The following is a 67,026-nucleotide window of genomic DNA, read 5'->3' as shown; positions in this document are numbered from 1 at the left end:
AAATAATACGAAGGTACTACTAATGTATTTATAATCTCGTCATTATCTTATAAAGTGCTGTAGTACTGGTGGTATTCACCCACCAGTTTCTCGCGCGAAATCAGTTGACATATTTTCGTGATAAAATATAACACGCGAACGTTTCGAGTCTTACATGTATATGCGTTATAATTTGAGAGTCGGTTATTATTTGTGTAATGCCTCTTTGAAACTAATGGCAGACTTTTCATGGCCATATATTTTTGCCACTTACAGGTAATAATAAGGTGTGAAATTCCTGGAGCTTTAAATGGATTTATTTTGTTACCAGGAAAAGCCGTAGTTTGTATACCTGGTTGTCAAAAATAACATCACAATTTTAGAACTAATCGTCTAACTAACATAAAGTTTGTCTGCAGCTTAATGCCCAGTACGCATGCAGTCAAGTGCTGATATACATTTGGCTGAAAACTTTATCTGTATAAGTTTTTTTCCGAACGGATATTGTATATCCTAACAATTATGATTACATTTAGTTAATAGATAATAAGTAGCTACCAATTTTTGTCACTTATCAGCACAATAAACAATAACTGTGTCCCAAAATATAACACTATTATCGTTCTTTTCTTTTTTTCCATTTTTCATATGAAGAAGGAAAGAATAGTATTCCACCTCGGTAAACTATTTTTCATTTTGTCGAACAGTATGAGGTAAAGACATTTAAATTCACTAAATATAAAAGACATGTAGGGTGTATCGTTATTTTTATTCACTTAAATCAAAATCTTGATACCACAGAAACATCGCGATACCATGTTTACGTAGAAAGACGAGGACCAAATAACTGGTGTTGAATACCTGAGGGGAACCAGGATGAAGTCACTTCATTGGGTGTATTGGTTCAGTAACCTCTCTCCCCATAGGCCTAGGACTTTACTCAGAGATCACGACAACACTGCTCCTGTGAAGTTCTGGGGAGATTGTCTGAAAAATGACTATCTCATCCGGAGGCAGCATCATGCTCAAGAATTACCGGCTCGAACTAATGGGAGGTAAGTACAAAAAATGTTGATGCGGAACCTATAATTTTCACAAATGGATGCTATTTTTAGTGGGCAGCAATTTGTAAGTAAGTCAAATACCGATAGTCTCAGCAGCTCCAGCTATATAAGCGTAAATTGAAGTTGCTACAATAAAAATATAATAACTGGATACAGGTCATATAATAAGATCCTATTACTTGTTCGTAGTTTTAGTAAGGCCTGAGACTAGTTCTGAGATCGATGAAGTAGCTGTGGAGCCTTTCAGGAGGGTTTCTGACAAAGAGATGCTGATGAGCTGACGGGATCGTCTAGTTCACTGAAATACAATCAGTCAATATACATTGATTACGGGGATCATAAACTGTCGGAATTAGCTCTGTCCTATTTGACTTTTCATGTGACAAGTTGAATGGCAAGCGATTCGGTCCTTGAACTAATCCTTTCCTTATCTTTAATTATTAATCTACCCGGCGCTCTCGATTCTTCAACTCTGTTTTGTGCAAGTGGTATTAGGATTTGGTCCGAAACACCAGTTCCTGTTGATATACTAAGTGCAAAGTAAGACTCGTATGAGATTTGTAGCAGGACCAATAGAAAGTCCCACTGCAGAATGATAATGGTGAAGAGTAACAGAGCTTTTCCAACCTCTTCCTTTATGGACGGCCCTTTGCGACCAAACTACATTCTGGGGTTTACCCCGTGTGAGAATTCGGGCGCATCTTAATACTGTGATTTTGCTGCCAATGAAGTATACACTACCTTGTTATCCCTTTCCAGAACGTTAAGTAGCATGTCTTGAGAGCTATTCAGAACCGTTTTTAGTATTTACTGACAGCCAAACCTGGAGAATATCCCATTTTGTCCTCAATGCCTGAAAAGAGCACCACTTTCCCAAAAAATTCAGATAAGAAAAATCTAGAAGGTCTCGGGACTAACCCTACTCGTCCCTCCGAATGACTTTTGACTTGAAGCCTTTGTGACTAAACCAGTGACACCACCAAAGGATTGTTGATGTGCTTAGTTGCTGAATTAAATGTAAAAAGGCATATATTTGGCAGGGAAGAAAGAAGAAAAAACAGAAAATCGCGTGTACATTCTTTTATATTCGGAATTTTCAAATTTTCGATCTCTTCGGTCGAAGCGATAGTAACGGCATCTTTCATATGTTCTTTAAAACACAGCCTAACGATTAAATAAACCTCGTCGTTACTCAAGAACCAAGTTATTTTTGAGGATTGAAATTGTGGTGGACCAGACAGATATGAACGCGAAAAGTATCAACAAAGTTACTAAAGATCAATAGTAATATTAATATATACCAGTTAATTGTTACAAATACAATAAAAATTTGGGACGTTACTTAAATTGACCAAATGTTGCGTGTTCTGATTGGGTCTGGTATTGTAAATCCAAAATTATAAATGCTTGGTGATTCTGAGCGGGTTGACGAACTCTCCAGTGATATAATCCAACGTAGAATGTGATATTTCCAATTACAGTCTATAAATAATGATAGTATTTGATTTAGAATTCAGTTAACTCAATCACAAACGAAGATAGAACGAGGAATGTGTGAGTAGTAGTGTATTTGTTAGCCAGCAAGAGTATGTCACGCTATGTCAGTATCATAACGGAAAGTGTGTTCATGGTCATTTACTAAAAAAACAGTTACAGTCATTTAGTGTTAAATATACATACAGTAGAAGGTTGACAAAATAAATACAAATAACATTGAAAACTATTTACAAAATAAGCTTGTCAGGCCTATCTCCACATAGCTCCCCCCAGAGTGTCCGGAGGTAACACTGGCTATAATTACAAAAAAATGTAAGGATATGATATATACATGTATACAAAAATAATATTTACAGATATAACCAACAAAAATGTGGAGATGCGTATGATATGTACGTTAGTAGAATAGTGTGTTATTATGTAAAAGAATGCAGTGATGTAGCATAGCATAACAAACACGAAAGTAATGAGAATACTGTCATTTAAAGTCTTGGTTTGCTAACAATGATAATAATGTGCAGAACTGTTAATAAACCCACAAACACAAAAGACACTTAACTGTTTATTTTTGTGTAAAATAAATGAATAATTAAATAGGATTTACTCGTTTATTATTGTAACAAAAATTTTTTGAGAAAAAAGTGTGACAAAACGAATAATTGTGGAAAAAATGATTGATTACGTACACTGTGAAGAGAGAAAAAAAACAATTTTTTTGGGGTGAAATTAATAGTGTGGGACATCGGTAAGTGTTTGCTTTGTTTTGTTTTTTTTTCGTTTTAATCGACGAAATGGACATAACGCTTGGGTTTGTTGGTAAGTCTACCGGAGCGTGTTAAACAAGAAGGCTTAGAATTAAGATTTTTATCCTCCACTGGTTTTTCAGTCACTAGTGGGAGGGGTTGTTCGTCAACGGCATTGTCTTCTTTGACTTGAGTAGCTTCATAGAAAGCAGGTTTTATTCTGTCTATAGAAATGGTCTACTTGTTGCAATCTCTGTTGATGATGAAGTATTTTTGTGTGCGTTTAATTACATTATACGGGCCTTCGTATGGTTGTTTTAATGGTTTTTTAACCACATCTACTCTGACGAAGACAAATTTGCGCGTCTCAAGGTTTTTATCAAGTTGGACTCGATTGTTGTGTTCGCGAGGGGATATTGCTTTAATATTCTGCATCGTTTGTAATAGGCGACTTGCAAAGCGAATAGAATCCCCTGGTGTTGTAGGTTCATAGTTGACTAGTTGACCAGGTAAAGTTACAGTTGTACCATAGACTAGCTCGGCGGCTGTCCATACAGTGTCTTCCTTTATGGTTGAACGAATACCGAGGAGTACAAGCGGTAAGGCATTGCTCCACTTTGATGAGTCAGCTTGCGCCATCAGTGAGCTTTTTAATTGGCGATGGAATCTTTCAGCCATGCCATTCGCTGCTGGGTGGTAAGCTGTGGTTTTAATGTGGTTGACCCCTAGAAGTTTAGTGAACTCCTGAAAAAGGACAGATTGAAATTGGGGACCACGATCTGTTGTGATTATTGATGGTACTCCATAGTTAGATATCCAGCAGTCGAGGAAGACTGAAGCGACTGTTTCTGCCGAAGTGTCTTTTATGGGGCAGGCTATGGCCCATCTAGTAAACCTGTCTACTGTGGTGAGAATGTGGGTGAAGGAATTGGACGGAGGCAGTGGCCCAACTAAGTCCAAATGAATATGTTGAAAACGTTTGTCGGGAATAGGGAATTCCCCAATCGGGCTGATAGTGTGTTTCCGGATTTTGCTGCGTTGGCACTGTAAGCAGCCACGTGTCCAACGTTTAACATCCGAATTGATTTTTGGCCAAACAAAGCGTTCTGTGATAAGCTTCGTGGTAACTTTGATGCCTGGATGCGACAGTCCATGTAGCCGTTGAAATATTTTTCGTCGACAGGGTTGTTGCACAAAGGGGCGATTATTACCCGATGAAGTGTCGCAAATAATAGATGCATCTGAGAAAAGAAAGGGTACAGGTTTAAGATTCAAGTTAGACTTCTCTTTGCAGGCCTTCAAATCTGCATCGTCTACTTGTGGTTTTGCGATTGTTTCTAGATCGATGTCTTGTTTACGTACCAGCGTATTTACGTCCTTTCGTGACAATGCGTCAGCTACGACGTTGGTGTGTCCTTTGACAAGTTGAATATCTGTCGTAAACTGGGAGATGTAATCCAGTTGTCGTACTTCGCGAGGTGAGTGTCGGTCGTACGAAGTGTTGAATGAGTAACATAAAGGTTTGTGATCGGTCATGATGGTGAAAGTTCGTCCTTGTAATAAGAAGTTAAAGTGTTTAACGGCTAAGTAGATAGCAATTAACTCCCATCCAAAAGTACTATAGCGTTCCTGGGCTGGCGACAGTCTCTTGGAATAAAACGCTACGGGAGTATTCATGTTATTTACCTGTTGTTGCAATGCAGCCCCGACAGCTTTCTGTGAGGCATCCGTACATAGGATCAAATGGGTGGTGGGGTCGGTATTGAGGTGTTGTAACATGGTAGCGTTGGCTATCAAGGACTTTGCTTTTTTAAATACAATTTTGGCGACAGGAGGTAGCTTGGACGTTTGATTCTTTTCCTTCCTCGCACCTTTTTTGTCACTTTTCAGTAAATCAGTTAACGGCTGTAACACATCCGCACATCGTGGTAGGAATCGGTGGTAGAAATTGCACGTCCCGAGAAAACGGCGTAATAACTTTATGGAGGTTGGTTCAGGGTAATTAGTAATAGCTTCAACTTTTGTTGGGAGTGGTTTGATGCCTTGAGAGTCAACGTAATGTCCTAAAAACTCTAAGGCTGGGACGGCGAATACACATTTAGAAGGATTGATAACAACGCCATGTTTCTTGAAACGTTCAAAGAGGATCTGAACATGCTGAGTGTGCTCTTCTATTGATGAGCTTGAGATCAAAACGTTGTCTATGTAGGCGAATACGAAGTCTAAACCTCTTGTAACATCGTCCATAAATCTTTGGAATGTGTGGGCGGCATTTTTCAATCCGAATGACATCCTTAGAAACTCAAACAGACCAAATGGTGTGATGATGGCTATTTTCTCGATGTCTACTGGTGCCATCGGAATTTGATGGTATGCGTGTACGAGGTCGAGTTTCGAGAAAATGCATTTACCATGTAAATTTAACGAGAGGTCATGTATATGTGGGATAGGGTACCTATCAGGGATGGTTTGATTATTCAGACGGCGGTAGTCACCACACGAACGCCAATCTTGGTCTTTCTTTGGTACCATGTGTAACGGCGAGGCTCAAGGGCTGTTGGATGGTCTGATGATACCAAGTTGCATCATGTGTTCAAATTCTCTCTTAGCTGTCTGCAACTTTGTTGGTGGTAGTCTCCTCGCTCTGGCGCGAATGGGTGGTCCGGTGGTAGTGATGTGATGTTGCACATGGTGTGGATCGCATTCTTTTTGATAGTCTATTTTCGTGATGCATTCGTATTCTGTCAGTATGTCGTTGAAAACGTTGTTCGCAGGCTTCATTATTCGTACACCATGGATTTCATAGTCGTTGGAACGTGTACCATCTACCTGTAAACGTGTATTTGCGTCGATCAATCTCTTCTTGGTCATATCTACTTACAAATTGTAAGCACTGAGAAAATCGGCTCCAAGGATGGGTCGTTTGACTTGGGCAACTATGAAAACCCATGTAAATCTTCTGCGGATTCCGAGGTCTAGTATGAGTGATTGCTCTCCGTATGTTTTGATGACTGATTCGTTAGCCGCTATGAGAGACAGCTTAGTGCTTGTTGTTTGTTGTCTTCGGGAGAGATGAAGTGGGATAATGCTGATTTCTGCTCCTGTATCGGCTAAAAAATCCGAGCCAGAAATACGATCCCTGGTGTGAAAGAGGCGGCTAACGTGTTAGCCAGTAACAGACGCCGCCATTACTGTCTGGCCGGCTCGTTTCCCTGATGTTCTGGCTTGTTTGTCGTAAAGTTGCACGGTTTTGTGCAACGACGTGCTTTCTCTCCATAATTCGAGTGATACCAACAAATGCCAGCTGCCCGTTCGGGTGACCTAAGGCGTTGTCTGGACACTGACCTTCTTTTAGACGTAGATCTAGCAGATCGAGGATGAATCGTTGCAATAGTCGCCTGAAGTGATGCTCACTGCCGTGTTAAGTGTGTTATCTGTTGCTGAATGTTGAGGGCGTTACTCATATCTTCTCTACTGAAGGATTGTACCGCGTTAATTCCGCGACTATCGAGATATATTTCCATCATCTTATCGGCCATATCAGCTAAATCGTCAGGGGTGACAGAGGTTCCTGAAATACTGAGAATTTGTCTAACATTATGTGGTAACCTTTGTAACCACATTTTCTCAAGTAGTACCTTGTCTAGTTTGTATCGGCCGGCTAGCTGTCTCATGTGTCGGAGCAACTGTGAAGGTCTCTTATCCCCTAGTTCGCATGAGGTAAGCAGTTGTCGTAAACGTTATTCGTCTGAGAGCGATATGTCTTGGATTACTTCAGCTTTTATCTTGTCATAAGGGTCAGTTTCTGGTACGTTGTCGATCAGGTCATCGACTTCCGTTGCTACTTCTATAGGTAGTGCACCGACGACGTGGGCATATTTGGTCGCTTGCGAACGTATACCCCTCGCCAAAAATAGTGCCTCAACTTGTCCAAACCAGATTCTAGGGTTGTTGACACCGCATGTTGGTAATCTTAATTCAGAAATAGCATTGATTCAGTTTAAAACATTATCTTCTGGCTGTGATGAATGAAGGGGGTTGGTTCGTGGGCTATCTATATCAATAAGTTTACTAGGAGAGTGCATGGTGTGAGAAACAAAATGAACTAGTGTACCAAGCAAAAAAATATAAACAGTATACGTCTATAATAAACTAAAAGCTCACCAAATAATTGTGGTGGACCAGACAGATATGAACGCGAAAAGTATCAACAAAGTTACTAAAGATCAATAGTAATATTAATATATACCAGTTAATTGTTACAAATACAATAAAAATTTGGGACGTTACTTAAATTGACCAAATGTTGCGTGTTCTGATTGGGTCTGGTATTGTAAATCCAAAATTATAAATGCTTGGTGATTCTGAGCGGGTTGACGAACTCTCCAGTGATATAATCCAACGTAGAATGTGATATTTCCAATTACAGTCTATAAATAATGATAGTATTTGATTTAGAATTCAGTTAACTCAATCACAAACGAAGATAGAACGAGGAATGTGTGAGTAGTAGTGTATTTGTTAGCCAGCAAGAGTATGTCACGCTATGTCAGTATCATAACGGAAAGTGTGTTCATGGTCATTTACTAAAAAAACAGTTACAGTCATTTAGTGTTAAATATACATACAGTAGAAGGTTGACAAAATAAATACAAATAACATTGAAAACTATTTACAAAATAAGCTTGTCAGGCCTATCTCCACAAAATCAGTAGCGCTGGTTTTAACAGTGGTGTTGCTTATACTCCTCCGAAGGTGTTTTTGTCATTCATTTCAATTTAGTCGGGGTAACTGTGTATGAACTGATAGATTTTTGTAGTCACGCCCCAGGATGATAAAACATTTTATCGTGAGATAACACTTTCGTCCATTATTTCGCGACATGGTGCTGAATATCCTTAGTCTCCCAATTTTGGGTAAAGTTTGACCCATTTTGTGGAAATTTCGGAGAAACCTCTATAGAAAAGTTTTGGAAAATGGCATTAAAATCTCAATATTACCTCTTAACATTGATGAGGGTCATTTGGCTTTGGGGATCTACTTAAAATTTCACCAAACTTGGGAAATTGGGTTGTCGTCGAAGACAACTCTCAACGTCACGTTGAACTCACTGTTAGATATAAAAATGTTCATTAGAATGCGTACATTATAAATGTAAATACTTGAAATATCTAAAGTATCTTCTACCTCAACAAATGTACGACGATGGTTTCAAGGACGTACCTAACATAGATTCTACGCGGTTTTGTGAAATTAATGTTACAACCTACTCACAATTGTGAGTAGGTTGAGTGTTCAGATTCACGTTTGTTTATTAAGGATTAAAGCCCAGCCTCCTGTGTTTATTCTTTTCCGACAAGCTCCTGTGAGTTTCTAGTCTTTCCACGAGCTGGAGGTGCGAACAACACTTCTTCAGGTAGCAGATCCTAAGAGTTGGTAGTTTGGTAAGAAAACATATATACAAAGAGTATTTTACTTGTCCTTGGTTTCTGAGCTAGATTTTCATGTTCACTGGGTTGTCATAATCTAGTAAAGTGAAAAAACGGGATATTTTTCAGATATGAAAATATTTATTGGGATTTTCTACATCGAAATCTAATCACCCCTTGATACGCGATAACTTCTTAAGCTGCCTTGTGTGTGGCAAACCCCAGGTCTCTAGATTTGCGTAGGTCCCTTTCTTTTGTACTTATTTCAGGATGTATGAGTCACCTTTTGAACAGGAGATGAACATGAACGCAGTTGTAAAGTTTGAATCACACTAAGGTGATGTATACTATGGTGAACATGCTTGTATCCAATATGTTAAATGTCCGTCTTAAGGTTCATAGGGTTCTAAAACTTTTAGCTGCAGCTGCACTTCTGTGAGGCATGGTCTTGAGGTCGTGGCTCACTATTACCCGATCATCCCAAAACAAAACAAAGATCACCAACGCCTCCTCCAAGCGCATTTTATTGTATCGGCAATGTGCATGTAGATACGTTTCACCACGTCGATAGGCATTGACTATATTTTAGACCAGCTAAGAGGAATGTTTGGTCCGAGCTGTAGTGTACATGCTTCTGCATCCCCGTTACTTTTCTCCAAATTTTGAATTCATCACCATAAAATGTAGATGTAAAGGACCTAGAACAGAGCTTGGTGGTACTCTACTAAGTACTGGTTTCGATGAGGAATATTTGAAATTTACTCTTACTTTTTGTCGACCTACCAATAAATGTTTGACCCGTTTTAGAAAAAGGTACTTCAAGCCCTAGCTTTTCCAGTTTTGGGAAAAGTCTGTTATGCGATACCGCATTAAATGATTTACTGATTTCAACGTAAACAACGCCAGCTGGTTTCCTATTATTGAACGAATCGGTTCATCACTCTCTTGCTATAATGAGGTTAGTTATGCGGGATAGTCCTTTACTGAAACCATGTTTCTCACTGACTAACAAGTTGTTAGTTTCCATGATCATAATGGCTTTTTTAGTTACTCTCTTCAGAGTTTTAACTACGACGCTAATGAGGCCGATAGATCTGTAGTTTGATTGGTGTTGTCTTGATCATATCTTGTAAGTTGGAGTGACAGTTGCATTTTCTCAGTCCACAGGTAACTTACTCTGGCTGAGTAGTATTCCAGAGTTCGTTGTCAGCTGGGTAAAAATGTATAATTTAACTTGTCTCAGGATTTTGGGGTACAGCCCTTTCAGTCCTGTTGATTTTTCCATTTCTAAAATCCTTCGTACTTTTAGTACGTTCTTTTCTGATGGTTTTGAGAGTCGTAGTACGTGATACGTAAGGAGCAGCTTTTCCACACTCGTCTGCCTAGCTGGTAACGGATTTAAACCAAATGGCATCTTTTTTCTTCAAAGTTTGAAGGTTGTCATCTATCACAACTGTTTTTTGTTGAAATATTGTCAATAAAGTCAGTGTGTTCAATCTTTGGTTCGTGAAGTTGGGAAGTATAAATGTTTGAAATGTCATTCATAAATAATTGTGGATAAGCTTTATAGAATTGCTATGCAGACAGAAACGTTTTATTGTGAGAATTCAGCTGACTCACAGTTTAAGGATTTTAGCGCTGATTTCTGTTTCGTAACCAGCGCTGGTAGCAATACAGAAAGTTGTATCTGAATGTTTTATTTAATTGATACAAATTGTTCCAGTAATGCATGTTCACATACATTGTAGTTAAACTTTGTTTTCAAGCATTTTGTAAAATAAATTACTCCATATTTATGTACCATAAGCTCTTTAATGAACATTTTCATTTTATATATTTCAGAAACAGTACAACATCCAATAAACTACAAAATGAAATTTGGTGATGTTGAACAAGATTGGTTGTTTTATCTTGCCCAACCAAATAAATTATTATCGGATATTGAGGGTCTAACTATATCACATCAGTTGGAGTTGCTTAAACAATCCTTATCACAGGCTGAAATAAGTGAAAGAAAAACTAGTCTCACTAATTGTGAAAATAATTCAGTGGACAACTTCATCGGAGAAAATGAAACTATGAATCCTGATGACATATTTGTCGAGTCGTCTAGGTTATTCAAAAAGTCAAAAGTTTTGGATATAATGTCCTTACAGATTGCTGCTAATCTAAAATTCAATCTAAATCTTTTTCGAGTCATATCAGAAATGCCCATTAAGCTTCTTGCACGTCTCTATAGAGTGCTCGTCATGAGTACTTCAAAATTTTCATCAGTTTTACAACCTCTGTTTGAAAATGCGATAAATAAAGAAAATATTTTCATTATAAATCCTTACGGATACTATAGATGGTCTCAGTTAAATCCTATGACAATTTATGGTTTAATGTCTTACCATATATGGTGCCTTCATGTATGTTTGTGAATTCACATGATATTAATATAGTTTAGGTATCTCATACATCCAGTATGCTGCCACATCCCTTTCGAAATCTTACTCCTATTGTTTCTGGTTTAACTGAAATTCCTGAGGTGGCGTTTTTTGCGGATAATCGCGTGGAAGTTGGCGTTGTTCTCACTCGCATACAAGAGTCTGTAAATCAGCTAAACGAAATCAACAGTCTTTTGGATGATCTCAACATAGCTAGACCTCTTCCTTCAGTGTTTTCAGCGCTGAATTCCATGTTTCCTACAGTTTTTGAACCAAAGATTAAGTCTGCTCAGGATGATCAGAACCATAACGGTCTATCAGATTTTGTTCTTAATAACTCTATACCTCTCTCTAAAAGCTATCTTTCTGCATCGCTTAACTTTGTACTCGGAAGGTATGCCTTTCAGCAGCAACAGTTTACTCAATCACAGAAACTTTTTCAAATCGCTTATGATGAAATGCAAGATCAAAAGGTATTTTACATTTATGTAGTTATTCGGTGAATGACTTTATCATTTTATTGACAGATGTTCAAAAGCAACAATTAACTTGGTTTATATTACAAATGATAAATAACTGTCTTGTTATTTACCAGAAATGAAAACAACTTTCTTTTTCTCATCCCTTTAGACTGTAGCTTTTAAAGATTTTGAATGTCATCATATTTTTGAGATATTTCTTTTGGATGAATGAATTGAGAGGCATCGGTAATATAATGGCTGTTGCATTTCACAAATTCAAAATTAGAAAGTTTGACTATGTGGGAAGGCTTTGACTTGGTTGGAGATGTTGTAATCTCTCAGTGTTTTTTTGTAATGAGGAAATGGTCACTGTAATTGGGCAATGACATCATCAGTATACGGTTGTGGAGGTCGTTGAGTTTTGTCGAGATAACAGACCGGGTTAAGTTTAGCAACCATTGGAAACTTGCAAAGCTGTTTCGTCCAGACGTGACGAGTGGAGTTCAGTTGTGTTTGGATACGAGGAAGTCACCCACATAAAACAATGGAAAATGGTCAAGCAGTATTGTGGATTGATTGAAGTCAGACTAGTACACCATTGAGTCTCAACTCAGTGGTTCAGAAGTTAAGTGTCCGCGTGCGAAACCATACGTCCTGGGTTCGATTCCCGATTGAAGAATCGTGGATGCACATTGATGAGGAGTCCCGTACTAGGTCAGAACAGCTATCCAGTGCTTCCAGGTACTCAGTGTTTATCTAACTTGGACTCTTTATGATCTCGTTGAAACTTATCAGTTTAGGCATCCGACTTTGAACTATAGTTTCAAACCGTAAGATTGAAAGTAGTGAGAACATACAGGTGAACCAAGTCATAGGATTAACTTAACAGTATCTTTTAAAGCTTTGTGTAAAAACCTCTAGGAGTCATTAGGCACCACGAAATCGAATAATAATATGGTCGAACTGTGAATCAGTTCTCGTAATTTTTAATCCATTGTAATGCATAGTGTTGTTTTGACAACTGACTCTTTCCATGTTATACCATCTTTCCCAAATTTCCAATTATTAACTTGTATTTACTTAAATTTATTTAACTGACCTTTAGTTTTCATATATAAGTACATTGACAAGTATATACACATGACCAGGTTGTTCGAAGTGTATTGTGCAAGCAAATCAAGTTTCACTTGTTTTCGTTGAGTCTGTTGTTCAGAAAAGGTTACTAATCAACTAGTGAGTAGTCTCAGTTTCTGTTTATGGTTAATTGAGTGTTTGCAGTCAGAAGGTAGGAGAGTGATTTGATATTTGTCAAGTTCGATGTTGTTATAAGCTGAAATGATCGTGAATCAATCACTTCTAACGGGTTTAACAGTTGATAATATAATTTAAATAACTTTCCTCCTTCAATTTAAGAACCATATCCACTCAGTTGACTCAGTCGCATAAATTGAGCTTGAGAGATTTTTGTACAGGTTGTTCTTCACAATTTACAAGTTTTATTTGCTGATTTGCTGAATGTACGCAAATCACATATTGTATTCGATCTTAGTTTTATTTTTGATTTGGACGCATAAACAGCACAAACGGGTACCAAAGTATGTATGATTCACACAAAGAAGTTATTATTCAATTTGTGTGTAATCTGGGACACTGTTGGAGTACCAAAACAGAGTCAGGTAGTTTCCTTAGGGGGCCAGTCCTCGAGCATTTGACATGGAGGTCTAATCCACAAGGCAGTAGAGCAACGTTAGGAAATGTGATCCCATGGTAGCCGGTGACCAATGATAGGTTCATACACCATCTGCTTCCTCACGATTCTGGAACACATGTGCAAGATTAGTTTGGAATCATGGTTTTCAAATTCCACTCAGTGAATCCTCCATACTCACCAACCCAGTTAAATCGCCAGACATTTGCTTCTCGTTCTCGATCTCGTAAGCAACACCCTTGTCGTGAGAAGGTGAGTAGGACTTCTCTGTTAGTGGCTATATACACATGTCCATGTGGGAGCATTTAGAGAGGGTGAGGGGACCCTTTTCACTCTCTGCAGCACCAGGGCATTTGGTGACCGATTCTAGTTTACTTTTAGTTTATAGGCATCAACATCAAAACTTAGCTTGATAATATCAAATAAACTGAGCATTTGATAGAATGTTCATAATAAAATTATGATATCTCAGTGAGTAGAAGTTTAAATTTCTGACGTCTCACGACATAGTTTATATTGCTTTTTCAGAGTTTAAATCATTATTCACTTACTCTTTACATATCTCCAGATATCACAAATATATCAATGATTTTGCGTATACTTATGACGAAATATTAGGCTAACCGGTTAGTCGATGGCTATGTATAAAATTTATATAAAACCATTTACTTCTGTAATACATTCTGTCTCAGAAGGAAGGAGTTTTTAGTTGAGTATTTTATCCTGGTCTAGTGAACACAGCATACATATAAAAGAGAATGTCGAAGTTTTGATAATTGAGATATATTCCACTAATTTGGCACAAAGTCAGTAAATATGTAGTCAATAAGTATGTAGAAACGAATAATGCGTTTCTATTACCAGACTCCCGGAATGCTCTATCCAGCATTCGAATCTATGACCTAAAGTCTAAAAGTCCAATACTTTTGCATATGAACCACCATTCTACGCTAGGCCATGGGATTTATTGGGGAAGTTTAAAGGAAATACTTTAGTAAAAGCAATTTAAGATGTATAAAGATGAGATAGAACGGTTTGCGAAAGTGGAAATTATTTTCTACTGAAGTTTTGGAGAACATGCCTATATTATCTTATTACCAATTTTTTGCTTAAAATGAGTAAAGTTGACGAAACTAGGTTTCTATTGTTTTTTTTTAAAATTATGCAATAGAACTGTTGTACTTTTAATTTGATAGACACAACCATGTCATCATACTTTATAGATTCACTTTCTACGTTTTTTATTTTTGCTAATTTATTAAAGTTATCCAGTGTTTCGTCCTCATGTTATTGTAACCGACTTTTTTGAAAATATTTTCTATCGTCTAATTTACAGTTTGAATATTTAGATGAAGCAGGAGCTACACCGAAATTACTACAGGCTTATTTAAGTGCTTGCAAATCATACACATCTTCAGACTGTATTGCAAACGAATTTTCACTTTTCCAGTCTGACAATCAATTTTTAGAAACATTTTGTCGTTTATTAGAAGTAAATACATCAGATTCTCATCATAAAGATTCAATCAATATATTTTGGATTCAACCATTAGATACATCTAGTACAACATCCGTCAATATGGAATCTAAAGTTTGTAGTGGATTACTTACTACCATAGAAGATCATCTTTATCAAGTTTTACTGAATGTGGACCAATTTTTCATTGATGATTCATCTAATCCATATATTCCAATTAGTTTAGGAGTTCGTAATAAATTAGAAAGTTTGTGCTTAAAACAACTGCATAATTGTATTAGTTTACTTGATAATACAAACGATACTGCACGAAATATGCCTTCTACAAAACAATCAAAGCATACTAAGAAGTTATTATCAAATGATAAAATGTCAATTTTTAACGCAGTTCATCAACTATTCACTAAGGTATGTGCTATGTTCTTGGATATCTTTTTGATTACCTACAGTGTAGAATGATGGTTGGAGGTAGTCAACAAGAAACCCTGTAGACCTTAGGTTTCATGCTATTTGGTACTCGTCAGGAAGGTGTACCTGTAATCTTGAGGAAACTAATACACCCTAGCTGATTCCATCCTGTCACCTAAATTCACAGTTAGTTACAGTACTCTTGAGCTATTTCGGCCTCGACTGACCTATATGACTGAATTATGTTTGTGATGGATTGATCATTGAGTAATGACCAATGTCGTGTATATCAAGTTCTTAATGCTGATCGAATACTATCGGTCAGGTTGCAATCTATTCACTAGTCTAAATTACTCAACATCACTTGCACCATGTTAATATGTAAGGTGATGATGACCACACTGCAACTTGATCTATAGAATTCGGTCAACACTAGGAAAAACTTGACATATATGACACTGGTCACTGCTTAGTTAACAATTAATTACTAATTTACTCTCCCCATCTCTTCAAAAATGTGAACTATGCCAATCTGAACTGATAGACATTTATGTCCCACATATCAACTATGATTGACAGATTTTATGTACTAGTTTTTATACGGTACTTCTTTTTTATGAAAGTTAATCATGCAACGCATATATCGTATCCATAGTTCAAACCATGATCTGATCATAGACTACCAATCTAGGTTGTTAAAATCCTGGAAGTATTAGGTGGTTGTTTCGTTTCGTTATGGGACTCTAGCAGTTCACATATACGACCTCTCATCTGGAAATCAAACCCAAGACTTTATTGTTCATAATCTTCAATATAGAGACGTGTTGAAAAAGTGAGTGGCCAAACAGATCAATTAATTTTCTTCCATAAAAAAGTATCTCACACTGCAAACATTTAAACTGAAGAGGAAGAATTTCAGGCAATGTATGTTTAAAAAAAAGACGAAATTTATTGTTTCATTGGTTAATCCTTGTACATTTTTCATCTTTCTAATTTTTATTTGCCTACTTTTATATTTAATATTTCGTCATATTGTTTTATTTTTCAGGTACATATATGTAATACGGTTGACCGACTAATGTTTGAATCTATAGAACTGCCACTTTCATTATCAACTGAATTGTTAATGAATATTCCGGAGAGAAATTTTGAAAGTTCAACAAAAAAAGAACACAGGTCATCGTCTTCATTGTCTTCATCATCATCATTTTCTCCTCCATTTATCGATGTAATAATTGGACGAGAATTTCTGTTTGATTGTTTAACTTCTATAATGGAAAAGCTGTCTACTAAAAATTCGAACTTATCATCTTCATCTCAATTTATTGTTATATGTCAATATGTAAGATATTTGGTTCAAGAAGGGATTTGTTTACTTGGTAATTTAGTGCATAAACCACTTCCTAAATCGAATTATGAGTTAAATTCAGTACAAAAGAATTATCAAGATTTATTAAAAACACTTGTATCACACAAATTGGTAAGTCTGTTAACTCTCTAGTTAAGAGTATCTTACTTCTTTCAGTTGTTATTGTTTCGCTTATTCTCATTTAAGGCAAAAAACACGGTTTACATTTGTTAGTTTTTATTTTTATAATCACACCTGTACTAGTATCATTGTGCTATGGCCTTATCTTATTGTTGAACATTTTGCGCATAATACGGTATACAACTACGGCACTCGAATATATAGATCCCGCAGTCGCAAAGTCAGAAGATAAAAGAAAGCTGGGGAAAAATGAATAATTTCAGATCCGTTTTATATTGGGAGGATTAACTCATGAAATTGAATATTCAAATAAATGTCGGCAACCTTTAACATCCCTTCCCCAAGAATTACCACTACTTGTGTATTTTCTTGAATTTAACCAACAGATTTTAAAGTTGTCTTTGGATTTTAGTTCACGTATTTTGTGTTTCCATTCATCATAAAAGCCTGATTATCGAAAACTAGTTACTAAAATCTATCATTCTGGGAATTCTTATTTCGAAAGCTAGTGTAATATACATATGTAATAATAATATCCATATATTACATATAAGGATAATAATAAATAATTTACCGCTTCACTGACATGGGAGATGATTCTGCAAAAGTGGAAAACATGGAATCTATGTAAATCGCTTCAAATTCCCTGGTACGATCAAGGGTAGGGAGAGTCAGTCCTTTCTTGAAACGCTCTCACATGGCCACGCGTATACAGCCACTCTGTTAGGGAAGTCCTATTCACCGCCTTCTTGCGGCGGGGGTGGCGTTTATGAAATTGAGGAGACGGAAAGCGAATATCCTGAGCTTTAACCGGGTTGGTGGATATGGAGGGTCCACCTAGGGGAGTTGGAAAGCACTCATTCCAAATCAATGCTGCACATATGCTCCAGGATCCTGAGAAAACAAATGGCGTATGAACCTGTTGTTGGTCACTGGTCACCGTGTGACTGCATCTCTTTACCTTACTCCACTGCCTTGTGGATCAGACCTTCAGGTCGAAGGCTCCGTGGGTGGCCCCCTAAGAAAACCACCTGTTTCGGTTTGGGCACCCGGGCAGTATCATAGCCCATACACAAATCAGGTGACTTGTGTGGCGTATGTGTATTCGGTGCCCCTTTGTACCAATATTTATGTGTTCGATTAAATAAATAAACTACATAAACACAGTGGGATGAGATTATTGATTTAAATACTAAAGTTGTTTATTTACTGATAGTATCAATGTTAGTAAAATATATTCAGTATTTTACTTAACTTTTCTAACCATTGTTAAAGGTAATCGTTCACACCTTAACTAAGTGGTCTGCACCTACTAACATGGCTCAGTTTAATAATCAGTGACTTTATAGACTGATGCCAAGCTTCAGTTTGGCTGCCGCTAGCCTTCGTCCAACTTACCTCTTCTACACCAACTAAAATAAGTAACACATGCTTTAGCCACCTCAGTGGATTAAAAAGATTCGTATTGTTTGCCTAGTACATTCGTTCTATTTTGGGCAGATGGATATCTCACCTACTCCACAGGCCACACAAGTTCGTAAGAGCAACACTGTGGAATTTGCTTGGATCACATTCATATAGAGATGGTTCATTTTATATATGTATTGTCACATACTTTCTTTTATTCAGATGGATTTCTTACCAGAATCTTGCGGAAAATATATCCAGTCTATTTTCCAAGCAGTAAATTCTGGAAGTTCGTCGGAAACGGAAGTAAACTCCAACCCTATTTGTGCCTTTATTCCTGACCTTCTTTCTGACCTACCTAATCTAGATATTGATCTTGATTCGAACTTATATCAAATTGATTCGGATGGCTTAAATTCTCTGGGACTTGGATTCTGGACAGACTATGAGGTATATCAAAATACTGCATCGTTCAGACAACAGGTACCCAGAGGCGGATCCCCATTTGGGATTGTTGGTGATGTGGATATGCGCAGCTTGGCTAATCAGCATCAGTCTCCATCAACATCATTTCCTCATATGTCTATTCCACAATCCCGTGTAACTGGTGGACATGGACCTTTTGTTCATCAATCACTTCAAACTTTTACTAGAGAAAATCCACTTGTATGCGATCTTCAAGTAATACGTCATCTTTTAATAACAAGAAATCCAACTGATGTAAATATGTCAGTCGATTATCTATTAAGGTCAGGTATGACACCAAATGGAATTTTAGAATTAAATGGTTCGTGGCTCCCATCTTTACATTATTTAGCTTCACTGGAGATAGTCGGACCACATCCTATCAATGAGAACAGTGTAAGTTATTATGTATTGATCTATTTCATTTATATACTCTTCTCTAACAAATGAATCAAGTTGTTTTCAATAAGTAAATACATTCCCAACATAGCTCTCGGTCCAACAAGTGATGATTTCATGAGTGAAGTATACGCTAAAAAGTGTACCGAATAACCAGATTTATAAATTTGTACTTTGTAAGTGATTTACATCATTCCTTCAATATTGAATGTGTCGACTGCTTCACTTATCTTGGGAGTCTCATCAGTCTCTATGGGTTGGTGTCCGACGAAGCATTTGCACGGATTCAGAGGGCTCGATTTGCTTTTACCAAATTGCGTCACTTGTGTCGTGGGTGAGAAATCCGTCTATCAACCGAAGTAGGAGTTTACTTTACGGCAGTTCGCTACGTTCTACTTTTTGGGTGTGAAATATAGTCACTAAGAAAAGAATCTTCACACTTTACTAATGTTCGATCGTAGGTGTCTTCGAAGCACATTTCTCGTATATTTTGAGACCACCGAGTAAGAAATCTTGGGATTAGGAATGGAATGCTAGATAAAGATGGCAGATTAATTGATAAGGTGGTAAGTCTTCATCGATTGAGGTGATTGGGTCTTGTTTTACGTATGTTCGACCACTGTCTATCCCGACGGTTAGTGTTGCGTAGTGCAAGTTGTTGCTTCAGGACTGGCCTGCGTCAATACCTGAACTTGAGGGTAGGGAGTGAAGTGGTCGAGCGCATCGACAACTTCACTTATCTTGGAGGTCTGATCAGCCCTAATGGGTTGGTGTCTGACAAAATGTCTGTACGGATTCGGAAATCTCGTTTGGCTTTTGCCAACTTACGTCACCTATGGCGGAGGTTAGATATCCGTCTATCAATTAAGGGACGAGTATAATGCGCAGCAGTTCATTCTCCTCTACTTTATGGCATCGAAACGTGGCCACTAATAGTAAAGATATTCGTAAGCTACTGGTATTTGACCACAAATGCCTTAGAAATATTGCTGACATCTGCTAGGATTATCGGGTAAGTAATAGTGAGGTTAGACGCAGGGTATTAGGGAATGATGGTAAGTCAGTTGATGAGGTTGTGAATCTACATCGACTGAGATGGTTGGACCACGTGTTACGTATACCTGAAACCGATTACCATGACGTGTAGTGCCGATTAGTGTTAGGGGAGGCCAAACCGAAATGCGGCGTCAGTCTTTGAAGTCACTAACTTCCAGCCTTAGCTATGTTGTTAAATGCAGACTACTTGGTTGGGGTCCGCGTGACTATCGTAACCAGTGGTTAGAGACCTTGAATGACATTGCTGAAAATCTTTTTTAAGCGGCTCAGATGCATTCACTCTTTGTTTTTTAAATCCTAATTTGTTAAATTCCTCATGATCTTTTTATTTCACAGATTTATGTTTTCTTGAATCATTATTTTCGATACTTTGTCTTTTCTATTACCACTAATACTGTTACTACTTATATTACTCTGGGATTTGCCATGACAATTTCATCTCTCCTGTGCTAAATGGGGTGTGACAACTTCAGCCGAGCTATACACGTGCCAGGTTCTACCTTGCGTTTGAATGACCGACTAATTTTAGTCATTAATCTATGGTCAAACAATGTGGTCAAAGTGCTAAAATATACATTATTTTTGCTATTTTTGTTTCTCACTTTAAGTCAACCAATCCAATCGATTTATTGCTATCATCATCCGGAAATATTATGTGGGGGATTACAGTATTAATACAATTGGCTAAAGGTTCATCCATAATTCGTCATGAAATGTCACCATTCACAGGAGCTAGGGCTTTTCTAATTGCTGCTTTAAATAATCTGGCGTCAATTAATCCTATCGTACCGCCTCCATCGTCATCATCTGTTAATCATGTTACAACAACATCCGGTCATGTAGTTGGAAAACAATCACGTCCGTGCGATGCTTTTCAATGGATTCGTGCTGGTATCAGACATGAATTATTATTGGTTGACTTACTGGTAAGTTTATTGAAATCCATCTATTTGCCAGTGTTACTTTTTCGTAGTTTCACAAGTTTTAAAGCATTGGATCTCTCCTGAATGGGTTCATAGAATTCCCTTTATATGTATATGTGAGTTATGGATTTTGAAAGCGTTTAAGTGTTTCCTCATGATGTGGAACTGCTAAGTTAATAATATTCGGCATGGGCTTACATTTTCCGGTAAGATAAATGAATCTATTGATGAGATTTTAAGGTTAGAGCGCGTGTTACAGTGTTCAGTCACTAATTACATGACTGCCGTAGGAGCAACGTAACCTTAGACAACTAGTGGAAAATAGGAAACACTGAACAGTTTGTTTCGTCGTATTATGGGTCTCAGTAGTGCTCACCCATAACCCTAATCTACTATTGTGTTTGTGTGTCGACTTAACTTGACTGACTGACTGAGTCACATCAATTTTGGATAATATTACCTCTATTTTTCCAGTTTTTCGAACTCTACTTGCTACAAGTCATCAAGTGTTATTCAGTTTCTTTTTAAACAATGTTAAACCATTATTTATGATTTGTTTCATTAATGATGATGGTTTTATATTTTAAAGCATTCGTTATAAACTTACGTAAGATCTTGACAATATAGGCGTGTTGATTGATTTTGTTTGTTCTCCATTTTTACACCTTTTTCAAGTTTAGTTCTCTTTATTTTAATAATCGAATAGAAAGTTTTACCAGTTTCATAATGGTGTTAATATATCTTTTGATTACCTGGTTGAAGACAATTGGAATGAACTCCTAGGTTTATGATTCATAGGTATTGTTTCATTTATGTGTATATGTTAAAAAAATCTGTTATCTAACTTGTCTTATTTAGTGATGTTAAGTTCATTCAGTTAATTGTAAATTATGAAAGATATATTTTAAATGTTATTGTCTTTTTCAAATTAAAACAATAAAATAAGGAATTCTTGAATCCATCTTCATTTAATAATTTCGGTGGAAATAATAATCAGTCACATTCAATTACAAAATCAACTCTTCATCCTGGACAAGTATCATTAAATGATCTAATTAGACGAGTTAAAATTTGTCTGTGTTATGCTGCTGGTTTATCATCAAATGCGAATTCTTTAGAAACAAAAATGGAATCCATGAACTTGATTGCTTTGTCTAAGGAGTTAATTGCTGCAGCCACTTGTTTCTTGTTAATGGTCAAAGTGAGTTGTAAATTTTCAATGTTCACTATAATATAATATCTGTTGAACTGTGTAGAGTTATCGTAGTCAGTCAGTGGATAGATAGTTGAGGAGTTCAACTTTTATTTACCAAGTTGCAGGTTTGAATACCGCCCGACATACTTTTCGGTTTTAGCAACACTCACATTTAAAATATAGCTCTGGAAGCTAAGCACACAAATCTCTACCTTGTTATGAGGTAGTAGTAATGGTAGTGTCATACCTTAATTTCCTGTAAATGAATACTTTATTGATTTAAGTGGGTCAAGGACTTGGTGGTTAAAACACTTGACTTTCAACTAGCAGATTGCAGGTTTAAACATGGGCTCTCCCCGCTCCACCTGCTTTGATTTTAGTGCCTAATTAGTACAACTAGACCTCATGCAAATGACATGCTTCAAAACAATATATATATATATATACTTGTATTTAGTAAAAAAATTATACTTCGTTGTTAGTGTTTTCATGTGAGTATATGGCCACTGTGTAGAGTAATCAGTGACAAACTTAGTCGTATTGTGTGTAATTATGTATCAGGTTATTGACAATATTTAAATGGAACAATACTTGCCGTTTTACTTTCGGATATTTTATGGTGTTACCTTTATACTCCTAATTTTTATCTTACGAAACAGTAAATGATATCCATTTGTATTGTTTGTTCGGATCTTCCCATCGATCAATTTCAGTCCTAAACGTCAATCGGAAGATTCAAACGAACAGTACAAATGAATTAAATTTCACCTCATTGCACAAACCAGTGGTTACCTAGAATCAGTAGCTAAGTGGATAACACGATGGCGTTTGAAGCAAGTGATACTGGGTTGGAGTCCTGAAGTGAGCATCAAATCTCCGATCCAGGTACATTGAGCTGACAAGTCCTGAATCCTACTGCTAGCTACCATCCATTTCTACTTGCAGTGAATGATATCATTTTTATCTTGAGGTTATTGTAGCTCAGTTTGAAAGTATTACTAAAATAGGTTTGCCGATGTAATATTACTTGCTTATGGGTAATAGATGAGTACATGAACATTAGTTTTTCAGTTTAAACCTGCTAGTTATTTATAAGACTGCGAATTAGTTGCTCGATTATGAATTTTGTAATCCGTTCATTTATTAAAGATTAAGAATTCAATTGATGTAACACTGATCTTCAACACAGTTTGTATGTATGCGTATATTTGTGTTGATATCACTAAGTCAAGGTTGTACAGTACTCAGAAAGAAAAGCAAACTACTATGAACGGATTAAACTAATGTGTTTGTTATTTATAGCCTGAAGTAAAAACGAATTTTTCTTCATATTGAAATTCATTTTTCTCAGTGTCCTTTCACTCATTTATGATGTCTTATGTACAATAAATCTGGGTTATGAATTACATTAGTTTGTGTTCATCTGAAGAATGGTGTTTCATCAGTCACTGGAAATCAGTGCAACAGATTACTATCGTTCTATGGGAATTTCCTATTTTAACTTTTCACTGAAAATAGTACTGAATTTGTTGTAAGGTATGCTGAGTATTGTATTCAGTTGTTCATTTTCACCATTGAAGAAAAAAACATTCAAGTCTGTTAGTCATTCCGTTATAATCAACGTAGGGCTTGGTATAAATGTGCATTGGTTCTTGTTGTTCTATTACAGAAAGGTAGGATGAGATAAAATTAACAAGGTGAATAGCAAAGGAATGTAGTAGCAGTTACAATTTGAAAGACTAAACATTGAAAGTATGATACAAAAAGATGGGATCTAAAAGTATGCGTGAAGGAATACTTCAACTCAAGACCTAGAGAAAATGATGAAGAGCCAGTGCATTTGCACCATCGTGGTCGATTCTAAGCCACATCACTTATTATCTTCAACTGCTGGCCACAATAACCGTACAGACCCTAACCAAGTAGTCTGTACCTACCAGCTTGGGTATGATCAGCAATTAAAAATTCCACGGACCAGTGCCGTATCTCCGTTTATTCTCTTTCTTCCAACCTATTCCTACATCGGATGACATCGCACCTTGAAGTAGGTAGTGATCGAAAATGTTTGGTAAATGTCTTAAATCATTTCAGTTGATAAAGATTCCAACCTCAACCGATTTGGTATTTTTTCCTGGTATCCTATTCCAGTAAGGATTCAAATAATGGAAAATAAATCTATTGCTGGTTGATACAACTGGATATTATATATTGATTTTTGTCAGTGTGTAACATATATAAGCCTTGTCCATTTGAAACATTAAGTTGGTTTATTATATTTCTATTACTAATAACTTAAAGTGTAACAATAAAGTGTGTCCATGATAATAGTAAGAAAAATTTCCCACTTTGTATACTTTTTTCTGTTCCTGTCTTAGGAATGTGATTTCTTGTATCCCATGTCAATTCCATCAAAATCTATTTCACTACCTTCCGGAAGTATTTCATTTTGTGTCGCATGTGCTGGTTCCTTAGATTTAATACGTATTCTTTTACATTTTCATGAAGTATTACATTCATCATCAGTGTCTCATGAAAGTTCCAATTCAACAACCACATCATCATCATCATCAACAACAACAACAACAAACTCCCATGTAAATTCAGAGAAACAAAATTCTAACCATTCAATCAAAAACATTTTAAGCGCTACCGTTAAATTTGGTAATGCAGATAGACTAAAAACTGTTATAAATGAATTTTATGGATTAATTATTCATGGATGCCTTGTCTCTGCAAATAATTCTATAGATACAATAAATAATTTGGCATTATCTGGATCGGAACAATCCGTGCTACAACAACAACACCAACGTAGTTCTCGAAATTACCATCCAGGTTAGCATATATGTTTGCAAAAGTGTTTTATGAATGATGTTGACTAGTTTCCGTTTCTCTTTGATTAATCGTTAGACGACTAATCATCAGTTTATCTATTACTGTTGGGAAATGAATTGTTTTGTGAAAATTATACGAGAACCAGTCAAGATGAGTTTAATGAATGATCAATTTGAATTTTTAAACCGTGCCTATGACACTCATATCCTGATTGGCTGGGTTCTAAAAACATAGCAAAGCACTTATAGATATCTGGATATTTTTCTCTGTGGTATTGTTTGTTGGAAGGATGAGCAAATCTTTGACTTTCGTTTATCTTGTTAGCAGCCTAGATGTTGAGTCAACTCGTGAATTGTAGTCAGATCTGGTTTGTAACAATCAAGCAGCACTGGTGATTTTTACTTGTAAATCTTTAGTGGCCCGTGGATCTGACTCCCATTTAGATCGTACGAATGTTTGTTATCGCCTATTCTCGTATATAATCGTCGACTTAAATCGCGTTAGTCAATAACGGAATTAAAGAAGTCAAATAACGAGAATGGGATTTCGAATACATATATTTTGTATATGAGGTGAATGGAATAGCAGGAAGAGAAGCGATGCAGAGTGGAGATGGCTGGTAAGCCAACTCATTTTTAGTCAGGCGTTAATTAATATTTATAGGCAGACAAAAATAAGCTACAGACATGTGATGAGACATGGGATAAGAAGTGTACACACATATACGCTCATATAAAAACAATGAAGACTGGTAAGCGAATAACTAACACGGTCAACATATGACTCAAGTAGAATGAATAGATTGGCCTGTCCGAAAGCCAGAATAAGATATATGGGCCTAAAATAATAGGTGACACTACAAATCCTTATGTAATTCTGGCTCTAAATAAATTTACGAACAGACTGTAGGAGATGTTTGTAGATTACTTTTACGAAAAATAATCATTTTATAATGTAGTTTACTCATCTTTAAGTATCTAAAATAATAATTTTTTTAACAATTTTGTAGACCTCACTTCACAATAAGACTCAATGCATAATTTTGATAAATAGTTTTTACAATTAACTGGATGGATTCATCATAATTAGTTTAATGTATAGATTGTATTTGTCAAAGATTGGTCTCATTTCAGGTAACATTGAAAATCAGGCTACCACTGAATAGATGGGGTGCAGTAATGTCTGAAGCCAAAACAACTTTATTCATTAACAATGGAGGATTGTAGCAATTCATTACAGAGATTGACCAAATTTGAAACTGTCCCGTTAATTGTAGATGCAGTGGTTCTAATGGTTAGACGTTCACCATAAAAACTGAATATCTTGGATTCAATTCTTGGTGAGGTTGTGAATGTTTACTTTTAAAAAGTCTCAAACTAGAACAAATCATATATTCAATGCTTCCTAGTCTTCTATAGTACTTTAACTAAGATCAATGTTTTTAATTTGACAATTAGTTTGTATATTTTCCAATATTAAATTTCATTATTAATATTGTATGTAAAGTTTTTATTTATTTATTTATTTACAGATACATTATCTAATCGTTCTGGGATCAGTTTGTCTAGTTTATACATTATAGGTGAAATGTTAGCAACAATAGATGAAATTTCACTTTTAATGTCTACTGTTGGACTTAAATTTCCTTTAGATAATAAACGTATACTTTCTAATTATTCATTTATTGGATTACAATTATTAGATTATTTAATAATTGGGTTTGCTCAAATTACACATCAAATTTGTGGAAAATTTAATTTACAAATTTTAGAACAAATAATTAATTGTTTTAATACAGTTAATAATGTAGAAAATATAAAAAATAATGAACAAGTGAATGAAGATACATTAACTACAACAAAAGGGACAACTACTACCATCACCACCAGTGTTACTAATACATCTACTGATTCACAGTCTACTACTAGATTTCGATCTTCTAGATGGGATAAACCAAAAGATAATTTATCCACTACTAAAAAACATAATAATAGTAATAAACGATATCATTCTGACAGTCATGAATGTGTGTCGTTTCTAGATAAACAACTGTGGATTTTAGACTTGGAAACGAATTCTTCAGTAAGTCTGTTTATATACATGTTATATTTATAATAGATAATTCGATTTATATGGTAATTTTCCAAAATAACTCATTTATATACTGAATACAAGTTTATATAATTGGCTTAATGACATAATTTTTCTTCGTGTGTGATGTAATTAATGTTATTATTGTCTAGCTATGGATTGAATGTTTAATTTTTGACGTAGGCTTTGGACTTCCATTGTTTTAGCTAGAAAGCTACAGTTTTATAAAGAAATTTGACTCTTGTATTCCAGTTCTCAGTGAATGCAGCAATTAATATTGTCACTCATGAAATACTTATATTTATTTTGCATACAAGCTAGTTACGAAAACACTTGTCATAGTACTGCGTAAAACAAGTAAAACTTAATCGTTCATAATTCATCTCATTCTGTAACGTAAATTGGTGCAATTAGTACATGAGAAAGGAAATTTACAAGTTATATAATGAACTGATCTTAGTTAGATAACCAGCACGAATATGGAAGCACTGGACAGTCGTTTCGTTTTTGTATGAAATTTCTAAACAGTATGAGTCTACTGGGGATCAGACCCGAGACTTTCAAATCTTGCGGTGTGTGCTTAATCCACAGTCTATCAAGTTAGCATCTAATGTTCCACGTATTTAACTTTAATCACTATCGTGGTAGAAGTGTCTAACGTTTTTCTGACTGAAATCAGTCCGTGAAGTAAACTATCAAATTCAACAATCTCCATAATCTCCCTACACTAATGGGGAATTTAGTCAATCAGAAAAAATGGAGAATAAAGCGCATACTAAATAGTAATGAAAAGTGGAATAAGAAGAATAACTCCAGAAACCAATCATACTTATCAAAAGAGTACAATTTCCGTTGATTATCACAGGATTCATCAAAGTCAAACTGAGTCAGAGTTGTGGGTATTTAGAGGTAAGATTAGAATAATTAATGGTATTTGATATATTGTATCGAAAAGATATAGTCGAATCTGTCCGAGACTCACTTTAGCGGCTACAAGTTCGCCGGCACTTAAAGACATGACGATCGTGAACCTATGTGAAAGGTAGTCCTTTGTAATTATAAGTAATAAGTAAAGCCATGAATAATGTATACAGTAACTATTATTTCAAACAAACATCACAAAAATACAGTTAAGTGCTCTAGTGATTATCAACCCATAAAATATAAACAAACAAATTTCTTATCTCTAATAGTCTTTTTGATAAAAGTACACTACGGAGACTACCTTGAACAACCCATCAATCTATTAGAAGACAGAGTTTAGTTCTGAAACAATTATAAGTAAAAAGTAATAACATTACGGTCTATAAGACGTTTTAAAAGGATTAGTGGACGTATCAGAGAAGACCGAAATATTCCTCGTCAAAGCCCCTAGACACCCAGAAACGCCATGAAATTTTATATCCAGTCAGCGTTGAATAGAGTCTTTGCAGAAACATTCAGAAAATGCAGAATCACGTCCCACGGTTTTGTTTGGAAATTTACCTACGCTGCTGCCATATTTAATATGGTTCCAGAAGTCCTAGGTCTCATATGACTGTACATACCCTCATTTTTCTGTACACAAACTAACCTTGAATTAAAGTTTTATTTGCAATTCTTACCCTCTCTCTAATGTTTCAGTTAACATGGAGAATTAGTTGGAGTTATCAAAACCAGCCAAGAAGACAGTTTAGATGTATTGGTGTCAAGATTTATCTGAACCCAGACATATGGAATTATAGATAATCACAAACGAAAAATGTTAAATTTGGGAGTTGGTTAGTTTGCGAATACTTTTTAGCTGCCCAAACCACTGTTGACTATGTTCTAGAACTCATCGATTACTAGGGTCATTAATTAATTAGCATTCTGGATGCAGTCTGCACAAAGAGCCGATGGTTTTGGTATAGTGTCTTACATAACACGTCACATTAGTCGGGTGTGGTTGCACATTTGATCGTCTTAATAATTAAATATCGACAATTATTATCTACCTGTTCATAAGGTACAAGCTATCCGATCGTGTTTTGACTTCACGCGAGGGTCCAGGAAGCGCTGTCTAGTATCTTGTCGGTTTGGCGATATAGTGTAGTTTTACTGTCTTAACTTTTTCTAAAAGATACACCAATTTTTGTAATTACATTTATATTTATAGATCTGTGGGAAATCGTTATGTGATCACCTGAATTATTTCTTAAATTGGGGTTTAACTGCTCGACCTGAAAGGATAGATTGGCTTATATTACGTGGTGAAATAGAATTTTTCGTGAAAAATTACCGTCAAGCTTTGTCAACATATCTCGAATTTGGTAGCGTTGTCACGGATGCATTCTCAAAGAATGTTTTATCAGTCTTTTTTACAAAAGAGGTATTACGGTTTTATTATTGTGACGGTTCATATATATATATATATATATATATATATATATATGCGGTCGTATTATAACTTGTGCCCTATTAATGCATAACTTCCATTACTTCATTGTCTGAAAACACAGTTATATTGTATCTGGGTTTTTTTAATAGTAGCTGGTGTAATTACGCTAAAAATTTGTGTAACAGTTTTGACTGAGCGCCCACAGTATATACATATTTTAGTTCTGTGCTTCTTTTTGAGTGAAATTTTCACCAGAAGGTTACTACTAATTAGTTGTTTAAGTGGATTTAATAGATTCTCCTCATCCACCCTTCCCACAAATCATTACCTTTCTATTTAGATTTTGTTGGGTAAGTGTTCTTTATTATATATGGATTTTGTTAATTTACTGCTTTTGTGTATGATAACCTATAGTCAGTTGTTTGTGGAAATGGATAGACTTTGTCGTTTTTATGATGTCTTTGTTTCAATGGTAATCTTTTCTACATATTCATTTACATAGTATCAGTGTGTAAAGTCTAAGTTGTAAGTCATCGTCCTTTTATTATTAAGAATACTTAATTCAAATACTCTCATCTGATGCATACATCTACACATTACTATGTATTATCGTGGACTTTAAATCTATGCATTTCATTTGTTCAGTTTTACAAACTTCGTAGATCTGTACAATATTTCTCATCTATAATAGACTTAATTTGTTTCAGCTCATTAGCTTTGTTGATTGTTTTTTGCGAATCTGTCATCATTTTTCTATTGTAACAAAAGCTACTAGTGTTGAATTTATATATATTAGTTCATTTAGTCTTCGGATTGATGTTTAGGGCTGCAACTGATACGTGAACCCTGTGCGGATAGCCTCGTGATTGCCGTTAAGTCACACGCATTTTGAGCTTAGAAATGGACGGTGGCTAGCAGTTGGAGCTGATGAATCGCAGTCCTAAACGTCATTTGGACGATTCAAACAGCCAGTATATATATGAATTAAAATTCTCATCTTACAAACCAGTGGTTATCTGAACTCAACTGCTAAGTGGATAACGCGATGTCGCTTAAAGCGAAGGGTAGTAGGTCTGAGTATCGTAGTGAACATCCAGATACATCGAGCTGAAAAGTCCTAAACAGAACAAAATGCACATTCTAGATCCTACTGTCATGTACTATTTATCTTTACCTAAAATACTATTGTCCAAATTTAATTATGGGATGATATTGTTCTTTTTAAGTTGGATGGCTTAATTGTGAAATCTCAGTTGCTATTCTAGGCTAATTTGCTATAGATGTAAGCTGGCAAATGATATCACTAACTTACTCCTGAAAATGGACTAATTTATCACTAACTTTTATCCAAAGTAAGATTCTGCTTTCAATCATAAAAATTGAAATTTCGTAATTAAACCATCCAACTCAGAGGACACAACACTACTAAAACTACAAAACTTATGCATAATTCTTCATCATTCCGATGTCATTTAAGAATATAATTTTATTTTTATGTTTTTGTTTCATGTTATTAAGTTGGTGTTTCGTATGATGTGTTGTCTTCAATATCTCGGATTATTTTATGAAAGTGTTGTTCTTTCACAATTCGGACCATCCTCTGATGAATCTCTTGTGGATAATGTCATTCAAATTATTAATAGTCTAGGTGAAAATTCTAATGGTTGGCCAATAACTCAAATAGATACTTTTAGTACTGCAGTAATAAACCAACAACCATGTTCTTTTGATAACAGTACTTCTGCGGATTGTCTACGTGGATCTTGTGGAGGTTCACTTCTTCATACTACATTAGATTGTCCCGATAGTTTAATTCCTTATTTATGGAATATTCGTTTACTATCAGCACTCGAACGTTCTGCTTCAAATCGTGGTGCCCTTTTACAGTCTACCAAGTTTAAAGGTAATAATTGTTCTGTTGCTTTAATATATGACAGATTTTTGTCGAGTTGAATATTAAGAAACTGTATATGTAGAGAGTAGCATTGATTGATAAATTATATGGAGGTATAAATGTTGAAAGAGGTTACGTAACAATCTAACAGCTAATTAGATGTTTTTAAGATGAAAACATTTTATACAAGGGAGATAATTGTTCCTTTAATGATTATGAAGAACAGATTAAATAAATTTTTTAGTAATGGTTAATTCACTTCTGAAGAAAAAAATACAACAATAAAGACAGTAGGTTATTGAGTATGGAAGCTAGGAGCGGTGTTTAAGCCACTGTAAAGTGGAAGATTGGAAAGGTTTCGGTACACAGATTAAACTAGAATAGGTTTATTACCAAGGCCTCTGTTGTAAGTAAGTTCCTAATTTTTAATCCCTTCAAACCCCTTCTTTTGAATTTATGAGTGATTTTAAAGAAGAATTCTGGCAGGGCAATTTCTCTAGTCCTTACGAAATGCTAAACTATTAACTGTCTCTGTTGATCTTTTTTCATAATCAAGGAGATCAATTTCCAGAGTGCTCGCTTTGTACTGCTAATACAGCTTACCACACAAAACCAGTTAAACTTAAAAATGCAGATTTATGTGGATAAAGAGAAAGCTTACCTTCATATATCCACGAAACATAGGGAGAGTTGAGAAACTGGGCGAAATAAAATGTCTTCTTTTGGTTTTAACATTGAAAGAAAGTTTAAAGTCATTCTATAAATAATTCATTTTAATAATAAGTTTAGTGACACGTAGTTCAAAAACGATTTTATAACTATTTGGATCGCTTACGAACTACTTCCAAAATACCTCTCAACATCGGCAAGTAGGTTACGTGTAAGGTACGATAAGATATTGAACTGAAAAAGAAGTCATCCTAGAGGTGTGTGTAAAATTCTCAACTCAACATAGATGCATGAACATGAGTACATACCAAAAGAGACCTTTTTGAAGTAGAAAGCGACCATGGCTTCCTAATGTAGATCGTCTTGTTCGGTAATTTCTCATGATAAATGATGTACTGACGAATATTCCATGCTGCCATGCATTATCAAGATCTATACAAAGTTGCAAAATTGTGTACATCTTTTGATAGATGGCATACTATCAACAGTGATTGTCAATATGTTGTGGCGGATAACGTCTCATATGTACCTTACTAAAATCACATGTTGGTACATTTTCTACGTGCTGTTATTATAAAAATAAGGATTAGTCTATTCTTTTCTTGGTTAAGCATACGTCGTTCCTAGCATTTACATCAGTTTCACTCTTCTCTTTACAGCTCGAATCAATAATCCTGAACTCAATGCTAACAATCCAGATGAAATATTATTGGAAAATAGATGTGCTTTAAATCTTGAATATCTTCGTTATTTGTCCAACGTTTATTTGATTTAATCATACCACTTATGTCTGCGAATAACAGTTGTCAATACTTTTGTACAATTCTTTATATTTTGATACTGTAATACAGTTCTATAAATATGTCGACCACACATCTCTAGGATTTCTGAACAGTACATTTGGTCTGTGGAGAGAGTAATATGTTTTGTAGAAAAGCGAGAGGTTACACATAGTGACCACGATTTCATGGCCCTTCTATTCTATAACGGTTAATATTTTTCGCGTTCACCAATTTTGAGTGTCTCAGCAATTATATGTTCAGCTTCAAAGATAGTGTGGTAAGGAGCGAATATCACTACGTGTGGTCCACCAAAAAGGAAGTTCATAGTATCCTAATAGCTTACACAGATGAACGGTCGAAATTTCCAACAGTTGCACATGTTTCTAACTATCAAGAGGCACTGGTTCTATTCTTTATGGATGACCAGATTAATGAAACAAGGGACGACAGTCCATTATGTAGGCCATCAAAGTCCAGTGCTTTGGTAAAAGAAAATCGAGACAATCAGTGAGGAATTATGTAGTATCAACAAAAGAAAAAATGATAATACGTCCAAATGTGATAATCTCAGGCGAGCCGGCAGATATAGTGAAGTCGTCGAAGGGCCAAATTTGCACTCAAGGGGAGACGAATTGCTGTCGTGTTGAGTGATAGGATTTTTACGCCTACGAGAAATGTATCACGGTACAGGTAACTCGTTATCATGAGGATGCTTATGTCCTACAACCGACCAATACGTTTAGACGAGCTCAAGCAACCAATAAGCAGCAAGGACTCTGAGTTATACACAGCTAGTTTTTTCTAGATCCAGAGCATATGAAAAGCTTTGATAAGCATTAGTTGGCATAAATGAGGTCAGCGCAGAGGATATGTGTTGAAATTTAACCCTATAAAATACGTTAATGAGGGAGCAGTATATTATGTTGTGATATTCTTATATTTAGTAGTTGGCTAGCAAGTAAACGAGAGACTCTTTAATACATGCAGATAATTAAGGTCAGCATAAAAATCCTGCTTCAAACCGTATCTTTCCGAAGTTGCTCATATCTTTGCCAATCCTGTTTTGAAAGTTTCTGAAAAAGCCTTAATAAAAACCATCCAAGCTGTTTTGAATATTATGGATACTATAAGGATGGGAGGTGTCGTTATCATAAATGTCTAGTAGGAGCATCCAGAAAACAGCAGATCACAGTGGTCTGGACAACGGATTCACAACAATACTGAGATAAGTTAATGTGAAATTGCTGCGTCAACAACGGGTGGGTTGACTCAGCTTACGGGTACTCTCGGATATAACCATAACGCTCAACTGAGTGCTTTCACATAGTGATGTCCGTGAAAACTAACTAGGTCTGGATTGATATTGTGTGACCAAGTGCTAAAACGGCCAAAAATCTCACGGTTAATGAAGGCTGCTTGAATGAGCATCTTTTTGATATTTATGCGTCATGAATAAAGCGCTTAATCTTTAATAAAATCAAGAATATAGAAACGGGAGTTAAAAATTGGCCGATTGAGAGATAAATCTAAGATGTCGGGCTTCCAGTTGCAAGTAATCGTCATGATTAATAGTCAGAAGTCTTGAGTCAGTTTATGATCAGCAAGTAGAGTGGAAGTTATGCCTCCCACTATTCCAAGAAAATATTCGACAGATAGATATATCGACTGAAAGAGCTGCAGAGAGATTGCAAAATGTCCAATGGCTTCGTAAATTATGCTAGCTGGCGATTTACTTTTTGTTGTACAGAAGTGTCAATACTTCATGTCACCTCTCATAACAACCAGTGCAGCCTCATAGTCAAGACACGCAAAAAGAGTTGCAAAACCAACAACTCTTCTCAGTCTTCTTTCAATGCATCCATTGCTTCTGGTGTCACATGTTTTACTTTAGCTCAATTTTTTAGCAGACCTGTTAATGGTCGTAACGGTTGTGGGTGATTGAAATAAAATCACCGTATAAATTCATCAGCTTAATCAGCCCCCTAAACCTTATAAGTGAATATGATATAGGATAGTCTCGTTTCTTATAGATTGATAATAGGATTATTGTGACATTAAAAAAGATTTCTGGCATTACCTTAGAATCTGGAGATTCCTCACCGTATTAACACTTTTCACGGCATGTAATAACACTGGTGATGGCATACTGAAACTCGGCCCCATCATAACGTCGACGGTAATAGACTCCCTCAGCAGGTTTGGGTCTCCCAGCACATGGTCCCCAAATGCAACAGTCGTTCCCAAAAACTCTGTGAGTGATTGGACCCCCGCTAACAGAGTTAAAAAGGGCCAAGCGTCACCGTCTAAGAAGTCAAACGTCTTAAGAATGTCCGTCCGATCATCAATGAGTTCAGAAATCGGAAACGCGCCTCGACCTCCAAACAACAAGGTCTCGAACCTGAACGCACCGGAAAACCTAGGAAAACAATAACGGTTCGTGACGATTCTCTTATAATCATGAACCTCAAAGATAGCCCTGATCTTCCCTTCAGTTTGCAGGACAAAAATGACAGGATGCTCTGGTGAGAGTTAAACAAGAAGCTTGAACTACCCAGAATAAAGCCTTTGATGGTCATACGGCTCACTCGGGGAAAGGACTCTAGGCTACTTCGTATAACACTCACTAATGCTTCCGACGTAGAGGATATCCTACTAGCTAGTAACCTACTGAAATCTGACGGCAACGTTAGAATACTGCCTGACATACCGTATTCTGAGCGCAATCTCATCCGGGAAATCCCTAAGGAATCTCGCCAGTTTTTCCGCGGGAGAAATATCATTGTGCAAAGTGTATCGGTAAACACAGACCCTGGTCACACAAACTGTGACACTAGGGAACTGAAATTCATCAAGTAATTTTTGAAGCCTTGAAACATACTGACTCAACAAGCGATGAAACTAGTCAAGAAGGACGGGGATTCTAGATCGCAGCTGATGAAAATAATTTTCCTGTCCTCCCATATGGCGGCTGAAACTCTGGAAGCATTTTATGCCAACAGGCTTCGGTTGACAACTGGAATCCATATGCATCCGGATAGGCCACACGGCATCAGGATCAAGCACATAGGCAAGTTGGAGCTGGCCATCCAACTTGTGGACTGTCTTGATCATAAAGAACGTGTAAAGGACAGGGACTTTCAACTCTGAAGACCTTGTATAGGTAGGCTACCTGTTCATTCACATAAGGCTCATACGGACAAACAGGAAGGAGAAGCTCACGCGTTTCGAATTGGAAGCATAAACTGCTTATACATGGACGCCGCGAGTTAACCAAATAAAATGGATGAGCTACGTGGCCTTAGCAATGCTAATAATGCTCATCTGACAGGAATATCTGAAACTTGGATATCTCAAATTGCGGACTAGGAGCTAGCAATACCCGGAATTTCTCTGTTTCGCAATGACAAAAACACAGGAATTGGGGGTGGAGTAGCCTTATACTTACGATCCTGCCTGGAGGCCCATCAAGTGCACAGCCATCCCTATGGTGCTCAGTAAGATTGTCTACCACCTCAACGTGTCTAGTTTGGGTCATTTGCAAAACACCCACTGCTGACATCTAGTACGACAATCGTATGCTGGAAGGATTATCCCGCTCTACTCGTCTTTGATTCATTCATATCCTGATTCTAGGGGACTTCAGTCTTCTTAAAGTCATTTATATATATATATATAGTGGGTGTGAAAACTCCATTGAAGCTTGGTTCTTCAGCCTCATTGAGAATCTGGGATTATTCGAAAGTGTGAAGTCGGCAACTCGTTGGAGAAACAGCTAAACGCCGTCGCGCTTAGACTGGGTGTTTACAAGCGAAGAATTTCACACTCACAACCTCTCGATCCTGGGGAGAAGCGATCACGCCGTCATGGACTTCAATTTTTCAGCAAAAGTGTGCTAAGACATCCTGCCGGCAACAGGCTCTGGAAGTTCAAATGGTTGTACGTGTCAGCTATACAGGAAAATGAACAGCTGGTGAACTGCGAAGTTTACCATCAACTTGATGTGAATGCTCATTGGGATTTCCTACTGCACACGATCTTGTGTGCTACAAAGCAGTCACTTCCGCAGTCGGTCCTCAAAAGCTACAAGCAACTTACAATCATCAGGAACCGAACTCCTAGTTTGTTAAGCTGCAAAAGATACTGCTAGGCGGAATACAAAGGAACTGATAACAACGGCGCATATAAACAAATAAGGTGCATATGCATAAAGGCAATAAGATGAGACAGGCTCCAGTATCAGATAAAGCTTATCGATAAATTTGTCTCCAATCCGAAAAGCTTATTTCGTCGTGCAACCTCTCTTCGACAAGCAAAGACCTCAGTTTTACAACTGCTAGGTTCTAAAGGCCCGAATAACAACGGCAGTGACGCCGCTAACCTTCTGACTGAACAGTACTCTGAGATATTTCAACCGTCCCACACTAACTATATTGATGAAAGTTTTATCTGCAACTCCATAGGGCTTTCCGAAATGAACCCGAGTGCTGACTTGGTGTACTGGAAAGTGCAGCACCTAAAAAAGACACTTCTCCTGGTTAGGATATAATTCATTCTTCTATACTGAGCGAAGCAACTTCAATTCTGGCAAAACCGCTTAGTGTGATGTTCTCACACTCGCTAAGCCGAAGCAAGCTACCGGAAATTTGGAAGCAGGCTCACATAACACCAATTTTCAAACGAGGTCGACGCAGCGGACCTTCAAGCTACCGACCGGTGGCTCTTCTCTCTATACCTTCAAAATTATGAAGTCCCTGATATGCGATGGTATACAGGACTATTTATTATCCGAAAACTTCTTTTTACCCTAACAGTATGGTTTCAGGAAGGGTTATTATTGTATGACAAACCTGCTGACTACGGTGGACAGATAGACAACCATCACTGATCACAAGGGAAGGTTGGCGTCATTTGCCTTGACTTCTCATAAGCGTTTGATAGGGTCAGCCATATATGTCTAATCAATAAGCTCAAAAGATTAGGTACCAAATCACCTCTAATTGACTGGCTCACTTCATATCCAAAAATTCGACATTTTAAGGTCAAGGTTAACTTCACATGCTCTTTCGGGTTATGGGATGTCCTACTGGGGTCCCCCAGGGTTCAGTACTGGAACCTCTTCTTTTCTTAATTTATATGTACGATCTTCCACAACAGATATGGTCTGACTTATTACTTTTATGCTGATGCCGTGCAACTTTGGAGGGAGAGATACGCAACCGAAAGGATATACTGGCACTTCAGGAGGATCTGACTTGACTTCACAGTTAGGCAGATGACAACGGACTAACCCTTAAAACTTCAAAGTGTGAAGTAGTCCGTCTGAGACATGTTGCGGACTACAGTTACAACTTGGGAAACTTCTCTGTAGAAGCATCCTAAGCTGAAAATGTTTTAGGAGTACTGGTACCCTACGATTTGAAGTCTTACGCTAACTGTGACAAAAATGCCTTACGAGCAAACCGTACACTGGTAACATTGAAGCGCGTTTTTGGCCAGTTTGACGGAAGAACTTTCCACATAGTCTTCAACAGTATCATTCGCCCTTATTTAGAATACAGAAATATAGTATTTCCTCCATCACCCCAAAAGGATAAAGACACTCTAGAGCGTTTCCAACGGCGAGCCACAAAATTGGTATGGGTGCTCGAATTCAAGCCTTATGAAGAGCGCCTTCAATCACTAAACTTTTACTCGTTAGAGTATAGGCGTCTTAGAGGTGATCCTCTAATGGCTTATAGTATCCTTAAGACTTCTGGACATCCCCTTAAACACCTACTTAAGTTTAGCTTCAACACATACCTAAGGGGTAACACCCAGAAACTAGAGACACAACACAGCAGAACGCACTGTAGATACAATTTCTACACATAAAGGGTTGTCAAATGCTGGAATTCGCTGGCGAGTGAGGTAGTCCAACGTTTTGCTAGGAGTCCTTTAAAACGACCTATTCTTAAGAACTAAGAATAATATCTTACTATGATTTACCAATTTGTTTTTCCTCCATTATCACTAATATACCTAGGTTCCTGACTCCAGGTATTGGTTATCCACTGCTACTAGGCACGGAAGCCCGTTAAGCGAAAGCTTCTTCAGCCTTCAGTCTTCAGTAATAAGGATAGAAGGTTGATAAAATTGTATTAATCCTGACACATTGCTTTCCAAAGAAGGTTCAGCTTCTCCTTGAAAGTATTCACTAATGTGGCTGATACCACTTGTTCGGGTAAGGCGTTCCAATGATTGGCTACTCGATGAGAAAAACGGGATCCCACTTTAGGTTTATTAGATCGTGGTTTATGAACCTTCTTGCTATGACCTCGGAGATTATTAGTGCTGGAGGGAGCAAAAAGATAAGACATACTAACACCCAAATTACAATTAAAGATACGAAATGCCAGTATAAGGTCACCCAGTGTCCTACGATACGACAAGTGGAAAAGGTTTAGGCGCTTTAAACGCTCATCGTAAGGGAGTCTAGAAAGACGCTTCACTAGTTTCGTTCCCACACACTGGACACGCTCAAGGGAGTTAGTATCCTTTACCAGACACGGGCTAGCTGCTTGGATACAGTACTCTAAATGTGGTCTTGCATATATGGGATATAAAATTCGAAACGTTTCCTCGTCAAAAGATCTGAACGCTCGGCGAAGTGACCATAACGCACGAAAACCTTTGACAGCGGCTGCTTTGCAATACGTAGTTGTTTTTAAATCATGACTTATTACTACTCCTAAGTCTTTATGCTCTTGAACGCATGGAAGAGGTTTACCCTCAATAGTGTAACGGTAACTATTACCGTGACCGATGTGCATTAGTACACTCTTCCTAGCATTGATTTCTAAGCCCCACTTTCGAGCCCATCTAACTAAATCGTCTAAGTCAGCTTGAAGATCCAGATGATCAGCCGCACTTTTTATTGTTCTCCAGATTTTTACATCATCCGCAAACAATAATGTCGACGACCTAAGTAACAGCGGTAACTCATTAACGTAGAGAAGGAAGAGCAGAGGGCCTAAGATGGTGCCTTGGGGTACATCACTTTTGACCGGCTTCCAATCGGATAGCGTTCCGTTGACCCTAACTCTCTGTCTGCGATCACATAAGAAATTTCCTATTCACTCATGTACAGTACCTATTATTCCGAAGCTCGTGAGCTTCTGCATAAGACCTACGTTTGAAACCTTGTCAAATGCTTTGCTAAAATCTATGAATATCACATCGACAGACAGACCGTTATCTAGGGCTGCTGTCCAATCCTCCCTCGCAATAAGCAAGTTAGTCAAGCATGAACGCTTGCTACGAAATCCGTGTTGCTCAGGAGCTAACAGATTGTGTAAATCCATGTGGCTTAGCAACCGAACCCGAATTATCTTTTCAAGTAACTTAACGACTATGCTAGTTAGACTGACAGTCCATCTACAACCAATTGAACAACTTAAACTCTAACTCAAGGTAGATTATTAAAAGACTGTTTGTTTATTGATAAATAAACAACTTCAGAGATTAAAACGCCGACCGACCTCGTAGACTTTAAAAAACAAATTTTATTTTCGACCAAATTTATTGTGACTAACCTGGAAAGCGCGTTCTATGAAGATGTTGTCACAGCATCAGCTGTTTTTCGTGCATACATTCATCGTTGATGTGTTTTGAGTTGCATGACCTTATATTATATTTATCCTGAAAATATCTTGCGGAAATAAACAATCTTCAGTGTCAAGAAAAACATGTCCGGTTTCGTGAAAATGTGTGAACTTTGTGGTGGTCAAATTAGTGAACAGTCTGAATTTTCCTTCGAGGACATGATCACTAACTGGTTAGATGAAAATCCTGAATTTGCTTTCAAGTACTTTGTCAAATCAGCATCTTCAAGCATGGTTGAAGCCTGGGCTAATGGACATAATCATAGTGAATCTGATGGCCTCTTTGATAACTCAATAAATGTCTTGGACGAGCATAATGATAAAAATAATGATAAAATTTCTGTGAATACTTCTCTATCACTACCAATACGTAAGATAAGCAGCCAGGATTTGGAATTAACCCATGACAAGCGTATTTTATCTTCTAACGAAGATGGGAAGCCCACATTTATAAACTCTGTGTTCTTTCCTTCCCCTGCCACTGAACACATCGATTTAAATGCTAGTCCTGCCCGTCAAACTGTGCCTTCACCAAGTCGACCAACACATCCAACTGAGAGAGATTTAATAAGTGAACTTGCTTTGGATATTTGTCATGAACTTGACGTGACATCTTTATGCTTTAAAATTGTCCAGAATGTTTGTAGACTAATTAACGCTGATCGTGGATCATTTTTCCTTGTGGAAAAGTCACGTTCAACCGGTGAGGATGTTCTTGTTAGTAAACTTTTTGACATTACATCTGAGTGTATATTGGACGATGTTTTACAACGATGTTCTTCTAATCACATCATTGTTCCTTTTAATGTTGGTGTAACCGGCTACGTCGCACGAACTGGAGATTACGCGAATATTCCGGACGCATATGCTGTAAGCAGTTTTGGTAACAACGTGTTTAGTTATATTTGTAAAGGGTGTCAACCACCTAGTTGGTTGATAAGTTATCTGAAATAAAAACATAATTAATTCCTTCAATAAGTATTTGGACATGAATCACACTTTAATTGCACAGGCTAATTATGTTGCTCAGTTGTCTGGTAGGAAATCGATGAATCCGAGCTCGAACCTGGAACCAAGTGGCTTAAAATCAGGCCATTTAACCACTAAGCCACTGCTTCAGACTATCGGTTTGAGTACTAGTTAAGGACCTGTGTTGCCTTTTTTATTTAATTGCATGCATGTTGTCATCCTAAACCGTAGTTTATAATGAATTTATTGCCACTTAGCAAATGACATTGTCCAGTAGTGTCACAAAAAGCCTTTTAACCGCATTATTCATCTTCACTTTCTGATTGATGACAACTTAAAATTTAAATTGTAAACAGTGAATGTGATCGTTTCACCCTCTAGATCAAGGAGTTTCGATGTTAGACAATATGGTCCATATAGTTTGAATTTCAAGAATTTCTTTAGGTTTGGGTTAATGATTTAATTATGTTGTTACTGCTATTCGTTTTCATCATCTATGTTTGAAGTAAAATGATAGTTTGACTAAAATCAAAAGCAGCAAATTTCAGGCCAGATATATGTTAGCACTAACTCTATAAAGCTTTCTACCGACATTTTAAAGACCTTAATTATCTTTTGATATTTATAACCCAGTAGAATGATATTCATACGTTGATATCAGCAATTTGAAGATTAAATTATTTTTTGCGACCCCATAACGAAGTCTAGGACTGTAAACTTAGCTCCGAGCAATACGTTTTCTGTGGAGGTTAATAATAGTATTGAGCTACTCTGTTCCTAAGGCACCAATCCTACAACCCTTAGGAGATAGCTCAAGACCATTGACGGTGGCACAAGAGTACGTAATATTTATCTTTCCAAGACCTAATTTTTTAAATATTACTTTGTTTTTCTCATTAGGTCATTTAATTTATTTCACCAAACTCCTCATTTTCGGTTTTCATTATCGATTATATCATTTTTAATTTCTTATCCATCTTTTTAACTCATTCTCTCGTTGAACTAATATGAAATGTGACAACTCGAATCGATCCACGTTTGTTCGAAGTTCTCTGTTATTTATGATTAGTTGAATAATTCTATACTATTTTTGGTCAGTCTGTCAGTTACGTTCAAATTCGCAAAGGTTTAAAAGGTAAAATACTAGTTTTGTGACTTTGTCGATCACCCACCACCTTCAATATTTGTTTAACTCAGTAAACATGTTTGTTTGTTGGATGACAGTAACTGAATTTAGAAGATTTTGCCAGTTTTATTGTTAGGGTTTGCATTTTATTTCGATAAAGGTGTTAACTACCAATATTTTTCCAAACATTTTGGCAGGATCCTCGATTTGATGATTCCGTAGATCGTGTAACAGGATATAAAACGCGCTGCCTTTTATGCATGCCTATAAAAAATGTTGACGGAAAAGTGTTAGGTGTTGCACTGGTTATCAATAAGACAGTCCCTTCTGATCAGCATCATGATCAAGGTATTAACTCAGTTCAACCTAGTAGTTGTGAGAGTGAACCAATCAGGAAACATGCGTCATTCACCGAAGAAGATGTAAAAATATTTCAATCATATGTTACTTTCTGTGGTATTGGATTACACAATGCACAAATTTATGAACAGAGTCGTTTAGAAACTTATCGGAACCAAGTAAGTACTATCCGTTCTTCTATAACTTTACTTTGTATAATTCATTCTTAAATTTTGCAAGATTGGTTTTAGTACAAGCTATAATTTGCCAACGATACAACAAAGTTGGGGAACAGTATCTTAAACGTTTTCTTCCCATTGGAAGAAAATTCATGATACATTTCTTTGATAAAAGGCAGAATGTGTAGTGGTAATGGGCAGAAATGTCAGCATCTGCTATTGATAATGGGTTTGGAATGTAGATCATTCAGCTACCCATAATTATCTGGCTTTCAGTTGTCGTTTGACCCTTCTCGATTAATGGTAAAACTATTTTCGACAACGTGTTAAATGTAATAAAAAATGGTTTGGTGTATAAGTTGATTTACTTATTTTATTAGACTTATTAAATTGTGAAACTATCCAAAATTAATCATTTCTATTAAACATTAGTTAAATCATTTAAATTTTTCTGTTGTGAAAGTCTTATTTCAGAGGAGATTTTAAAATTATTGCATCTGTCTTCCTATTAATTAAGAAATTAAGTATACGAAGCTGAGAAAACAAAAATAATATGTATTTGTTCGTTAGCATCTCGGAATGTAGTTAATGTTCACATTTACATCAACCCAGTTATCTATCATCATATCACTATGCAATTCTATTTGGATAATTCAACTTAATACTCATGGTATTCAGCAGTTCTATTTAATTTCATTGAGATGATATTTTACTATGATCATTTATAAACCAGTGTTTTTAATTGAGAAGTGACATTTATCAAAGGTTATCAAGGCTGGAAAGTATTTCGCTCTAGGCAAAAACTCTTCAGGACTGTTTACTGTCCAGTTATTGCTATTATTCAACAATAAGTTTCTAGATTTGATGATGACGTATGTTGGCGTACAATTAAACTTAATTTATTTTATATAAAGGATATAATATTTTACATTAGTAAATTTTCTAATTCCATTGAAAAAAGACATTCGACCAAAGTAATCAAGCGACAACTTACAGGCATAGTGAGAAGAATGAAATAAAATTCTGTACTCATATACGAATCGTTCAACAAATTAAAACTGCCAGGTTCTGTAATATGCGAACTAAATTAGTTACCTAACATCTATAAGTCATATCGTTCAATTGCGAGATAAATAATTCATACCATTTTAATCAATAAAGTGTCATATTAAAACAATTCTCATACGCAACTTTTCATATATCACTATTAGCTTGTTATGCTAAATTTAGTAAGCTGTTCAATTGTTCATTGCTTTTTTTTGTCTAAAAACGTATTGTCGTTTAACGGAAAATGTTGTCATTTAAAACATATAGTTATTAAGCGTTTCATTGTCAAAGTTCGTAATAAGTAGTCATAATATATTGTTCTTCTATACATCAAGTTTTAAAAAATCAACTCATAACCACTGAGTTATATTTTCATTATGGGCGAATGTTATCTTACAATAAATTTCTGTATTTGTTTAATGTAATTCCAATTAAATACCTTCATTAAGCATAATGTATACAGATCTATGCTAGTTATTTGTTTCATAAGATCAAAATCAAAACAATGAAGGCTATGTTATGGTCTGTCGACAAAAGAACTGTTTAATTCACGTGATGTTAAAGTCAGTTATGGGGAACTACCTACACTTTAATATTCGACACTTATTATTTCGGTCAGTGTATTGTGTAAATTTAACGAAGTTGTAATTTTCTTGTCTATAAATAACTTGTTTGAAAAAAGTATACACTTTCTCTCTCTCTCTCTCTCTCTCTATATATATATATATATATATATATATACCCTGATGTTAGTGTTACAAACACTTAGGAAACAATGATTGACTTCATATTATTACGATTTATTAACGAGATTTGTTTAATCACTTGTTCAAATAACTAACTAACTAGTTTTGTTTATATGATTATTGAATTATTGAATTAACAGATTTTTATTGAATGAAATTGTTGCTTTATAGGGAATGTGAATTGTTAGTTAATTTTAACAGCAGTATAACGTATAATAGTTCATATTATTCGACATTTTGACTAATATTACCACACATTCAACCCTTCATATTATGTAATTTGATTTTGACAGTTAGTGGTTTTTATATACAATAAGTATAGTTTAAAGCTAAGCATATAAGCCTTTCAGTCAACTGCTGATTAGTGTATAAAGTGTTTAATAATGTTTTGTTTTAACTCTGTATTGTGTTAAGGTTATGTAGTGTAAAGCAGTAACTAATCAGTGGTTAAAAACACTGACTTTTTGGCTAACAAGTTACAGGTTTGAACTCTTCTCCATGTATTTATCTCTGAGCAGCCAGGTGGCATCAATATGACGCCATTACAAACGGCACATTTCCAAACCCGATACATAAACCTGTACATGGTATATGAGTTATATTTAAAAGGATCTTGCTTATCTAGTTCACAGTGCTGATCAAATCCTACCTATTAAATCACACCACAGATACTATTTTAAGTAACTAAGCATTGTGTAGAGTCTATTTTTATGTCAGATAATTAGCTCATTGCATCCTATTAAAAACTCAACATTCCTTTTTATATGTTATTAGTTAATGCTACTCTCCCAAGTAATATTTTTGTTATCATTGTTATGCCTGTCTCTTTATTCTAGGTACTTTTGGAACTTGCACGAATCATATTTTCAGAACAACTTGATATAACTCGTCTTATTTATTCAGTATTATCACACACAATTTGTTTACTACAATGTCAACGTTGTCAATTACTTTTGGTGAAAACAACTTCATCTATGTCATCCTATTCTTCAATTGATGAGGTAAGTAATTAGTAGAAGGAGACTTTAAAAAAAATTTATTCTGATATATTCATTATGATATTTATAATGATGGGATCGACTTTATAAACAAACAAATAAGTGTTTAAAATCTAATTAAACTGGGTATTAGGCTCCTTATCAAGTTATATATTTACTTCTATAGATTTCTGTAAATTTCTAAGGTCGTTTTATCGTGAAGATTAATTGAGAAACACGAAAATATTATTGATCTGCCTAATTGTTGTTTAAGACTCGTCAGCAGTTTTGTTATTTGTTGTAATTAAATTAAGTAGGTGAGTAAAAAAAATGAGTGATCATAGTTTATTGTATGGAAATTAATAAGGAAGTGTTGAATTCTATCTCTATATATTCTAATCCACATATTTGATAAGTGCTAGTGAGAGTACATGGCTGACGAAACTCAAGTAAACTGACCAGATTTGGAACCTAGTCACCTCTCCAATATATATCATCTTATTTAATTCTGGATTGGTCTGTATCGTTATTTAGTTTATGTAAGGTGACAAGAAATAACTATCGTTTCTTTAACCCCGATATTTTGATTGGTTGTGATGTATTGGTCACCGATGGATTCATGACATGAATATACAGAAAAAGTTTTAGGATGTAGTGTTTACTGGTCTGCCAACAAACAAGGTGACTACTCAATGTCCCATCATACTCTACAATTATAATACGTAACTTTTCAATAAAAAAACGAATGGCTTGGATTTGTTTAATTAATGGAACGTTTGCTCCAAACTTGTCAAGCAAATAGTCTCGAAGTCAACTCAGGTTGTTTAAACTCACGTATTTGTTGATCATGATGAACCATACTGATGAATCAATGACATTTACGATAGAGCCTTTTGAGCTTATATGCAAAATTCGAAACCCAGTAATGAATAGCTAGTATCCTATTAGCGACCAGGTAAAAATTCCGTATATATAATTCCTATAATGGTTAGAATCGATAAAATATATCTTTTTGGCAACCACACAGTGATTGAACTGATACAAAGGCTAACTTATAAATCTGCTTCTCTGACAGATTTTATCTGAGAGTATTTCATAAAGTTCAGTTCATAGTCGACGGTGTCTTCGTGGACAAAATTTGTTTACTCCCAACCTTAGCTCATAACTGTAGCCCAATGAATACCTAACCATAAACCCTTTTTCGTTCACCTTATTAAATAACTCTATATACAAGCGTTTATTGATCACACGAAAACTGTTCATTAGTTGAAACGTATTATTTTTTATTATAAATCGTTATATAACTAAACACTTTCTAATTGGCTGGTAGGTCTCTTAAGGTTGTCAGTATAGTATACTTTTAGTATTGATCAGTTGGCGAAATTATGAATCATGATAATAACTGTAAATCATTTTGAGTCAAAATTTTCAAGTAGTGCGATGTTCTTAAATATATCAAACCTAATTAATATGTTCATATCTCAAACTGACCTTAGTTACGAAGTTCGTGAAAACGAGGGGTGGTTAAACAGCTATTTGGTCGTAGTATGAGACTCCTTCACAACAGCCTCATTCATGACCTCATCGTATATCGAATCTATAATATTCAGGTTATTGTGTGCTAAACCTTTAGATCACTGAGTTGGCATCTACTGTTTCGTGTTTATAATTTCTATCAGTTTACAACATTGAATAACCTACCGAGAAGGTCTTGGGCTTCTTAGCTGGCGGTTTGTGGATGTGCATTTTCAAGGAGTCCTGTACTAAAAAGAAATAGCCACCCAAAGCCTCTTGATTTCCAATAATTACCTAACTAAGGTCACTTTGTTTTGTAAACTGTGAAACTCAACAATCCCTAAAAACGCCTTTGCACTAATACTAACTAGTATTGTTTATTTTTACAAGAAAAAATACCCATTTTCTATCACATTTCATCTCGTTTCTTTCGTTATCTTCTTTCATAAAAAAATTAGTTACCTTTTGTTATATTATTTAACAAATAGATCGATACATCATTCTTTGATATCGTCTTAATGCATTCGATTCTAAGTTGACCTAATTATTTATATCATTAAAAAAAGTAGAGAATGAATACTTGCACTTCAGAAATAAAACAAAAGGATGCTAGAATAGATAGATAATGACTAGCATTGGAATGCATGACTCGTGTTTTGTCCTATTTACGACTCGTCATCTGGATATATTTGCCACATCCTGGCGTTGATATTCACACCGAGACTCAAACCTAGTACCTCTCCAGTAGATTGAGTTGCTATTGTTTCGAACGAGATAGCCCCTAGCTTGTGCGATCGGTATGATTTAAACCTTGCCAACAGTGATATAATAAATTAGTTTTAACAACCTAATTTCTATTCTTCAGTCTTTATAAGTGCATAACTTTGGTGAATAAAACTGAAGCAGGAAAATGTTAAAAATCAGATTATCTTTCAAATATGAAAAAAACAAGTTTTCAACAAAGGGTCGTTTGTTATAAGATAATGGTGAGGTTTAATTCATTGTTTATTGGTTGTTTGAATAAATATTAAACTTCACCCCATCGCACAAGCTAATGCTATATGGACTCAGTAGCTTATGAGATAGCACGATTGCGTTTGAAGCAAGCTGTACTGGGTTCAAGTTTCGGAGTGAAAATCGATTCTAGGATGCAGGTACATCCAGCTGACAAGTCCCAAATAGGATGAAAAGCTTGTTCTGAATTCTACTGCTAAACACCATCCATCTCTGCTTATAACGACAAGTTGTTAATTTATGATTCGTTGTTGCTTAGCGATTGAAATGATATTTTTTATTTATCTAGATTATATATAATTAGAAGGCTATTATTCTTACATATATATTTGAATATCTTAGCAACATATCGTTTCATTAAACACATCTTATTCACAATTAACAAGAATAGTTATTCTCATTTTTAAAATAGGGTAAAAACAAACAGTATTTCATTTAAAGAATTTCAGAATTATTTAATTCAATGTTTAAAATAAGCTAATCACTTACTGTAATAAATCATAGGACAGTAGTAATAATAGTAATAATAGTAGTAAATGTTTGTAGATAAATGAGTGTAACTAATGAATGAATTAGTAATTGAAATTCTTTTCTTTTTAATAATTTCAACAAAGTCCTCTCATAGTGTGATAATTAAATTGATCGTTTCTTTGTTTTTTTTTGCATACTATTACAGATCAAACGATATGCGGATTGTGTTTCGATACAAAAGGTTTTTTTTAAAATCTGTCACTGAAAACATGATGTCTTACGTTCTAATATTTTCAAGAGTTTTAGTATTGTTGTTCAGTCTGATTGTCAATACCACGCTAAAATGAGTCTAAATTAAAATTGAATTAATCAACTGAATCCTCATGAAATGTTCAATCTATTTGAATAATAACTGCTTAGTATAAATGGTAATTTTATGTTGTATCTGTCCCACATCTACACTGTAAATGAAATCTAGGTTCAACTGGATAACTTCATAGTACAATGTCTACTTCAAATATTTTGCGGTTGCTTAAATACTGCAATTACAAATGCTTGGCGACTAGTTACAGAGTAGAGTTGTCTAGTTGGCTAATCAACATTTGTCAGTCTTCGTGGCACTACTTATTTTCAGTGTTAGAGTTATCTTAAATATTTTACGTTGGGCAGTTTGCGTTTATGTCTGGTGAAGGATGTAAATTAATTTAAAATACAGTAATCTATTAATACATTTACAGCATATTAATCAATAACCCACAAATTTACAAAATTTTCTGACAGGCCATAGAAATCGCTTGAAAACAAAAAATAGAATCATTTACTTGTTACCTACCAGTGCAGTTTGAGGGCTTTGCTTGTAGTCTGGGAAATCACATACCTCCTAAACTTAATTTTTTTCTCGATGTTGTTCAAAATACATGTCAGTAATCATAGCGATGTGTTATCTTTTTCATATTTATGTAGACAGTAAGACAAGCAGAGCCAAATAAAAAACAAAGTAAATAGAACCGTATTGTCATTAATTGATCATTTAATTGTGACCTATACAATGTCTGTCTAGTTCTTTAATTCTAATCGAGTTCTATTGATCGAGTTGAAGTGTAGCCAACAGTTCAAACGATTCAACACTGAGTGCACTATGCTGAGACGTTAATTGGTCGGGAGTTGTCAGATGGAAACTTTGGACCTAGGTTTCGTGCTAGTTGACACTCATCAGCAAAGTGTACTTGGAAACTTAGAGGGGCTAGTTCTCCCTTTGAAATTCCATATAAGTTGTGAGGTCAGTATTACCATCTCAGACTGTGAAGCTAGGTGATGTGGGCTGAAGTTCCATCGGTAGCACCAGTTTTCGGGAGGTTTCATTTGTGCCTTTGTGACGAGCGCCATGTTGCAAGATACCAAGATTTAGGGTATCCTGCTGACTACTACCAACCACTGTACAAATACAATTGTTTGTTATTTAAATGTATCCGTGTATGGCCATTTTCCTTCTCATCCACCAATATGTCATGCGTTTTTTAACAGTTGTTTAACGAAGATTACTTCGTGATATAAGCCATGAAATTTCTTCTATTTTACCCGATGTAATAGATGATATTATTGTAAATATTACTGTCTACCAAACAGCATATGAATGTTTTTCTCTCTTTAGTGAATCACAAAATCATATCATTATCGTTATTGTATTTGGTTTTTACCTTATTGTCACAGCGAATGAGCAGTTAATGGGACAATTATCATAGTCGCGAATGTGCACTGCCGAGGAGTCCTATAATATAACGAAACCGCTATCAAATCCTTCCACCTTTTCAATGATGATCTAACTAAGATCAGTTCATGACATAAAATCTGTGAATATTAAAGTATTTTATTTATGGAAGTACAGTATTGATTTGATGTAATCATTGTGTATGCTTGTCAGCTAGAGACAACTTAGTGACTGAGAATAACTTAAATCAGTTCAGCTTAAAAAATTTATGCCTAATCTCAAAGCTGATAACTTTCTAGTTTTACCATAAACGAACAATACTCAGATGATTAAACAACCTACTCATATCTTCTACTTTCATAAGCCATACGCATAGTCATAGAGCCAATACAGTTCGATATAGTGTATGTTTTTTCTTACCTTTTACCAGGTACACGTATATTTTATCCAACTTACTTGAGCTAATCAATTTTAATTAAAATTCGACATAACCAAAAATTAACTCTCTAGTAAACCATTTTTCTACTTAATACTTTAGTATAGAAATGGTGCTTATTTTGAATTGTCAGCGATTATTTGTCAACACAGTGTGGTGCATGTACGAATAAATTTTGTTTGAATTTGGAGTATATTTATTGTAGTCTCTTGTTATTGTAAAGATATTCAAGTAGAATTTATCATTATATAATTATTCATTCAATTATGTTAGACTAAGTAAACTCAATGGCGGATTTAACTTCGTATTATATAAAGATTGTTCTGTTGAATTTATTTATTGTAGTGATCGATTGATGTGACCTGATTAAATTTATTTATATGCGTATATTTTAATTGAGCAAAGTTATAGGCTGATGAGAGCGTTTACAATAAATTATTTCAAGTAATCGTGTGTGTGTTTCTGTTCATATATTTATAAAGTGTTATTAATTTAAGTAATTTATTGTGTTAAGAACGAAGACCTTTCAATAGTGTATGAAATCGAGAAATTGATGTCTATTCAATTAGTTTTAGACGAATTACAGATATGTCTTGCTGACAACTACCAGGTGGCACGAAACTAAGGTCCAATGATCCTCGCCGTTAACCTGCAACCACTCAACATTGTGACTAAGTACATGTGACATTGAGTCATATTATAGTTTTTTAAACACATATACTTTGGTTCAAAGGGGCACCAATATATATATATATATATATATATATATATATATATATGGGCTGAAATACCTTCAGGTGGTTTTGTTATTAGGCCACTCCTCGAACTTTTGATTTAGAGGTTTAATCCACAAGACAGTGAAGCAACGTTAGGAGATGTGATCCCATGGTAGCCGGTGACTAAACAATAGTTCCATACGCCATTTGCTCCCTCAGGATCCTGGAACATATGTGCACTATTAGTTTATAATCAGGTTTTTCAAATTCCCCTCAGTGGACTCTCCATACTCACCAACCCGGTTGAGGCTCCAGATGTTCACTTTTAGTTCTCTCAATTTTGTAAACAACACCCCCGTTGTGAAAAAGTAATGAGTAAGAATTTCCTGATGGCTGGTTTACACATAACTATACCAGAGAGTATTTGGAAGGTGAGCGAACTCGCTTCACTCTCAGCTGTGCCAGCACATTTGGGGGCAACATTGAGTCATGTACGTTTGTGACCACATGCATCGTGATTTGACGAATTTGATCAGCACTAAGGATCAGATAAACATGAAACCGGTCACTATTTGGTGATCAATCATAAATATAACTGTTAGTGAGTCTATTACATTCACGTTTTAGGTTTATGCACTACCGAACTAAAAAAATGTTTGCACATTTCAGGATTCCAGCTGATGATTCCAATGATATTTTTTCTTAAAAATTTTAAGTTAACTCTCTTCAATCCATCTCAGTGGATTGCAATTCATATTTTACATATGGAGTTGTGAAGATTGTTGAATTTTATTAAAATCATGAACCATTATGAGGTTAGACATTAACATTATCGGAACCCGGCTCAGTGGTCTAGAGTTTAACTGTTCGCATTCTAGAATGGAGGTCTCGGGTTAGATTCTCGCGTGCGGTGTCTGGAGTGTCCACTGCTGCAGAGTCCCATACTACGACGAACCGGTTTCCAGTACTTCAACTTTTTAGTGATGGTTTGATTTAGATCAGTTCATGATTTTAATAACAATTCATATTATGAATAAAACCCAAAATCTATAGTGGAAAATCATTTTAAGTACATAATTCATACTGAATACCTGATAGTAACTTCAAAATATTCTTAATTAATTTTCATTGCATTACAAAGTTGTTGGCGTATAGAGGTATTTGAATTTTATCAAAAGAGATTCAAATTAAAAATAACTTGATTTCGATCAGGAAAGGTTACTTTAAATTTTTGACGCAAAATTTATTAACTTACAATTACTAATATTTAGCTTATTCTGCCTATATTTAAACTAGAGATAAGTATATTCACATTATGATAATTATCTAAATTGATATTATGTTATTGTAAACAGGATACTAGAAATAAGAAATAAATAATCGTTCAAAAGTCTCATTTAGTTTAATAGTAATAATGGAAATACTTTAAGTGGTTGTACATTATGTATTTGTGTCTGTAGAAAACAGTATTGATTGTATTTATGTATTAAGGTAAATTATGTGATTTCTAATATTTTTAGAGGTATGAGGGTGGTTGTTGCTTACCGATTATGGTTAGGAAAGTTACTTCTTCTGAGGTAACGTGGGAAGGAAACTGGATTTTGAATGGTCGTGATAGCTTGGATATATATTTTGTAGCGAGTAATCTCCAAACAACACTAGTCGGCTATTCAACTTCTCTATGATTTTCAGTGGTTTTTCAACTATTTCCTGTTCTTAATAACAATAATTTTTGAATCATACAGAATCTCCGCAAAATCCCATCCACATTTATCAATATATATTCTCAATCTTGATTTAATGTATCAGATCATCCTTATTATTATTAGTATTATTAATAATAATAATAACTCATTTACGAAATATAAGTTTGTACACTCTAGCTGTGATGGCTAGCGATTTTAATCAGCTACACAAAGTAATTTAGCTGGAATTTGACTCGAAATTTCGACTAAGTGGCTGGAAGGGAAATGCTTTAACTGCAGATATGTCACTGAGTGCAATCGTTAGTATACCCCTACTAATTTGTTTATCCAACAGTAAGAATCTAGGCAATTTATTCATATCATTTCAGTGACTAAGGACTATCACGGATTCGTATGTTTATGAGTGTGTATGATTTGAAGGTTCATTTTTATTCTGAGTTGTGACCCACTAATTAAATACCTCAATATTCATCTAATTAATTGAAATTTTTCATTAAGTTCTCCCTATCTTGATTACGATAATTAAACAGTTTTAGTCTTTTTCAATACCTATTAAATAAATGTATAACAAGTTATTATGTTGTATGAAGTCATTACCGGTACACAGAATCGGAATACTCGTTTTTTCCATTTTCTACAAATATTTCTGTTTTTTTCACTACCTTTCATTGTTTCGATTTGATACAATGACTTTTGCTTCTTTCATTCAACTATTTTCATAGTATGTATGATGATTAGGGTGTAATTTAAATTTGTTCATTTAGATTCCCATTTAGTCATTGTTAATCCTTTGTTAATAAGTGAATAATTCACTTAGGTGTTTCATTTTTCTTTCAAAATGTTTCTTGTTATTTTTTTAACGAGTAGATAGAAATACTAATTTCAACAACCTTGTCTTTTTGTTTAGGGTGTATGTGTTCAACTGTTTTACAGTTTAATTTTTCATTTAGAATATATATATTAACTTGTTTTCACATGTGTGGCATAAGTGAAATATTCATTTATCAACTGAAGGATGAGTTTAATGTGTGGCAGTTCTCTCAGTCCTACATTATGAATATGAAACATGGCCGTTAGGAATAGGAAATATACATAGATTACTAATGTTAATCATCGATATCCTTGAAGCATATTGCTTTTGTGTTTTTGGAACATCGAGAGGGCGATGACCGGGGTTTACATAAGGTACAAGGTAAATGTCGGTTAGTTTGTACATTTTCGTCATCTGAGACAGTTGTTTCGTTTTATGTATGTTCAACCACAGTTCACCTCGACGAGCGATGTTGGTTGGTGTAAAAGCAGGTCAAAAGAATGTTACGGGGGCCAAACCAAGATATGGCATCAGTCTATGGAGTCGTTGACAATGGGACTGAGCCATAATAATAAGTGTCAACTACCTGATTGGCGTGATTACTATAATTACTATAGTCGGTCAGTCAAACACAACTTAGAACCTGACACATGTGTATATCGGTTCAAGTTGCCATACCCCATTATCACCGCGAGATGAAATTGCCGGGACGAACTCCAGGGTAGTAGACGTAGTAAGGGTGTTAATGGTAATATAAAGGAATAGGCATCGAATATACGAATCAAGGATACAAAAATCAGTGAGACGAACAAAGTTATGAGGAAATTAGAAGCTTAGAATTTAGGGGAAGACAAAGAATGAATACGCAATTCCAAACGATTGTGAGCCGTGTCATTCAAGATCTTTAACCAGTGGTTATATTAATCACATGGATTCCAATCAGGTTGTCCGCATCTACATATATGGCCCAGCCTAACTGTCGATTTCTTCATGGACTGATGTCATTTTTTAGACGTCGCAACCAATGATTAGATACTTTATGTACCATAGCTCAAAATTACTATCAATGGTTCGTATGCATTCACTGTTTGTGTTTCCTTAGATCCTGAATCCCGAATTCTTATACGTTCTTTCCTACTACTGCTGATACTATTAATACTTCCACTACTCTGGGATTTATTTCGAAGTAATTTCATTTCCCTGTGCTAAATCCGATATGAAAACTTAAACTGATGCCCATACATACTTTTAATTATTATGATTAATATCAATATTTTCTGTCTACATAATTAAATAATTTAAATAAATTGAAGAAATCATACAAATTAAGCATGTTTAGATATTTCATACTAAGAATATGTTAAATAGATATCTTCGTTTAAAACAAAAATAATTCGTTGAAGCTATATATATATATATGTCAAGTAGTTACATTAATAGTTTATTGTTATTATAATGTTATTATACATAAGGTATAGAGATGATAAATTATTTTATGTAACAAAGTTTGTTCCTTTGTTTATGACGAAAAACTAAGTAGAAAATAGATTATCATAGTAAAAAAACAAAAACAAATGTATCATTTTATATCGTTAACATTTAATCATTTTGAATCAGTTTAAATGGTAGCTAAGTGCAAATATTTTAAATGGTTTTTTTTCCATCATATGAAAATAATGTCAACTAAAACTCTGAAGTGAAAAAGAAAAGCATTGGATGATTGTTGTCCAAGATCTGATATTGAGATATAACGTGCAATACGTTAACTATCTATCTAGCTACTTGAGTAAGAACACAATAGTGAATCAAGAAAGTGTATTGCGCTACTGACTAATGTGCACAAATAATCATATATATAGGTCATATCTAGCCAAGGAAGGAACAGCGTCGTCCCGAATTTCTTCTGAACACATAAACTAGGGTTATAAGTTCGGATCTCCATAGCTTTTGCTATATATAAGAGACGGGATCAAACCTCATAAACTGCCTTGATCGGTTCGACGTTTCTATATATCCATATAAATATTTATGTGTAAAATGGTAAAACCTCATGACGATCAAATGGAAAACAACATCGTTCGCTTACATATGTGTTGTTTCACAATGGAAATTAATACTTTAGATCGTTTTGTTGAGAATTTAGTATAATTTGTGAGTAGCCTGTTGTTCCGATTAAAATCATCCATAGAACCAGTTAAAATCATATACTATTGTCTATCCGTCTTAAAACTAGTTTGGAATTTCTGTACAGTTTTGACTAACGTAACAAAATGCATGTTGGTACGGATACTACTATATGATTTCTGTGACCCATGTGATAGAGACAATCTTCTTGATGTATTCTCCTCTATAATCCTTAAACGTTTTATCACTTTAAACATGTTTTTATACTGATTAACTGTGCACTTTTTCAAGATTGGTTAACTTTAACCAATTTAGTTGCTTAATTCACAACATTTAATATTCAACCATTTGTTTGCTGATTCAGCCTCCGTTCCATCAATTTCGGGTACTGGGTTATATCATTTGCTCCAACACTGAAACTCATGTGGTTCACAGCCAATTGTGAGGACTTATGGAAGTAACTTATTTACCAAACAGTAGCTTTGTGTACTCAGTTTTTAGCCACACTGTGGGGGCTAGTGATACTGAATCTGCAACTTAACCGTTGAAGGCCCGAGTGTCCCAAGTGATGAACTATCCCTTCCCAAGTGTTATACTAATTTGTACTAGTTTATTAAATCTCATTTATTCAAGTATTTTAACTGAATGCATCATTGTATAATTCATCCTTACATGGACTTTGTTTCTTGTTTTTTTTAAGAAGCTTTCCGTTATAGCTCATCTCTTTTTGTACTGTTTTTTTTCTTTTGAATTATTAACTTAAAAAAGATGGGACCATTTCATGATCATTTCTCACAAATCTTTGAATTAGCATGGAATGAAAAGTCAGATTCGCCTGATGTTAAGAAAAAAAAGCATAGGTAAGTTCGATTTTAAGTGTACTATGCTGTTAAGTAAATAAAAGTAAAATGTAATCAAATTGTTTTGCAGAATATAGCCTTTTTTTCCTTATATATGTTTTCATATCCTAAGATTACTGCTATTATTATTAGTAGTATTAGTGTTGGTAGTAATCATAAAAACTGCTTCTTATTACATTCCTTTTGTGTGTCTCACCCATGTCGGATATGAGGCAGTTACTTACTAATGATACCAGAATACGATTCTAAAATGTCGTAAGTTGATTGAAGTTTGAAATGCAAATCATTGTGGTGTCGAACAAATAGTCTAAAAGTGAAGCGCTTACAGTGAAACCTTAAGGCTTTGCGTTCAACCCTGGATAGAGTTATAAACACACAATGATCAGGAATCGTTTACTAATACAAAGTAGCTGTCCAATGCTTTCTGGGTTCGGTCTAACTAAGATCACTGTTTGATGTAAACTATAAAATCTATCGATCCCTACAAATACCTTATAATATGTTTCTTTTGTGTCTATATATGTTTGAATATTATGAATAACTGGGATCATTTTATTAGTATTATCATTATTATTCTTTGTATTCAAGTGAAGGTTTTATTTAGGGATTTAATGGTTTCATCGGAAGTGTTAAAGTTTAGATTCTTCAAAAGATCTGACCACAAGCCAAGTAGTAAAGTTTTCTTTAGTTTTGCCCGATGTTTTGCCAACTGTTATTTCTGTACAAAGTGAATACATTTAGACCATGAACCGATCAATGCTAGATAACCATAGCCGCACGTAGGATCCGAACCCAGAACCTTCATTCGCGCACGAACGCTTAACCCCTAGACCACTGAGTCGGGATACGATGGTGTTAATGTCTAACTTCAAACAATCCACAATACTACACGAGCATCTTCCACTGTATTCAATATGACATTCTCATCCTACTTATTTTAACTAATTGACTCATGCCAATCAGTGAATGCAAATTATTTGATAGTTGCTGTTTTGATGATCATCTTTATTAATACTCGCTCTTACTGGTGTTCACTATTGTCAATCACAGATATACAGTTGGGAGTTTGCACTTGTTATGGGTCCCACAAATGAAATTTGCCGGACTGTTTGTTGTTTTTGTTTTAGCTTGTCATCAGTGTATATTTCTTTTCTATCTTAGAACAACTTATAAGTAACTCATTTGCAAAATGTACACTTGTGTAGTTTTCTATGAAACGACATTTTAATTGTGGAAAAATAGTGATACTTTACTATTCTACTGCTGGCAAGGCAGTAGACAGAGCGAAGTTTGAACCTGACAAACGAACTAACCATTTATTCCATTGCTTCAAAAACAAAGTAGGGATAACAGATGTTTTTACACTAATTAAATATAAAAATATGAAATCTAAGAATTGAATTAATTCAGTCAGTTTACTGTAATTATTCGTTTTAATTTCTGCTTTTGGACTAAAATAAAAAATTCTTTAAAATATACAGTATTATTTTGATTATCTATTTAATACGTAAATTGATCTGTAAACTGTTTAGATATTTTATCAACTTCATCAGTAGTGTATTCAAACCGAAAAAAACATTTGAATGAGTTAACATATAAATGTTATTTAATTTACTTTTAATATTCATTAAGTCAGTGTTATACTGTAAATTTGATAAGTTAGTCTTACACTAGAATGATTGTATTTAAGCTTTCTCGGATAGGTCTAATAACTAATATCTGACAGAGAAAAAAATAAACTTCTGAAATACGACAGTGGGAACGGTTCCAATAATGATTATTATTTAGAGTCAGGAGATGAATACTGTTAACTCCTTTCGGATGGTGGATAGTGTTATTAAATTTTGTGATTATTTAGTGATTGAAATGTATGGTATTTTCTGGATTTAGCTTGTCGCTAACGCCGTTATTTTTACCTTGCCTAGCTCTTCTACAACCACTGGTTGTTTGAAGTATTGGCTCATTAGCCAAGATGTTCAACTTTCAGCCACTGAGTTACAGGTTAGAACTCCGCTTTGCCTATTTTGACTTTCGGCAACCGCGGGTAGTGGTAGCTCTCACTCAAACTTAGAATGTATGTGGTGCTTGAAGTCAAGTTTATGAATCTCTACCTGGTAAATGAGTTAATCAATAAAAAAGAATCGCTAATCAGTCTATTTGGTTGAAATCGGTTTATCCTTATGAAGTATTATAATGATAGTCGTTCTACTGATAAAAAATGATTTTAGAAAAAAAATCAAATCAAATTTCTCTTTCAAGTTTCAGTGTAACATGTCTATCCTCGCTGTAATTTTCCCACTTCAATCTGTATAACATATGTCATCAGAACAATTTAAAATAAGGTATAAATGAATGAAAAATGAGCAATTAATTCATTCCAATGGTCAATACTTGTTAACTATGTTTCTTTGTATCCTTTTTATTTCTGAAATGTCTAAACCCATAGTACACAGTTCCATAGTTTTTGTTAAGACCTTGTTTTTCTCTTGCTAATTGTAACGTTCTCGATAAACAATCTTTATTCTTATTATTACTCAGCTAGTGAAATCAATTAAATGTCACTTATTTCCAGCCCGTACTACTACCACTACTATTATTATTGTTATTATTACTACGATTAGCATAATATTTATCGATCACTAAAATTCTTCAAGGTTTAGTAAATAGGATTATAACGGACTAGTTTTGTTTCCTGAACAATTAATCCTATGACTAGATACATAATTATATATATATATATATATGTATATATATATATATATATATATATATATATATATATATATATATATATATATAATTATAATTATGTCGCTTCAGTGCCAAGTTTTCAAATCACACGCAAATAATCATTGAGATGATAATATGTATGATGATGCCATAAAAAATAACATATTTAATTCAAATTGATTTACAGTTTTCTGTCACTGCTGTTTAGTTTAAAAGTAGTATGTTTGATGAGGAAATTAAAGATATTCAACACTGATAAACCATTGTCAATATTTATCTAGATTGAATTCTCTTAACAAACAGTTCACTACAGCTGATATGCTATGCGATCTTAAAGGGATGATGTAGTATAGCAACTTAAACTAATGCGTATGTATGTGCTAAGGTCCTACATTGTTCGTTACTGACTGACTGACTTTTATTCCACAATATAGCATACTCCATATTTTCACTGCGAAATGAAATTGTGTTATTCAAAGTATAACATGTTGAACTCAAAAAACTGACTGGGAAATGCATGTCTAAACTGTCAAATTGTTGCTGAACTCTTAGATTTGTAATAACTTCATAAAGTAACACTTATGCTAATATGCTTACGGTACTCTGGTGTTGATTGTTTTTTGACAAAAATAATAGTTTGTACAATCTGGTAATTAGGTAGGAAGCACTTTGAATGGTCAATAACTTTTTTGTCACAAGTATTTTAATAAAGTTGGTTTGTGTCTAGCAGTGGAATCCATGATGTATGTTTCGTCCTATCCAAGAGTTAGATTAATGTACCTGGATCTTAATGTTTACATTCATATTAAGAATCGAACCCAGTAATTCTTGCTTCAAACACTAACATATTCACCGAGCTACTGAGTCTTGACGGTTTCTGTGTTGTGTAACAGTTATGAAATTTATTTTACTTATAAGGGTTTGTGTTTTACCATTGTTGGTGTTAAGAAATTCAGTTAATCAATCTTTATTAGCAAATGCATCTCAGGTAAGACGAAACGCGTGTTGTGGGTTTCACTGTTTGTACTGCTTCCAAATTATCGTGGTTAGTTGATAATATCGACACTAACACCACTAGGTTCCGCCTCAGTGGTTCAGGAGGTTAAGCGTTCGCGCGCGAGACTTAAGGTCCTGGGTTCGAATCCCGCGAGCGGGATCGTGGATGCGCACCGCTGAGGAGTCCCGAAATAGGACGAAACGGCCGTTCAGTGCTTCCAGGTTTCCAACGGTGGTCTAACATCAGTCGGTTCATGATCTCAATCAAATATCGAGAAAATTTACTCATAATAGCGCACATATAAATTTAGACTCAGTCAGTCAGTAACAACGTAGAACTTCGTACGTACGTACATCAGTCCGAGTTGCCATACTACATTAGCACAGAGATGCAGTTGTCGATTCAAATCCCGTAATGGTAGTAAGAGTGTAAGCAGTAATCGGAATTATTAGGGTTTGGAGATTTTATTTAAAGAGTATAATCCAGTGAAATAAATTTGGGAAGAGAAAAAAGAGACAAGGAGGAATCAGGAGATTAGAATTTAAGAGAACACAAAGAGTGAATGCACCTGCGCCATTGCAAACGACTTTGAGCCATGTCGGTTGCTATCATCTCGCGGTCCCCAACCACGTAGTCTACACCTACCAACATGACTCAGTCCACTTGTCAGTGACTTCATGAACTTGTGCCATGTTTTGGTCTGGCTGCCCCTAGCTTTCTTCCAACCTACTCCTATACCACTGAACATCGCACGTCGAGGCAGTCGGTCGTCGGTTATACGTAACACGTGTCCCAGCCATCTCAACTGATGAAGTTTCACTAGTTCATCAATTGATTTGCCATCCTTACCTAGTACCCGTTTCCTGACAACTGTGTTACTTACTCGATGGTCCGAGGATATACGAGCAATATTTCGAAGACACGTATGATCAAATACTAGTAACCTACGGATATCCTCTACTCTTACCGACCACGTTTCACTGCCATAAAGTAGGACGGAACGAACTGCTGCGCAGTAAACACGTCCTTTTGTTGATAGACTGATATCTCGCCTACTCCATAAATGACGCAAGTTGGCAAAAGCTAGTCGAGCCTTCTGTATCCGTGCTGAGATTTCGTCACTGGTCATTCGTAGTCCTTAATATCAATAACTAAAATAAAACAATTCCTTACAAGGAAAATAAAATTTTGATAGATTAGAAATCTTAGCATGTTTCTCAAAATTTCTTAATTTTTATTTGATTTACACTAGTTTTAATTAATATATGTCGAAAACTTTCGGTCACCGCTACTATCCTCCCAGTATCCATATCATCCAATTTTTTTCTCTTCAACTAATTTTTAGCTTTTCAATCATAATTATTAGTTTTGCCCTTTTTATAAACAGTGATAATTTTAGCCTCCGTAAATGAGATAAATAATAAATAAAAGGAGGAACAGCATATAAGTACACTCTATTGCATAAACAAACACTTTTGCTAACTCTCTCTTCTTTCTTTCTCTCCTAAATTCTAGAATAAAATAACAACAAACAAATGAGTTTATTTTGTTGATGCGTGTATGTGTCCAATTCTCTTTTTCATTCATTTAACTTGACTTCTTTTAGTTCGTCATAGAGAATAGTATAAATCTGAAGTGTATATATATATATATATATATATACATGTTTGTGAGAGAGTGATGATTTATATGTTAAGTAGTACATACTTTTTGGTCGAGATATTTATCAATCAGCCTATATCTGTATATATCACAATATTCATAGTTTAAGGTCATATACACCCTTTTCTGAGAAACGAAGCCTATTGAGGTTGTATACGGGAGAAAATTCTCGTTTGTCCCAATTTATTGTTGTGGTTGATGGATTATACATCATGGTTTGTATCATTCCCATTATTATTATTACTATTCACGCCGTTGTTCCTATTCATAAATTTCATCATTTCATCATATTTGTGTGTGTGGGCTGTGATACTGCCCCGGTGCCCAGACCGAAACAGGTGGTTTTCTTAGGAGGCCACACCCCGAGCCTTTGACCTAAAGGTCTGACCCACAAGGCAGTGGGCATCGTGAGGAGATGCAGTCCCATGGTAGCCGGTGACCAACGATTGGTTCATACGCCATTTGCTCCTTCAGGATACTGGAGCCCATATGAACCATTGGTTTGGAATCCGGATAAAGCGCCGGACATTCGCTTTTCGTCCTCTCATTTTCGTAAACATCACCCCCGCCACGAGAACACAGTGAGTAGGACTTCCCTGGCAGAGGCTGTATACGCTTGGCCGTGTGAGAGCATTTCGAGAGGGAGGGTGGGCCCACCCCACTCTCGGCCATACCAGGGCATTTGGGGCTTCATAAATTTCTCATCTTACCATTGATTTATTGGAAGATTCTCTCTTATACTAATCATATGCCTATTGTGACCTTATTATGAACTATAGAAAACAATACACTATTTTATTTTTTTCGTCTCACAAACTATACTGTACTATAGCTTCCTTGTACTACTAAGGAAAGCTAGAAAATATTCATATTTACTCTCATTACTTGTTATCTGTTAAGAAATTCATCATTCCGTTCCGATTTTTTCCAGAGTAAACTTCGATAACAGTAATGTTTGTGTGCATTCAGTTAATCTTATGATAAAAAAATTAATTTCTCGTCATAAAAATGTACAGCTGTTTAATTTTAGATTAGTAAGTTGACGTGTATAGCTTATAAATTCTCATGACATCACCGTTATCTACCGATTTCAGGCATTGATATGGAAAGTATTATAGGGCTACTGCTAAGTCGGTTCGTAAAGACGAAAAGACTGGATAGTTTACAAATGATTGATTTGTGGGTAGTGACTAATGTTGTGTATGTCAGGTCCTTCATAGTACTAACGGGATCCTATCGATTAGGTTGCAATATGCCTACTACTCTAGATGACTTGACATCACATGCACTATGTTGAGATATATTGTAGTAGTTGTAGGTAGGGGGCATCAGTTCTCTCAAGATTACAGATACACCTTACTGATGAGTGCCAAAACTTAGGTTCTGGCATCCTAAGATAAAAGTCGATGACCTCCAACCACCAACTGATATCTCAACGTAGTGCACGTGATGTCAAGTCATCTAGAGTAGTAGGCATATTGCAACTTAATCGATAGAATTAGTTTAGCACTAAGGTGGACCTCATATATATGACATTAGTATCTACCCAGAAATCGACCGATTGTAAGTACATCTCAGTCCTACAGGTCAGTCCCTGCCTAGATACCTAGATAACGTTTCTGACTATCATGCTGGATGACACGCCAAATAACACAAAACCTACGTCTGCAGAGTTTTCTGTCGACTCCTTTGAACCACTACCCTACAAGATTGAATAGCTGTTTCATGCTAACCTGGTACACTTTATTAAAAACCTGAGTCAACAAAATATATTTAGACCACTGACTCCAAATGTGGCGGTCCGCATTTCTAATTTAGGCACATCTTTGAAAATTGAATTATGAGAAAACTGTCCAATACTCCCTAGGTCTCAACAATTTTCCAACTGATATTAGTTCACCACGAAAGTTAAATTTAAAACGTAATAATCTTCATAATAAACCTGTTGTAGTAAAATAGATTATCATTATTAGAGTAGAAACATTCTGTTTGAATGAAATTTTAATTTATTCAGCTTTTGTATGATTGGTTTCACAGTTTTTTGTAAAATCAAACTATTGAATAAAATATTAGTGCAATGCACAAAATGAAAGTATACACCAGCAAAATGAAAGACTATAAGTTGATAGTGCTGGTTCGCACGTGAAACCGAAGGTGCTAGACTCAAGTTCCATATACGGAGTCGTGTGTGTACATTGCTGAGGAGCCCCGTACTGGGATAAAACGACTGTCTATTCCTTCCAAATTTTAATGGTGGTAATTAAACATATAGATTGCTTCACTTATCCTGCGAATTTTATCAGCCCTGAAAGGCTGGTGTTTGACGAAATTTCCTCACAGATTCAGACAGCTCAATTAACCTCTGCCAGCTTGCGTCACTTGCAATGTAGGTAAGATATCCATTTATCACCCAAAGGACGAGCTTACTACACAGCAGTTCGCTCTGTTATACCTCACTCATGGATATGAAGAATGGCCATCAAGAATAAAGGATATTTATAAGTTCCTAATATTCGATCAAAGGTGTCTTCGAAGCACATTCCTCGTGTATTTTGTAACCATCTAATTAGGATTGGTGGGGTTAGGAATTTCAAGCTGTTGACATACCTATCCATATATATGCCAGCAACTGGTTCAGTGGAAGGAATGAAAGATGAATTTTTTGTGGATTTTTATTGGTATTTACAAAAAGATTGTTCATCACAGTCCTGAAGTGTCTTTGATGAACGTAGGACACAGTATTAAAGTTTCATATTTTTTGACAACACTTTTAAAAGAAAATTCCGGATCTATATTACTTTGGAGGAGGCCTTAGCCTCCTGTGGGTTACTTACAGACTTCATAGTCGGTCACTTTCGGTCACTATCAACTTTGTATCAATTATTTATTTTCGGTTCATTGTTTCTTACCATTGTTGATAGCCTATTTTCCTGTGTCACCTAAAATTTTGCAATGCCCAGTAATAAAACCTTAAGTGTCAACACCAAAACTGAAACTAGAATTCCGGAAATATGCTAGAATTGTCAACATTTTAAGTTCATTTCTTATTCACCCAAATATTTCATTAATCTAAACCCTAACATCTAAGGTAATGAGATTTTGTTGTTTCTCAAATGTACTAAAATTCCATATAATAATGACGCACTTGACCTTATTTAATAAATATGTTCTTTCTAAATTGACTACTTTTCTGGTATCTATAAATTCGATTTTGATCTTTCATGAACCTGTGCTGTTTTCGATTTTCTTCTAATTAAGTTCACGATTGATTTTTTTCGGTTGATGTTTGTGTGTTATCACAATTATTATTGAGTAGTCTGTTAGAATAAACTCAGTGATTTCTGTCAGAGGTACTACTTACAGCTTAGATAATCTGTTATCACTTGGTGATTATCTGTATTTATGCATTTTTATTTCATTCCTTACCGTCTAAGTGTTCGTTTATTAGTATACGATGTTTGTGGAAATGATTGAATGTTTTTAGTTTGCATCACAGACTAACCTTAACGCGATATGCTGAGTTCGACCGCTAATGGGATCGTGGATGGAGACTGTTGAGAGCTCTCACAATGAGATGAGACTATCATTAAATGCTTCCTGGTTTTTGGTGGTCATCTTACTTAGGTCATTTCATGATGTAAATCATAAATTTCATTCTCCTAGGTGAAACGATCATTAAAAGGCTGGAAGCATTGACTAGTTGTTGTGTCCTAGTATGGATTTCCTTAGGAGTGTACATCCACGGCCTCGCCGAGTTTCAGACCCAGGACCTTTGATCCTCGCTAGTGGGAGTTATACTTTTAGGCCACTGAACCAGCATTCAGTGGTTTATATGCTTAACTTCAGTCATTTGACTGTATTTCACGACCATCTCTCACTGTTTTTGGTGGGTACTTCCCTGACATTCGACAAATTTGAAATCCATTGGTCACTAATTCCCTCTAATCGCGAGATCTGAACGTCCTAGGTTTGATTCTTGATGAGATTGTGGATTTACGCTGCTGAGGAGTCAAACACTAGCACGAAACAATTGTCAAGTTTTGAATATTTGTTCAAATTATGTTGATTAGTTTTTTCTTCTTAATTTTAGCGTTTCTTTGTTCTATTTATGTTGTTAGTTGAACCCATTCCATCTTAGCTCTCGTCAATCTGCTTTTTATGTTATGATTAACATTTTTGTGATATAATTTTACCAACTCAATAACAATGGGTTATAAAGTAATCGACTAAATTACTATCTAGATGTAAACCTCATTATTTGATATAAACATTGTCTTTTTATTATCCTAAAGTGTATTGTATTATTCGAAAATCTTATTATACTCTGGCTGAAACTCAATTAAAAGTATGATTTGAAAAGTTAGTCATACGCAACGTAGAACCTGTCTCATGTGTGCATCATCGGTCCCGGTTTCCACACTATATCAACATAATGAGATGAAACTATCAAGACAAATGCCAGAGTAGTAGAAGTAGTAAAATTAGCAATAGCAA

The 67,026-nt window shown here is 35.3% G+C and overlaps 2 protein-coding genes across 2 annotated transcripts; both read left to right on the top strand.

The window, feature by feature from the left end:
• The first annotated feature begins 7,974 nt into the window (after positions 1-7,974).
• MS3_00002747 (uncharacterized protein) lies at positions 7,975-33,813 on the top strand. Its single transcript, XM_051210371.1, has 13 exons — positions 7,975-8,727; positions 10,555-11,123; positions 11,162-11,614; positions 14,647-15,195; positions 16,244-16,675; positions 18,314-18,952; positions 20,620-20,937; positions 21,881-22,135; positions 24,505-24,964; positions 26,496-27,046; positions 29,193-29,405; positions 30,933-31,317; positions 32,637-33,813. The coding sequence occupies exons 2-13, from the start codon at positions 10,584-10,586 to the stop codon at positions 32,750-32,752; spliced, it is 4,911 nt and encodes a 1,636-aa protein (XP_051070353.1). The 5' UTR covers positions 7,975-8,727; positions 10,555-10,583; the 3' UTR covers positions 32,753-33,813.
• A 6,410-nt stretch (positions 33,814-40,223) lies between these two features.
• PDE5A_3 (cGMP-specific 3',5'-cyclic phosphodiesterase) lies at positions 40,224-51,663 on the top strand. Its single transcript, XM_051210370.1, has 4 exons — positions 40,224-41,269; positions 42,692-43,012; positions 45,642-45,806; positions 48,988-51,663. The coding sequence occupies exons 1-4, from the start codon at positions 40,484-40,486 to the stop codon at positions 49,045-49,047; spliced, it is 1,332 nt and encodes a 443-aa protein (XP_051070352.1). The 5' UTR covers positions 40,224-40,483; the 3' UTR covers positions 49,048-51,663.
• Positions 51,664-67,026: the final 15,363 nt, after the last annotated feature.

This window comes from Schistosoma haematobium, chromosome ZW, assembly GCF_000699445.3.
Source record: "Schistosoma haematobium chromosome ZW, whole genome shotgun sequence".
NCBI lineage: Eukaryota > Metazoa > Platyhelminthes > Trematoda > Strigeidida > Schistosomatidae > Schistosoma > Schistosoma haematobium.
The sequence above is the reverse complement of the archived record's forward strand: the minus strand, read 5'-3'. Positions and strand labels throughout refer to the sequence as shown.

What these genes read in the sequence shown, in the direction of transcription:
- PDE5A_3 (XM_051210370.1), top strand. Translation starts at nt 40,484, where the DNA reads ATGTCCGGTTTCGTGAAAATGTGTGAACTTTGTGGTGGTCAAATTAGT. An exon ending in TAGAAACTTATCGGAACCAA is followed by an intron (nt 43,013 to 45,641) that starts GTAAGTACTATC and finishes TCTTTATTCTAG; the next exon opens with GTACTTTTGGAACTTGCACG. An exon ending in CCTATTCTTCAATTGATGAG is followed by an intron (nt 45,807 to 48,987) that starts GTAAGTAATTAG and finishes ATACTATTACAG; the next exon opens with ATCAAACGATATGCGGATTG.
- MS3_00002747 (XM_051210371.1), top strand. Translation starts at nt 10,584, where the DNA reads ATGAAATTTGGTGATGTTGAACAAGATTGGTTGTTTTATCTTGCCCAA. An exon ending in TATTATTGGTTGACTTACTG is followed by an intron (nt 20,938 to 21,880) that starts GTAAGTTTATTG and finishes CAATAAAATAAG; the next exon opens with GAATTCTTGAATCCATCTTC. An exon ending in TTCTCGAAATTACCATCCAG is followed by an intron (nt 24,965 to 26,495) that starts GTTAGCATATAT and finishes ATTTATTTACAG; the next exon opens with ATACATTATCTAATCGTTCT.